At 45.2% G+C, this 71,647-nt stretch overlaps 3 protein-coding genes and 1 pseudogene across 4 annotated transcripts; all 4 read left to right on the top strand.

Moving 5' to 3' along the window:
* Positions 1–9,663: 9,663 nt before the first annotated feature.
* LOC140222113 (uncharacterized) lies at positions 9,664–10,659 on the top strand (annotated as a pseudogene).
* Positions 10,660–43,676: 33,017 nt separating this feature from the next.
* LOC117847459 (ethylene-responsive transcription factor ERF071) lies at positions 43,677–44,916 on the top strand. Its single transcript, XM_034728676.2, has 2 exons — positions 43,677–43,927; positions 44,133–44,916. Exons 1-2 carry the CDS (start codon positions 43,828–43,830, stop codon positions 44,612–44,614), a joined length of 582 nt encoding a protein of 193 aa, XP_034584567.1. The 5' UTR covers positions 43,677–43,827; the 3' UTR covers positions 44,615–44,916.
* Positions 44,917–56,069: 11,153 nt separating this feature from the next.
* On the top strand, positions 56,070–63,506 carry LOC117849540 (glyoxysomal fatty acid beta-oxidation multifunctional protein MFP-a). 2 transcript variants are annotated; one of them, XM_034731113.2, is made up of 18 exons: positions 56,070–56,230; positions 56,900–56,971; positions 57,051–57,107; positions 57,182–57,235; positions 57,325–57,392; positions 57,487–57,568; positions 58,281–58,336; positions 58,433–58,735; positions 58,810–58,896; positions 59,589–59,763; positions 59,843–59,964; positions 60,482–60,645; positions 60,717–60,971; positions 61,675–61,799; positions 61,917–62,038; positions 62,459–62,607; positions 62,704–62,842; positions 63,001–63,506. In XM_034731113.2, exons 1-18 carry the CDS (start codon positions 56,137–56,139, stop codon positions 63,034–63,036), a joined length of 2,160 nt encoding a protein of 719 aa, XP_034587004.1. In that variant the 5' UTR covers positions 56,070–56,136; the 3' UTR covers positions 63,037–63,506. The 2 variants fall into 2 exon arrangements, with proteins under 2 accessions (XP_034587004.1, XP_034587005.1); XM_034731114.2 differs by lacking the exon at positions 56,070–56,230 and adding an exon at positions 56,238–56,400.
* Positions 63,507–65,328: 1,822 nt separating this feature from the next.
* LOC117850959 (uncharacterized protein At5g01610) lies at positions 65,329–66,202 on the top strand. Its single transcript, XM_034732848.2, has one exon. It carries the CDS (start codon positions 65,410–65,412, stop codon positions 65,938–65,940), a length of 531 nt encoding a protein of 176 aa, XP_034588739.1. The 5' UTR covers positions 65,329–65,409; the 3' UTR covers positions 65,941–66,202.
* Positions 66,203–71,647: the final 5,445 nt, after the last annotated feature.

Genomic DNA, 71,647 nt, shown 5'->3' with positions numbered 1-71,647 from the left:
ATCTGAGGCTCCAAAGCCAACTCGTCCCAAGTCCACGACAGAGTGGATGGAGCGTTGGCCCTCTCCGGGGTTGTGCGGGCGGCACCGCGGCGGCGTCGGGTTTGCTGGGGTTGGAAACGACAGCGCTGGCCCTCCTTGCTTGATGTGCTCCAGCGATGGCTCCCCGTATTGTTGTTTCCCTCTACACCAACGTTCGCTAGATCTAAGGAGAGGGAAAGAAATGAAATGCTGTGAGGGAGAGAGATGTAAGAGAGAGGATGGGAAGATTGGTAGATACCTGCTCGGCGCCGACTCAGCGTAGCCCATTGATGAAGCCTGACACCAAAGAACATGACGAGCAGCGAGCCATTGAGGTTGGCAGTTGTAACACCCCGAGTGTTTAAATTGTAGTTAGACTTAATCATCTGCATAAACATGAGCATCATGCCATTGCATTAGTTTAAACTCCTTTAAATTGTCATTTATTGATCAAATGAAACTTTGTGAAGCAGCTCAAAATATTGCTATGTAACTACGCCTCCTATTATTTTATTTAAATAATTGATGAAAAATGATGAATTTATATAATATTTTCTTAATTTTTGGGTGATGTGTGTTAGTGATAAAAATTAAGTGAATTTTCAATTTTAATTGTTTTCCTTTTCAAATTATGTGCAATCCTTTTTAGCTCTGCAGTTAGTTCAAGCTTCATTGTGTTCTTTGTGATTTTATCTTTCCAATGGATATTTTTGGGGGATTTTTAGTCAGCTGCATCCGGCTCTTTTGAAGTTGGGAAGATCTTTTTCAAAAATTGGCGCGGGCCCACTCGTCACTCCTTCTTTCTCCCTCCTCCCATCCCACCTGCTCCTCTATCATTGGTCGCGAGGTCAGTTTCGCCGCCACGTGCCAGTGCCTGTGACCCGCCCCACATGTCCTTCGCACTCAAACCTTCATTGCACTCCGTCACACCCCGCGCACGGCCATACTGCCGCCGTCCCATCGCCACCGGCTCCGCCGCGCCCATGCCACTGACGCCGATGCCAGCACCTCCTTGCCTGCGCTCGCCACTATCGCACCGTCCTCACTCCACTGCCGTCGTCCTCTCGCCTTGACACAGCACCCAACCGTCGTTGCCCGGCCCTATCCTCCAAACCGTCGGCCTCATCTTCCCTCCCTCCTCCCTTCCTCTCTTTTCTATTCCTCATTCTTCTCCCTCGAGCCAGAGAAGAACCGAGTAAGCTCCTCACACCCACTGGCCAAATCCATCATCCTTGCCTCGCCATTTTCAAATCGCCTCGGTCGAAAGATGTCTCACCTTCCTAGACACCTCCTCCACCTCTCCTTGCCCGGCACCATGGCCTCGACCGCCGGGAGTTGAGGTTCCCACCGCCGACCGCCCATCTCCAGCCCACCATAGAACCCTATCCTCTCGGCTTCCTCTTGTATCACCAACCCCACAAACAGAAATACGGTGAGCTCTTGGTGCCCTAGCACTCGCTGGTTCACCTTCTTAGGTTAGTTGTCACGCTCATTCGTGAGCTCGCCGCCAACGTGCGCTGCCGCCAGTCGTGGCTAGAGCTAGGGTTCAAATTTTGAGGAAATAACTAGGGGAGCGGGTGCGCCTAGATGTATTGAGGCTTGAGGGGTAGTCACCAAGGTGCATGGCGCGGCCGCCGCGCTGGCAGTGCCTCGCCGCGGCCACCCACCGTGGGCACTCAGGCGTGCCCAAGGTTGAATAAGGAGGAGAGGGCACGGGTGCGAAAGAATTAGAAGCTCAGTGGGTTGTGCAAAAAATTTAAGGGTTTAAGTGCTAAGGTGGAAAACTTCAAGGGTCCTTAGTGCTAGATCTAGGGGCTTTAGTGCAAAAGAAAGGGTAGACCCGCTAGGATAGTTTTGTTCCAAGGACCTATCTGCGAAAGTAACTTTTTCTGTTTCTAATTTAGTTTTAGTTGAAATGGCTGAAACTTTACAAATCCATATAAAATCATAGAAAAATGATAAAATGCGACATAAATTTTGTTGGCTTCCTGATGCTCAGATCTACCTAGTAAAAATACTTGTTCTTGTGAAATATGTGTTTTTGTTGCTTACTAATATTTTGGACTAAATAGTTCTCATGCTCATAAAATCCTGATCAATTCACAGTAATATATAATAGTGTTGAAAACTATTCTAGAAAGTTTGTAGCACTAAACTGAAGATAGAACTCTTGTTATAATCCCTTCTTCATATTTACAGTTTAACCATGTTTGATTTTTAAGAAATTCTGTAGTAGTGCAATCAAGCTAAACTTTTTGTAGTAAATTGCTTGTCTAGGGAGAAAGCTCCTATAAATCATTCATGTTCATATACCAACAGAGACTTCCTGAACATTTATTCATGTTATTTATTAAAAATACCTGCTACTAGAATTACAGGCCAATAAATTTATTCTTTTATGCTCTTTATCAGTAGTACATTCATCTTTGAAAAGTTCACTAGTAAAATCATTATGGTTACTTGCATGTGCTGTTTGTTTGGTCTCTAGTGAGTATTGCTATAGTTTTAGCCCTAAGGATATTTCTTGTGTAGAGAGCAATATGTTTTTATGCTCTACTTGAACATGTAATCATGTATGATTGAGTTGTTGCACTCTCTAAACTTGACTTCATGCATGTGTCATCACGTTTCAATCAACTCATACATATGCGTTTTCATGTAGATAACCCGCTAGTCAACGGTCTTTATGAATTGATCGCCGCATTTGAGAGTGAGCAGCTCGAAGCCTCTCAAGTTGATGCACCACAAGACCTGAATCAAAGTTCAGAAGAACCCAAGGCTAGTTTTGAAGGCATGCCCTGGAGCATGACCCCTAATTTCAAAACTATGTAATTACCTTAAATAAGTGTTTACTTTATGCATTCAGTTCCTAGGAGTTGAATGGAACCTTAGTTGCATGATCCATAGGACCCCAAGTTCAAATACTAGTATGTGTAGGTCGATAGAAGTGTCATGCTTAATTAAGAATGGTAGAAGTCAAGTGATTGCCTGTCACTCGCGAGACATAGGACCTTTCGATATATATGGCAAGTTACTTGAGAATGAATCACTCATGAAAGAAAAGTTGGAGACCTGGCGAAGATAGAAGTGAAGTTGAAGTTAGTGTTGTTGGTTGCACTCCGCCTGTGTCAATTAAGGTCCGTTTGTTGTGGCCTTGTTGATCGAGTTTGAACTGTACTATACATATGCTGGAAGTAAAAGGTAGTTGCAACTGGTAAAACCTAGTATCTTATGGCGCGATTGTAGATTGAGTTGGTCCTGTTTCCTATTCGTGTGCTAGTCAGTAACTCACGGCTAACCCAGGGAGGTACCGTGGGGATTAGCACTCGAGGGTCGTAGGAGTTCGCAACTGCCATCGCTCTTTAAGAGAACCGTTTGCCATATGCGGCTTGACAGGGCATGCATTTGCCGTGTGTATAGGTCTACCTTGCAAGGTTAATAAATCAAATCAATTTGTTGCTGCTCTTGGTTAAGAGAACCTTGATCACTGCGTCACATCATAGTAAGAAGTGGAATGAAAGGAAATGTAAAATGATGTTGACATTGTTATCTAATCAATTATTTTTCCACACTGAAAGTTTTGAAAATGTTGCTCATGTACGATGGTTGGCTCAACTTTAAATTGGATGCTAAAATTTGAAAGTAAGGATCCACTCTTAGTTGCTTTTTGGCAAAATACACCCCTCAGCCAAAAGCCTTTCATACTAGGAGTCGGCTAAGTATATACCATAGTCGGGTAAGTCTTGCTGAGTATTAGCATACTCAGTCTTGCTTTGTTGTTTACTTTCAGGTCTTAGTGAAGAAATGATAGAGTTGGTTGCCGGTCAACCTTGGGATGGCCGTCCTTTACCTGAAGGGTGGTCAGTTGAGTGGTCTCTAGCCTCGCCTTGAGGTGACCTCATGTTGGATGACATGTTGGCGGGCTACTCATGTTGTCATGAATCTTTATTTGTGCTTTATCATTTAGACTTCTGTTGTGCTTTATTTAAGAACTTTAGCTTGTAATCTGTTATGAAATTTGAACTCAGTTTGTAAATTAAGATGGGAACTCTATGTTTGTAAACTGAAATATCATGTTGTATTATCTACGCTCACTTTCGTGTGATACTTGTTGCATGTTGTTTCAATCGAGGTATTCAGTGGTTGAATCAGGCTTGACCCGACGGACTATTCAATTACACCGTTTTAAGTGCGTGTGACCCAATTAACCATTAAGATGATGGTTAGCACACTTAAACTGGTTTAATCTGGGTGGTTCTGCCACAACAGTCAAGAGGTCGCAGACACTCCTGACATCCATTTCGTCGAGGCTCACCGGTGGCGTGCCGAGGCGGCGCACCCCTACTCCGACTGAACCTAGCCACCAGGGCCAGCAAACGGTGCGCCGAGGCCCCGGTACACGGGTGGCAGCACCGTTGCTCCTTCTCCAAGCCGTGCCCCCGCGCCGCCTCCAGATCCCGGGGGAGCGGGCGGGGCAGCGGCAGAGCATCGGGGGCAGAGAGTGCGGGCCAGAGAGGAGAGTCCAGAGGCAGGGTGAGGCCAAGCTCGCAGGGCAGCCTAACGCCCGCGCCACCTTGGCTCCCTCCCAGCCCCGCAAGCGCGACCACACGCATCTCCGGCCGCCCCCCTGGCACGCCGGTTGCGCACGCCCTCGGCCGCGTGCCCCGCAGCCACCCCCTGTCCGCACCGCTGCTTCTCAGGCATCCTGGCCGCGCGCCCCCGTCCGCTTGCTCGCACAGTGCCATGCTGAAGGAAAACGATAAGAAAAAATTAGAATGTTGAATCTTGTTTGTTCAAATGTTGAACTTTATTTGTCCAAATGTTGAAATAGATAGTGAAAAATGTTGAATGTTGTATTTTCTTACAAAATGTTGACTCAGTTTTTTTAAAAAATGTTGAATCTAGTATTTTTTTAATGTTGATCTGACTTTAAAAAAATGTTTAATATGATTTTGCTGAAATGTTGAATTGATTATGTTAAAATGCTCATTTGAATTTTTAATTGGGCCTGAGCTTTATAGTTGTGAGGCTTAACTGGCTTCCGCTAGCCACATAGGAGCCCCATGGACCTAAGTATCTTTGGGAAGTATTTTTGTTATATGGCTTCCGATGTTTGAGATTGGTGCAGGCTACGATGGACGGATCAGATCAAAACTGGCAAGCGAGCACGTTACGTGCATGAGTTTGCTGCGGGTGGAGCTGGACATGTGGGGGCTCGTGAATGGTTGCGGGTGATCGCTGATGGTTGGTTGGCGAGATTCTTTTGATTGAAACCTCAATTCCATTTTTCTTTCAACCATAAATGTGTTTCGGATTCTGTTTGAATCATGATGCTAGTTAGAATTTAAACAACAAAATAAAATACAATATCAATATATTGTGACTTTTTATCTGTTTTTTAAAATCAACATTCAAAATATACTATTTCAACATTTTGGGATATATATGTGCAACATTTTCTGAATACTGCTTCAACATTTCACATAAAATGCTGAACTACTTTACTAAAATATTTGAACTAAATTGGATAAATGTTGAATCTAGTATTTTTAAATGTTGAGTATATTTTTTAATATTTGAATATACCAGGTTACAAAATCTTTAGCAAAAAAAAATTGAGCTATGTACAACGCTAAAAAAAGTCAATGACACTCACCGGTACCTGCATGCATGCGTGCATGCAACGGAGCGGTACGAAAAAATAAATAAAGGGAACGCTGGTGCGGTGCTGCATGCCTGACCTAATGGATTGTTAGTGGGCTTTATAGTTTAGGGCCTGTTTGATACAAACTCCTAAAATTTAGTAGTGTCCTAAACTTTAGGAGCTAGAAATTGGTAGTACTAAAATTTAGGAGTGGGCTGTTTGGATGGAATCCTAATCTTTAGGATGTTAGAGGGAAAATGACTTTTGTACCCCTAATTACTCCTCTAACCTCTGCTCTGTTTGTGACGCGCAGCGCTGCTTCTGACGCGCAGCTGTGCTTTGTGGCGCAAGTGCTAGCTGCCATTTTTTTATTTTGCTGGCCCTTTTTCTTAACTTTGTCAATAAAATATTTTTGCAATGTCCAATAAACATTAAATAATATAATAAGCACAATCCATCGTCAATGTCATTACAACTCAAAAATACAAAACCTCTACGATCTATTGAACAAAGCATTAGCTATATTATCACGAAAGTCATTCATATTTTGGTCTCCGTCTAACTCTTCGGTATTTCCCTCATGTCCTTCAGAGCTTGATTCTTCGGCCAAAGGAACAAAATTTTCATCACGATCACACATATGAAAGGCCCTATCCGTATTATTGTTCTCTCTAATGAAATTGTGAAGTGCCATACATGCTACTATTATTTTGCTTTGCTTTTCCATTGGAAAACTTAGAATTCCCAATAAAATCCTCCATTTCATCTTCAAAACTCCGAACAACCTCTCAATAACATTTCTAAGTGATGAATGCGCGTAATTAAACGTCTCTTTCATACCTTTCGGATTTGGGCCACTACGGAACTCAGGAAGGTGGTACTTCGTACCCTTGTATGGTGCAAGATACCCCGGACGGTTAGGATATCCAGAGTCTACTAGATAAAACTTTCCTACAAATGTACAGAGAATATGGTTAGAAATATTGCCATATAAATGATTTTGGCAACATGTTGTGAGCAAAGTTGTACCTGGAGGAGGGTGTGGATACTTGTCAGTATATTTATTTATGGCATCAGTGAATACTCTCATATCATGAACTGATCCAGGCCATCCACTAACAACAAATGTGAATCTCATGTCGAAGTCACAAATGGCAAGCACGTTCTATGTAGGATATCCATGTCTGCCCATATGCTAAACCAACTTATTATTTAGCACCACAACTGGTATATGAGTCCCATCTATAGCTCCTATGCAATTGTTGAAATATGGAGCATACCTAGGGTTTCTCAACCTCTGGTGAATGGTTGTAAACTGAGGGTCCTTTGGCCTAATTATATCTACTGCTAGCTTAATAACACTTGACAAAACAACATCGAATGTGCGGCTTATTGTTTCCAATGACCTTACAAACCGATCCGCAACTTGTCTTAGTGATTGGGGCGCACCATTTATCCATAGGAACATAGCTAAAGCCTCCATCGTTGACATTCTTCTAGTTCCACTCAAACCATAAGACTCAACCAACAGGTCATGAAGTTGATGAAATAAAGTGCAAGACATCCTAAACATGTTGTAGCAAGAAGTTGCATTTGATAGTGTCTCTTGCACCAATTGTATGCCCGGTACAGTGGGTACCCTAGGTGGCCCTTTGTTCAAGTAAGTATTATAGTACATACCAAGCATTATTGAGGACTCCATAATCTCTCGATTCCTCTTTCGACGAATCATTTCCATCTCCATAAACTTGCATGCCAAATTTAAAAATTCTTCATCAGAATCTCCTTCTTGACCATCATCCTAATTGACCATTACAAAATAAATAAGTCATACATTATTCAAACAATCAAATAAGAGGCACAATATTATTCAAACAGCCACATATAGAAGGTTCAAACAGCCACAAAACAAGTTCCAAACAGTCACAATGTAAGGTTCAAACAGCCACAATAACATGTTCTAACAGGCACAATAAAATGTTCACAAACCAACAATTGAAGTTTGAAATAGCCACAGAATTTTATGACTAAATTCTAGTCTAAATTCTAGTCTAAGTTCTTGGTCTTGCACCATCTTTTCAAAAAAGCCATCCTAGCCTCTGAATTAGGAAGGTTGAAGAAGAATTCCCTATTGTATTGATCCTTGCATATGTCTAAACATGCAAACATTTCAGCACTGTCCTTGGTTGCACCACATTCTAGTGCTAACTGCTGGCATCTCCTAACATCGTTTGCCACTCCATTAATGTTCAGCTTCTGCCTTTTCTCTTCTGTGAATTTAACAATTGATTCACCAACACTCCTGAAAATATTATGGGTGACATCATCCTTCTGAGATTTCCTATTGAAGTAATTAGTCACTGCATTGACCATTGGGCTTCTTGATTTTTTCCTGGACTAGTAGCAGTTGACTTTGTGCTTGCATTGGACCTCTTCCTGGTGTTTGAGCTCTTTGGGCTATCATAGAAAGAGGCATCTTCAGCATCAAAATCCTCTCCACCAACTCCAAGGTCTCCAATTTCACCATCTTCACCATCTTGTTCTTCCTCCTCCTCAACTTCTGAATGTATGATGTGCTGCCATCAACTGCAGTTTCATGAAATATTTCTTCTAATTGATCTAAGTACTCTGGAGCACCATTCTGCAACTTCCTAAAATCAGGACATTTCTGCAAGTGAGATGTGATTCTAAGTCAGGAGCACTACATCCTAGAAATAAAATAGTTAGTTGAAAATTTGTCTCTCACCTCTGTGTGCATATCCCACCACCAATTAGGAGGTAGCACTGTCCCATCTGAATTTCTACCTAGCCTTGATTCCTTCTGTAGGCTTTTCCAAAAGGTATATATCCTTTTCAATTGATCTCTTCTATTCCTAAATTGAGAGAGGTCATGCTTCAAACCAGGTAGTCCTAAAAGTGGACTAAAAGTGGAGTCCTAATCTTTAGGAGTGTGTATCCAAATAGGCCCTTGATGGCGCTTCCGGTAGTCATATATTGCCTTGCCCTCTGTGCTGACACCTAAGGTCAATTCCAATAGTTAGAGTCCCTTTGGTTTGACTTCCAAACTTGTTTTTGCTCTAAAAAGGTCAAAAGCCAAACCAAAGGGGTGGGCTTCCAACCAGGTATTTCCACAAAAGCAGCTTTCCTCTAGTTCATTTTCCACAGCAAGCCTTAGGGTGCTTTTTGCTGCTATGAGAGCGAGTCTTTCAGTGAAATTACCCGCCTTGCCAATCGTTATGCGCGTAATTTTTCATTTTCTTTTTTTCCCTGACACCTCCTCTCATTTCCGCCTGACACCGCCTCTCCACCTCCACACGCTGCAACCTAGGGTTCAAGCGGCGGCGCGTCCAGCCCTGCCCTCCGACTGCGCGACGAGCCACGCTGGCGGCGCCCCTCCTCCGCCTCCCCTCGAGCCGGTGGCGACTCTCCTCCGCCTCCCATGGAGCCGACGGCCACGAAATCGAGCCAGTAGCAACAAATCGAGCCGGCGGAGCCCATCATCCGCCTCCTCTGCATGCCGGCCACCTTCCCCTTCCCGATATGCACGCCGGCCACCTCCCCTTCCTGATCCGCATGCCAGCCACCTCCTGCAGGTACATGATACTCCCCCTCTTCCTTCTTTACCTCCAAATTGGTACTGCTAGCTACCTTACTGCTATTATTGGCCATTTCGTAGATGCTGTCAATCGTTGCTCTTGTCTTCGTAGTGTCTCTAGTAGCTGTACCACATGTCCACATATGAACTTTTGTATTTGTACTGTATTTTTCATTGGAAAGAATCCTATTTTCACCATTAAACTATAGCAGTTTTCAACCCACAAGTACAAAGGTTACATGGTTGGCAGATTGTGAATGTGCAGATTACTAGTTTGTGTATGTGTATGTGTGTGCAAATTGTTACTGCTAATCCTAGGCAGATTGCTAGGCTGCTACTGCTTCTGTAGTTGCTTCTTTATAGGTTTTGTATGTGACATTTGGAATGCTTTTTGCTTCATTCAAGAATGGCTGATAACGCAGATTGGAGTGATGCCAATGTGAGGCATTTCATTGATGTATGCAAAGGAGAGATAGAAGCTGGGAATAGGCCGCTGGGAATTTTCACTAGGACTGGTTGGAAAAATATGGTAACTAAATGTGAAGAAAAAACAGGTCTGAAGCAAACAAAAAATAATTGAAAAACAAGTTGGACAATATGAAAAAGGAATATACATGGTTTATGGAGTTCAAGAATTCTGCCACTGGGCTTGGATGGAATGAGGCAAAGCAAATTGTTAACTGCTCTAAGGAATGGTGGGATGAACTCCTTGCTGTAACAACTGTACTGTTTTTGTTCATTATTCATTTTGCATGCTTTGGTATGTGCTGACTTGCTAACTTTTTTCCATTTAATTTCAGAGATGCAACAATCCTGGTAAAGGTATCAAATGGAACCATGTGAGGTTCCAAAAACAAGAACCGAAGCACCTTGATGCTCTGCATATGTTGTTTGATAAGGTACATGTTAGCGGTGCTAGTGCATCCTGTCTTGGAGATATTTCCTCCGATGACTCAAGTGATGAGGATGTGGCTGAGATACAAAGAACTCATCATAACGATGATGTCAAGTTGGCTGCTTTGAAAAAATCAAAACCAGGTAAAAGGAAATGCAAGGACAGCTCTACTATTACTGAAGAGAAGGATGAGAAGAGCCTATTCTTTCGACTATATAAGAACACATGTTTGAAGATAGAAATAGCAGCAGAGAAGATCTCCATAAGTGTTGAAGCATCATCACCTCCTCCCACCAGCAAAGTCCCTAGAATTAAAGAGGTAATGCAGATGGTGAAAGATTGTGGGGTGCAAGAAAAAACTGCTCTAATGCACACAACCACCTTCCTGATCGTCAAACCTGAATTTAGGGAGGTCTTTAGCTCGCTTGAAACAAATGAAGAAAGGTTTGATCTACTTGAGAGGGAGCATCAGAAGGAGTTGATGAGGCGGCTGTAGAACTTTTCATTTATTTCTAGTTTTGTGTTTTGAGAACCATTTATTTGCCTTTGTTATCTGTTGCGTGTACTGTAAAAGATTATTTGCTTGAGTTATTTGAGAACCATTGCAGATATTGTTGTGTCGTTGCTGTCCATATTTTCATTTCACGTACTGTCCATATTTTGATCTCATTGCCGTCCATATTTTGATCTCATTGTTGTCCATATCTTGTGTAGATGGATGCCAACATGGATGAGTAGGCAAAAAAGGGACATCAAGGACTATTGCTTCTGTCTGAGCTTCCCAGCAGGTTACCATTATTGGTCAAATGGGGGTACCAGTAGAGGGATCTGTATTTGCACAAAGGAGAATACAGGGGAACACTAGAAACTGGACTTCAATGGGTTGTGCGGTGCATGGGTCATCCGAGGTACTTTTATAAGATGTTTAGGATGAGCACTGATGTGTTCTTGGTACTTCATGACTTGCTCATCTCGAACTACGGTTTGACACCAATTAACAATGTATCATCAATTGAGTCATTGGCGATGTTCTTGTGGATAGTTGGAGGACTTGAATCATTCTCACAAGCTGAAAACCATTTTACTCGGTCACTTTGGACAGTTCACACTAAGTTTCACAAAGTCTTGAATTGTTTGCACAAGTTAGCAAAGGATAATATCAAGCCAAGAGATCCTACTTTCTCTGTTGACCATGAAAAGGTCAAGGAGTACCATTCTAGCCTTATTTCAAAGGTGCTATTGGAGCTATTGATGGTTCACATGTTCCGGAAGCAGTGCCAATAGAGGAAATAGTCAACCACACATGTCCACACATGTCGACATGGGTATACATCTTAGAATGTGCTAGCTATTTGTGATTTTGACATGCAATTTATCTTTGTGGTTGTTGGGTGGCCGGGTTCTGCACATGACACATGGATCCTAAATCATGCTTTAGCAAATTTTCCTTCATTTCCCGTGCCTCCTAAAGGTATACATGTTTTGTTACTATCAATACTTCTATTGTTATTTACCTTTGTTGATTTGGTTTTATAGGTAAATATTATCTCGTTGACTCTAATTATCTAAACCAACTAGGATATCTTGCCCCTTTCAAAGGAAGCACATACCATATACTAGAGTTTTGACTTCGTAGTAATGGGCGTGCTCCTCAAGGGAAGTACGAGGTGTTCAATTTCTTGTATTCATCTCTTTGAAATGTCATTGAGTGGGCTTTTGGAGTCTTGAAGCAGAAGTGGCGTATTTTGAAGGGCATTCCAAGTTTTCCTACTCGTACTCAGAAGCATATAATTCTAGCTTGTATGGCATTACATAATTTTATCTGTGATAGTAATTTGCAAGATAGGTTGTTCAATAGATGTGATGCTAATGAGGAGTACCTGCTACAACACAGTGCCACAACACAAACACAAAGAGATGACAATCCAGATGGAGAGAATGAGGATACCATGAATACCATTCGTAGTAGGATAGCTAATGCTTTGGTTAGTCCGAGAGAGAGATAATTATGTTGATGAAGGACATCGTTTTATAAACCATATATCTTTTGTAAAAATTTATCATTATATCCATGTGGACCATATGTTAATGGTGGATGCAAAACTTTAAAAAATTAAGTTTTCCTTTCTAAAATGGTAATTTGCATGCGAATTACTGAACAATACATTATTTTACCATCAATTTGAATATCAACAGTCTCTCAAGCCTTCAAGAACATTACAGACATTTCCCAACGAATCTACAGCTTCACAGCTGTTACAACCAAACGGCTTTCAGCTTTCCAACAGTTCATAGCCCACAACAGCTTTTTCCACAGCTCACAGTCCAATAGTTTTCCCACTGCTCACAGCCCAACCAAACACACCCTTAGAGTCTCAGAGCATCTCCAAGAGTTTCTAAAAAATATAGACTAAAAAATTGATTTTTGAATTTTGTTAAAAACTATTAGGAGGAAAAAAGACTCCTGCACCCAACAATTCCCAAAAAATTTGTTAAAAAAGTTGTAGTGCTGCCACATCATCAATCCATGGATCCAGCTTTTGTTGTTGTTTTTTTTACGTAAAACTATCGATGTCACCTCTCCACGTTATTTTCTATCGCCACCTCCTTCGTCCTTTTTTTTTTCTCGATTGCTGCAATGCAGAAGCCGTGCCTGGACAGAAGGATGGGCATGGCCACCCATCGGAGCAATTCAACAGCCGCAGGCGGCAGGCGTCCCCGACTCCAGAGACGGAGGCGCCGACACGTCGTCGCACTCTTCGATAGGAGCCAGAGCCAGTGCCTTTGCACACAATCGGATGTGGCGGCCATACGCTCTTTGCAGGGCGTGGCACGCAACAGATAGGAAGAAACCGACGACGCGCATGCACGAAATACGCGGGAGGATCGAGAAACCAAGACGGTGCAGCAAAAGTTTGGCTCCATAGACTGCTCATATTGGGCGGAGCTTTTAGGCATTGTTGGGGTCCAAGATTTTTTTGTTCATATCCAAAAAATAGTTTTGGGAATAAATAGATAGTACTGGTTCTAAGACAATACATGTCACTCTAGATTTCTTTACTCCGCTCTTATAAATATTTTTTATTCTTTGAACTTCTCAGCAAGTTCTATAGCACTCTTAGACATCAACTTTCTAAAATGCTTCAAACTAAATGCAAAAAAAAATGACAACCATTCTAGGCAAGAAAAAAAAACAACCAGTTTGAATAATTGACATACACTTCAGTGTTATGTACAGTGTTGTTTTTTCTTTATAAGCATATATAGTGTTGTTCACTTGTGTTGTCAGATTGAATGTGAAGTACGTAAGTGTTTATCAAAGGCAAAAGTGGACGTTACATTTCATTAGTATGAGCGAACATCCTACCTCAAGAAGCAGATAAAACGTGTAAAACTCTCACTTTGTTGTCCAAATATCTCTCTTTAGTAGAAGCCTACAACTACAAAGTCTTAAGACGAATCCTTCTTTTCCACGTAATTTCCTTGGTCTCAAGGTGTCATCGTTCTTTGTCTGACTGGTAAAGTGGTAAGCGCCAGAATTTCCAAGGATTCATGCATCATGTCCACAACCACAAACATATAAGATGTAAGGAATAAAGGCCGCCTGCACTGGATTAGGTTCGACGAAACGTATCTATATGCTCAACAGCTCAAGCACCTCCTTTGTTCTTCTCCTTCGAGCAGTTGTCAATGGCGGAAATAGTAGGATCCGCAGTGGCAAGTGAGGCCGTGAGCAGAGTATCTTCCTTTCTATCCGGCGACAAAACTAGCCATGAGAGCGTCGAGGACAAAGCCGAGAGGCTAGAGATGGCAGTACTGAAGATCCGCAGCGTCGTTGCCGTCTCGGAAGATCTCCACATCTCCCACCTCCCGTTGCTGCACTGGAAGGCGAAGCTGAAGCGTATCGCCGAGGAAGGTGATGACCTACTACACGTGCACAAGAAGCAAGCCTTGGAGTGCAATCGTTTCAGCGATGGACAGCAGGTAACAACTCGATTTCTCAGTACTTGATTCAAGCGGCAAAACGATTCGTTCCCTTTTGCCGTAAAGAAGATGATAAGCTGAGTGACAACACGCTAAGGAGATTCGAGAGGCTCGCTGATGGCGCGGACAGCTTCTTCAGGTTGGTAGAGTCTGGCGGCCACCCAAAGAAGTCCGTGTTTTTGCCGTCGCTCACCCGGTCTTTGCTTGCTGGTGATTCAGTGGAGTTCTCCATTCAGAGAAGAAGCGGCAATGACCATTTTATGCTGTGGCCATGGCTGGATCCGGATGTCAAGAATGGATTGATGGCATGTATGTATGTATCACGCGAAGATGAAGTTATGTGGCAAAAAAGCTTCAAGTTGTGCGTTTTGTTAAGTTTATCCGAGGCATCGAACATATTGGCCATTGCTATGAGCTGCTTGGAGCTCTTACCACCTCAATTTGATGCAGCATCTGCAGCCATCAGAGAGGACTGTTAACTGAAACAATAGGGGGGAATGGTGACCGTTCAGGTCTTTCAGAAAGATCGATATGGTGCTGTCAACGCATTCAGAGTTATCACCGCAATGATTGTGAGCCATCTATGGTTGATAGGCACAGAGATACTGCAATGTTACTGCCTCATTCAGTGCTTCGGCTCACTACATTTTGTTATTGCTCACCATCCATCGACAGGAAGGATGGCCTTCCTATTGAGCTGGAATGCCATGTGTCTCCCTATCTCTTGCCTGAGAAGCACTCCAGCCAGTTAGAGCGGCTCGAGCAAGGTGTTTTCAGGAAGCTGTTACCCGAAGTTAGAGATGGTTTCTATGATGATGGAAGACAAGCCGTGGATTACAAAAGGCAGATCTGGTTCCCACAAAGCTCGATGTACTGTTCAGTTGCTCCAGCGATCTCACAGCCCATGACGATGTCGCAAGTTTACCTGATGGAATGTTCTGGTACCCCAAGCAGGAGGAGGACGTCCAGAACAAAATCTCAGTCCATTTCAAAGTTACAGAAGATTGCAAAAACATAACTGATATCATGGCAGTGCAGTCATAAGGAGAATGATGCGCAAGGGAGTTGCATGCCTTCTTTTTTTTGTGTCTCAATTGATGTTATATATCAAATGTTGGTTTTTATCTCTTATTTCTGACAAAATCTACTCCTCTGCAGTCGCTTTAATCTGTGATTCGAGCTTACGCTCACATAGTAGTAAGAGTAAAATGCACCGCAGGTCCATCAACTTGTAACGGGATGTCACTTAGATCCATAATCAGCCAGCTTATCAGCCACCAAACAGTATTTTCCTCTCACAACAAATCAGCCGTTTCAGCTTTTCAGCTGGCTTATAAGCTGAAGCGAACAGGCCCTCTGAAAATGCATTTTTAGATCCGTGAACTTTTAAAGTTGTGTCACCTAAATCCATACCCCTCCACGTATGCATCTAATGCTGACCTGGCTTGCTGACTGTGTACCTCCTCTTCAATCCTTTCCATCTCCTCTCTCTACCCATGGTTCTATGGTTGGGGCATTTCATCGAGTAGGTAATGCACACTCTCCGACCACCTCCCAACTCATGCTGTCGACGGAACTGGAGCACCAGCACGCACTGGTCGACGAAGCCACGCCCCACCTCCTGCTGCTATATGTGCAGCAGCCTCGTGCTTGCCTCGTCTGGTGCACCACTAGGCCGCCGACGGCTACTCCATGTCTACCTTCTTCTGCGCCAGCAGCGTGTCGCCGCTCGACGAGCTGTGCCACAACGTACCATGTCGCCTGTCAGGCTATCACGCTGCGAGTTTGAGTACCATGGCGCCAAGTTCTCGCCTGAGGATGAGCGCGTCTGACCCAACACGCGGCAGCGCCTCGCCGACGCTGCGACGCTGGTACAGCCGTACAGGCAGACGTCCGTGCGCCGGTCAGGATGCAGTGCCCGGGGGTTCTTCAGCAACGCCATGCTGACCGAAAATCCCAACCAGAGGTTCTCTTCCCCGGTGGGCATTTTCAGCTGCCATTGGATCTCAGATCAACGGTAGAACAGAGGATGACCGGTGAGGAGGGAGATGAGTAATTAGTGAATGCATTAAGGCATTTAATGATTCTTTTTCCGTCTGTTCTCAGCATGCTCTCACCGGACAGCCGACGCTCCCTCTTCCTCATTTCTCCTCTCCCTTTCTCTCTCCGATCTCTCTTCCCCGTCGGCAAATCTCCAGTTTCTCCACCATTCTCAGAACCGGATCTCCTCTGCGCACATCCGTGAAGATCGGATTCATGAAGGGACGAGCTGCTCGTTGTGGATCTACATGCTCAATGCCCAGCCATGGAGGCACATGAGATCGGACGAGGCTATTGTGAGATTTCCAAGCACGTGGATGGTATATGGACTCTTTTTTTTACGATCATTCTCTCTCCTTTGTTTCTTCTCTTGAGACCTGGGCTATCTTTTTCTTTCTCTTTCTTTTTTTCATTATGCTTTCATGAGCATGTACTTTATTTATATCTGCATAGCCCAAGTCCCTTTTGCAATGATAACTTTGGAGAGAGAGGTCATAAAACAACATGAAGCTTTATTTTATGGATGGATGAAATGATGACTGCTAACTTTTAGTGTAGAAGTTTAGCATATGGTTGTGGCGTGTACGTGATCTTGTGCGGGGGAGTATGAAAAGCATCTCGCTAAGGGTCACAACAATTTGACAAAACTTAATGAGATAACAAGCTGCATATGTGGAGGCTATGTAACAGGATCAACATATGGCCTTGGATAGGAATTTCTCCTCATTGAGGAACTTATTATTTTAGCATTTTCAAAAATAAAACTCTGAATATCAAGCATCAAGTAGAACAAGATCATAGCAACTCTATTTTACTATATCATATCTCACAACAACCTAGACTTGGATCTTGCTTTTTGCTTCCCACAAGTTTCAACCTAAGGTTTGATCATGCAAGCCAACAAACTCAAAAACATGGGTAGGATACTAAGTTGTAACAAGACACATGAGAGGAAATAAACAGAGCAACTATTCATCATTTCAACCATGAGGAATGAAAACATTCTTACCGCGCAAAGGAAAGTAGTAAATATTTTTAGTCTTTTTTAGATTTTCATATTTTTATTTGTTTTTATCATGCATATTCTGAAAATAGTTAAGATACAAGTTACCTCTTTTATGAGGGTCCTCCCCCAGGCTAGCTTCAAGCTCACTGTTGTTGGTTGGGGTTGTACCCCGTCCAACGAAAGTAAGCCCTCAGCTCCTTCTGCTGCTGCCGCAGTGCCCTTTAACAAGCTGGGTGCCCAACTTGCAACAAAAGTGCGGCAACATGGGGCAGCATCCAATTGGGCAAAAGAACTTTCCCAAAGTGGTTGCTTCCCTTGAGTTCAAACCCACGGCATAGAGCAAAATAGAGGAAGAAAGTTTCCTTGCCTCTTTATCATGAGTGAAATCTTATTAAAAGAACTTGAGAGTCAATTCTGGGGAGGAGTGAATGCCATGGATGGTTAAGACTCCCCTCCCCTTTACTCCTTGCAGAGTTTAGGAGAACAAACAGTCAAATACTAACCAAGGGTGATGACTAGAAATCGTTGAGGCAAGTGAGGCCCAAAAGTGATTAACTCGGTTGAATAGGTCTCAATTGCTTCCCCCTTAGTACAAACTTCCTTGCAATCATGTGAGATCATGCAAGAGAAGTTTTGGCAAAATTTGCTCTAAAAAAGGACTCAAAAGATTTCTCAAACAAATCAACTTAGTTTCGTTCTCAGAACTTTTTTGTAAAAAGGGAACAGGGCCAAAAAAGTTCCAGCATGAAAATGAGGGTTGGAAAAAAATCAAATATGGAAATGCAAATGTTGAGGAAATCCAAATGTTGGAAAGAAAATATGCAGTTGGAAAACCAAATATGGGATAACTACCAATTTACCTGTTGGCGAGGACTCACCAAGTTTAAGTCTGACAATTGGGACTCTTCTCCAATGTGTTCAACTCGATGATGTGGTGTTTGCTCCTAGAGAAGTGGCTGCAGACGCTCATTCCAATTTCCGCCACACCTTCCTGATATTATGAGGTTTCCTTGGTATCGTCGGTGGCTTCTTGGACCTTCGGGATTGCGAGTCGAGTCAATGCCCCGGCCTCATACTCGTTCTTTGTTGCTTAATAACCATGAAGTTCTTCATGAACGAGATGAGGTTGTCTATTCCTGGGGGTATCGCTTCAACCTCCTTGATATGTGTGTTGGTTCCCTGCTTGCTCTTGATCATGGAGCATTGCTCCTTCCTCGGACGGAACTCGAACTTCTCCTTAACATTAATGTGGAGTCAGATTACTCCGGTCCCCACATCAATGCGTGCATCCACGATGCTAAGGAATGGGTGCCCAAGGATTAGCGGTGATTCCTTATCAATGTCCATATCAAGCACCACGAAGTAGATGGGGACGAAGCAATCCCAGATTCTCACCGGAATGTCTTCAGCGATTCCCGCCGGGTACCGGACCGATTGTCGGTGTTTTAGACCGGCAACCCGCCTACGGGGTATCCTAGGTGGTCTTTTGTGCGGTAAGGGCCGTCAAGAATCAAGGAGTCAATGGTGACGCAAGGAACACGATTTAGACAGGTTCGGGCTGCTAGATCGCGTAATACCCCATGTCCTGTGAGTTGGTTGTATTGATCTTGGATGAGTTGGAGTTTTTGTGTTTGAGGAGCTCCCTGCCCGCCCTTATATACTCAGGAGGGCAGGGTTACAAGCTTGAATCCTAGTTGGGTACGATTACAGAGTTCCACTCGGTCGGTGTAGACCGAGTAGTTTCCATATGCACACCTAACTAGTCCGAGTGGGATACGCCTCTTGCCGCGTAGCCCCCTTGTCTTGATCGTGTCCAAGTACGCCCCTTAGTGAGCCACACAGGGCCTACTCGTGGGCCTGGGTGCATGCCCGACAAGTCCCTGAGTACATTGTAGTCGTGCGTCATAGTTCTTCATAGTTGTTGTAGTGTCCAAAGTACTCGAGTACTGTCACGTGGCTGGAAGGTACTCTTCTTTTCCTTCGAGTTGCTTCTATTCTGAGAAATTATATGGTAGTGTGATGACAACCGCACTCCATATGGACTAGCCCCGAGCCTTAGTTTGAGTTGAAGAGTCAGGCTTAGGGTCAAATCTGCTTTCTGGCTGTTTCTCCCTAGTAGTCTTGAAAAAGAAAACTTTGTCCATCGGGTATGGTATCCGCAGCTCCCAAGCACTTCGGCGATTTTTGTCGATGAAGTGGCCAAACCCTTTGATCTTAGTAGCCGTTGGATATTATGGCAATAAATCTATTTTATATCTGACCATTGCGTAACTGACGCTTGGAATCCGGAGGTGAAGGAGATATAACGGGAGAGCCTCCTTATGGTAAGGGTTACATTTCGTTGTAGCAGATCTATTTTGTTCCTTCCCCCTTTTTTCCTGTTCCTCGTCGCGCCGTCGCAATTTTCCAGTGCTGCCACCACCATTGCTGTTTTGCTTTGAGAGAGATCAGAGGTTGACTCCGCTTTTCTTTGCTACGGCTGAGATCGTCTGATGCGCACCAAGAAAATAGGGAAGAAACCCGAGAAAACTTAGGGCCAAGCTCCGGCGGTGGGTAAGTTGAGATCCAAATTGAAGAAGGGGAAGGAGCTAGTGCTACTGGCGCCGAAGGTTGGTCCAATGAACCAGACTACGCCGCCACCGCCTGGGATCACATGGCAGAATTCCGTGATGAAGGAGGCGGCTGTTCAGGCGCTAGTTGATGCCAAGCTTCTCCAGCCAAAGGAGGTACTCGAGTGGAGGCCTGCTTTTGGTAACGCGTGGCAGTTCGAGGAGCATCCGAATGAGACTGTCATGCTCGCACATTTTGTCAAGAGAGGACTGGTAGTGCCTACTTCCGACTTCTTCAGAGGTATCCTCGAGTACTATAAGCTTCAGCTGGTTCACCTGAACCCAAATGGTGTGCTTCATATGTCCATCTTTGTACACCTGTGTGAGGTATACCTAGGTGTTCCTTCTAGTCGTGAGCTTTTTAAAAAACTGTTTCGTTGTAAGCCTCAGCCTAGTGCGATTAGGACAGAGGTTTTTGGAGGTGCTGGGTTCCAACTTAGGAACACGGGCGCTTATCTTGACTACAACTTGACGGACTCCCATGGGGATTGGAAGAGGAAATGGTTTTATATTGGCAATCATGACCCTCGTTTGCCGGTAGTTACTGGTCATACCCCAAAGCACGCGGAGAACTGGGTGAGCGAGCCTGAAGATACTCCTGAGATTGACAACTTGCTGAGTCAGATCGTGGAGTTGAAATCGCTGGGCTTGACTCGCATTAATGTAGCTGCCAGCTTTCTTAAGAGGAGAGTTCAGCCTTTGCAGCAGCGGGCTCACTCGGGTTTGGAGTACTCGGGATTTAATGATTCGTTGCATATGTCTCCTGAGGATATATCTGATGATGATGTGGAGACGCTGCTAGCAAAGTTCTTCAGGAATTATCAGGGAGTACTGGTTATTCCTGGGGCCCTTCGCCAATTTGATGCTTGGTATGGGCCACAAGAGGTATGTTCTTTTGCTTGACATGTATTTTTCGAGATGTTGGGGCATTATTGAGTAACAACTTGTTTTACAGTCTCGGGTTATCTTCGGCTATCTGGCGCATTCTGAGGAGGAGTTAGTTGTTGAAGAGTCAGAAGATGAGCCTTCTCCTCCTGCAAAGAAACGTCGAGTAGTCCGGAAGAGGCTTGCTGTGAAGTCTGCTTCAACCTCGAGTTTGACTCCCAAGAGGTCACAGAGTACCAAGGTATGTAGTCGTGCATTCATTGGTAACTTTTTTGGTAGAGTTATCTGTGATCCTTTGATGATTTTAGTTGCCTTGTCGACGCGACCCTTGGTGGTGATGAGGCTACTTCTGATGAGGGTTTTGGATCGGCAACCCGCCTAGGGGGTACCCTAGGTGGTCTTTTGTGCGGTAAGGGCCATGAGAATCAAGGAGTCGATGGTGACGCAAGGAACACGATTTATACATGTTCGGGCTGCTAAATCGCATAATACCCCACGTCCTGTGAGTTGGTTGTATTGATCTTGGATGAGTTGGAGTTGTTGTCTTTGAGGGGATCCCTGCTCGCCCTTATATACTCGGGAGGGTAGGGTTACAAGCTTGAATCCTAGTTGGGTACGATTACAGAGTTCCACTCGGTGTAGACCGAGTAGTTTCCAAATGCACACCTAACTAGTCCGAGTGGGATACGCCTCTTGCCGCGTAGGCCCCTTCTCTTGATTGTGTCCAAGTACGCCCCTTAGTGGGCCGCACAGGACCTACTCGTGGGCCTAGGTGCATGCCCGACACCGATGAATTGGCCAGCTGCAGCTGCATAGGAGTTGGAGACAAATCCGTATAATTGAGGCGATCAAAAACTACCTTGGGCATGACGCCGAAACTGGCTCCAAGGTCACAGAGGGTATGGTCGAAACGATGTGTCTGGGTCATACAAGTGATCGTGGGACACCCTGGATCTTTCTTCTTCTTAGAAAGTCAGTTGAGTATAGCTGCGCTATATTCTTCCATAAGCTTCACCACCTTCAAAGTGGGCATTGGTTGCTTGTTGCTGAGGTTGTCCTTGAGATAACATGCATACGTGGGTACCTGCATTGCCTCCTATAGCGGAACATTGATGTGGATCTTTTGGATCATTTCCACAAAGTGAGTGGATTGCTCATCCATGCACGGCTTCCTGTTGCACTGGAGGAACGGCAAATGTTGGTGTCGAAGAACTCATGCGGTGTCATTTTCCCCTCGGGCGCCTTTCTCATCTCGGGCGGTTTCTCTGTATCGGAGTGGCCCTCATTGGATGCCTCGGCTTCCTTAGTGCCTCCCTTGTTCTTTCCTGCATGGTTAGCAATGAATAGCCTCCGAGATGGCTTACCCCATCTAGCAGTCACTGCACTAACATTTTCACAAGAAGACTCGGGTTGCCCCGGGTTCTTCCCGATCTCAACAGAAGGAACAGTAGCGGCCAGCTGAGCTCACTAGGTTTCTAGCATTTTATTAAAACTTAGCTGGTTCTTGAAAGCAGAAGAAAGACCATCAAGTTTTATGTTGAGGCTATCCAAGGTTTTCTCATTGGCAGCTAACTTCTTATTAAGACTTTCATTTATCTTAGCTTGCCCGAAAATAAGATCTCAAAAGGAGGGTTGGTTAGGATTGAAAGAATTACCATTGTTACCTCCTTGGTAAGAGCGTTGCTGATTCCACCATTGGCCTCCTTATGGATGCTATCTGTTGTTGTTGTCGTTCATGTACAATACATCCTCCTAAGTCTCAAGGCAATTATTCCCCGAGTGTCCAGTGTTACCACGAACCTCACATGTCATGTGAGAATCCATAGCTTGGATAGTGTTGTACATGGCAACTTTCTCTTTTGTATAATCATCCAATCTCTTCATAAGGAGCTCCATCTTAGCGGTAAGCATGTCCGCTTCCTTGACGATATGCGTACCTCTCTGACAGGGCTGGAGTCGTTCATCGCTCCACCCTTTATTAGAGACCATCTTCTCGATCAATGTTGTAGCAGCATCAATTGTAAGCGAGAAGAAGGCTCCTTCAGCAGCAGCATCAACAAGGTCTCGGGATGTCGGAGTCAACCCGTTATAGAAATTCTGAAGAATGAGCTGCTTATCCATCCTGTGGTGAGCACAAGCCACGATGTACTCCTGAAGCCTTTCCCACGCCTCGAGAATTGACTCAGTAGCTGCATCTTGGAAACTCAAAATCCTTCCATGAAGTGTGTTGGTTTTGCCCAATGGAAAGAACTTCGTGAGGAATGCCACAGATCATTTATCCTATGTACTCACCTCCATGCGGCTCCCATAGAACCACTGCTTCGCCCTCCCAAGGAGAGAGAACGTAAACAGTCAGAGATGAATAGCATCTTCACTCACCCCTCTGATGGTGAAGGTGCTGCAAGGAACAAAATAGCATTTGTAGCGCCCACAGTAGCGGCCAGGGGCGGATCTAGGGCCCGGGCTACAGCCCGGGGCGAGACCATGGAGCCCCTTTAACATATGTGGTGTTTAGCCTAACAAAATGAGACTTAGGAGACAAGATTGGACTGTTTTGGGTGTGATTCAACAGCTCAGCCCGGAGCGCAGCCCTGTTCTGGATCCGCCCCTAGTAGCGGCCGCTATAGCGGTAGCGGTACCCCTATAAGGTAGCGGACCCAAGATAGCATGTTTGGACTTAATGGCTGCTATTGTCCACTATTGCTCACAATTGGGACCGCTATTGCTCATGTTAGGCCGCTACTCGCTACATTTATGGTTCAAGTAATATTTGAATATGAATTAGATGGTAACAATAATGTTTCAATTAATTATTTAGGTAATATATAAGAATATAAATGAATTTTTTATTCATTGATATGATTATTTAATGTTAATATGTATCTATACATCCTAATTATATCTATTTATTTGTGATTCTTACCATGAAATGTAAATGGCTAACTTAAAACTTCAACTTTTCAAAGTAAACTTGATGTTAATATTCATATATGCCCTAAAACTGTGACTATTTTTTGAATTCTGCTATTTGGACTTACCACCCGCTATAGCACCTGCTATCCGCGATCCGCTACACCGACACTAATCCGCTACCATACCGCTAAACGCTACTTAGGACCTTGGGTGCTGCAGAGCTCAAGGAACTGTTGCAAATGGGTGCTTGCGTCCTCATTGGCTTTCCCACAGAATGGGCTTGCCTGCACCATGGTAATAAGACCCATCTTGAACTCGAAGTTGACATTCCCCGTGTCCACCTCAGGGCCTTTTAGCACCTATGAGGCTGAGGGAGCGAAGTACTCACAAATAGTCTTCTGGGCCATCGCATTTGACGTAGATGGTGCAAAGGAAGCTAGGTTGACTTGCGAGAGAGTAATCTGAGGACGAACGACACGAGACCGTACCCTTCTCACAAGTGACTCTGGATTCTCAGTGAAATTTATCGGCAAGTCGAAACTAGTCATACACTACCTGTCTTCACATCAAAGATAGAGAATACATATCAAGGTTAGCCTGCTCGAGTAATGGTCTATCAACTATGAATATAAACACATACAAAGTAAAAAAAACTTTTAACTAGGGCCTTCCCTGGCAACAGCGCTAGAAATGCTTGTTGGATTTAACGATCACAAATAAATTCACAAGTGCACGGATATACCGTTGTAGCATTTCACCTAAGAGTATTCCTAAGGGTATCGTATTTCCCAGAGGAAGGTGAGTAGGTCAAAAGAGTTTACTATGCATGTCGGTGCGAAATCTGGCCGACGAGTAAATATTTGTAGTTTTGCATGCGATAGATCGGATATGGCCTAGCACACAATGATATAGGATGTATACTGGTTCGGGCAATGCACCCTACGTCCAGTCAGGGTCAGTCGGTCGACTTTATTCCTGAGCCCAGGTGCTCAAAGATTTCAGTGGGGGTACAAAATGAGAGAAGGATAAGAGGGGGTACCTGAGTCTTGGCCTTGTTCTCGTCTCAGTGGAAGAGAGTGGCAGGAGCTCAAATGAGCGCTAAGTGTGTGAGGGTGTGAAAGCGTAAGATTGTAAGAATGTAAGAGTGCGTATCTCATAGAGGTGGAGGGTTTATCCCCTTTTATAGTACAAGGGAACAACCTTTCAGGTCAGAAAGGATAAGAGAGTGAGTGTATGGGTGCTGCCTAGTCTTTTCAAGGCCCACGTCGTCTGGTGCGGTATGGCCTCCGTCCTCGGTCCCTGTTCTCCTCGCTAGGCCACTCCGTTGTAGCGAGTAGGTTTACGGCGGTACTGTATGGACATGTCGAGGGCGTGGCATGGTACGATTCTGCGTACGGCCGGCTAACCCGAGTGCTTCCTCATTATCTGTCCCACCTGCTCTCTGGGCTCACACTAAGCAGGCATCCCCGGTCGGTTGTCCTAGTCGGCCCCCACCGAGTTGGTCGAGGGCAGCAGTAAGGGTGGTACAGCATATCCCTAGTTGGGAGGACTCGGTCGGTAGTACTCGGTCAGGAGAGCTCAGTCAGGAGAACTCAGTCGGGGTCGAACTGTGGTCCCACCCCTGACTGGCTCCTTCCGGTTAGGGTGACGACTAGGCTTCCTGGTCGGAGGAATCGGCCGGTGGCTGGATTGGGGCCTCGGCCTAGCTACATGTAGCCGGACCGGCCCAGGTGTATGTTGTTGTTGTTGGAATACGAGGTAGGCTACACTAGCGCAAATCAAAAATTTCTACCGCATAAATAAGGAAAACTGCCATATAAGGATCACGGGATTACCACTCGACGCACTACTGGTGCGGAAGATGTAGATTCGCGTCGATGCAGCGAAGTCGATCAGCGTAATCGTACGTAGTCGATCACGTCGACGTCCAGCAGCTCCTCAGCAGCTCGTCCACGTGCAGCAAGATCGCCCTCATGCCGCGGCTCGTCGTCGGCTCATCGTGGCTCGTCGGCGGCTCGTCGGCGGCTCGTCGGCGGCTCGTCCAAGTACTGCAGGTGCAACACCTCTAAGGTATCCACACGTGCAGGGAGGAAGCGTCGCAAGCCAGACTGCTAGATTCGTGAGTTGCAACAGACGAGGGCGTGGGAGGCGCGGCAGATGTGTTTCGCCAAAAAAGGTGTAAACCCTAGGGCACCCCCACCCCTCTATTTATAGAGGTTCCTAACGGGCCTCTGGGTCCGAGGCCCATTAGTACTTCTAAACCTAATCCAACTCGGATCACATCCGAATTGGGCTTCCAGCCCCTTAAGTGTGTGACCCTATGGGTTTGGATACATATAGACATGGCCCGAGTACTCCTACTCGGCCCAATAGTCGGTAGCGGCCTCTAGCAAGATGTGACAACTCCTATATGCACACGAAGATCATATCAGACGAACCATCAAAACATTATATACATGCTATTCCCTTTGCCTCACGATATTTGGTCTAGCTTCAAGCCGACCGCTCTTTCTCGATCCTGTGATTCGGAATCCCTTTGTAGGTTAACTCTTAACCGTACGTAGCATGGCCATGCATTTTCGGATCCGATCACTCGAGGGGCCTAGAGATATCACTCTCAATCAGAGAGGGGCAAATCCCATTTTGATTGACCATGTCTCACAGCATGCTTCTTGACAAACCCGAAAGCTACCTTTATAACTACCCTGTTACGGCGTAGCGTTTGATAGCCCATAAGTAGGTCGATCCACATCTTGAATACATGCGACAATCTCAGGTCTAAGGACAAAGCGTATATGTTGTTTAAAGAGAGAACTACTTCTCGTGTTGGGTCAGTCCTAGCACATGTCTCCACATGTGCCCACATTATTAGTTCAACATCTCCATGTCCATGACTTGTGAAACATAGTAATCAACTAATACATGTGCTAGTCTAATATTCATGTGTGTCCTCACATGAACTCCGACTAGGGACAACTTTAGAATAACCATACAAGTAAAGAGTTTCACACACAATTCACATAATTGCAAATCAATTCAAGTAGCCTTTAATGGATATTCAAGGAACACAATATAAATCAAGGATACAAATGGAATATCATCATCTCTATGATTGCCTCTAGGGCATACTTCCAATAGTCTCCCACTTGCACTAGATTCAATCTAGAAGGTACCTAATACCCATAGCTCTTACATGCGCATCATGCTTAGCCTGTGGGAGTGGTTTTGTCAACGGATCAGAAATGTTCAGATCCGTGTGTATTTTGCATATCTTGATCTCACCCCGGTTAACGAAGTCTCGAATGAGATGAAATCGCCGCATTACGTGTTTGTTCTTCTGGTGGTTCCTTGGCTCCTTTGCTTGCGCAATTGCCCCATTGTTATCACAGTAGAAATTCAATGGGCTGGACGCATTCGGGAACACACCAAGCTCAATGAGGAAATTCCTTATCCAAACACCCTCCTTCGCGGCTTCCAAAGCCGCGATGTACTCGGCTTCTGTCGTAGAATCGGCCACCGTCTCCTGCTTGGAACTCTTCCAACTAATAGCACCACCATTTAGCGTGAACACAAATCCTGATTGTGACTTTGAATCATCTCTGTCAGTTTGGAAACTAGCATCGATGTAACCTGTTACAACGAGCTCCTCCTCACCTCCATAGACGAGGAACATATCTTTAGTCCTTCTCAAGTACTTAAGAATGTTTTTCACCGTTGTCTAGTGACTCTCACCTGGATCATGGTGTCTGCTTGTCATACTTAGCGCATATGAAACATCTGGGCGAGTACTTATCATTGCATACATGATAGATCCAATAGCCGAGGCATATGGCACTCTAATCATGCGATCCCGCTCATCAGCAGTCGAAGGACACTGAGTCTTGCTGAGATGTATGCCATGTGACATAGGCAAGAACCCTTTCTTTTCCTCTTCCATGTTGAACCACTTCAACACTTTGTCAATGTAAGTATCTTGGCTTAATCCTATAAGCCTTCTCGATCTATCTCTATAGATCTTAATGCCCAGAATATATGCCGCTTCCCCTAAGTCCTTCATCGAAAAACTATTTTTCAGTGAAGTCTTTACAGACTCAAGCATAGGAATGTTATTTCCAATAAGTAATATGTCATCCACATATAAGATTAGAAACACTACAGAGCTCCCACTAACCTTCTTGTAAACACAAGACTCTTCTTCGTTCTTGGTGAAGTCAAACCCTTTGACCACTTCATCAAAACGAATGTTCCAACTCCTAGATGCTTGCTTCAATCCATAAATGGATCTCGAAGCTTGCATACCTTTCCAGTATTTTTCGGATCGACAAAACCCTTAGGCTGTATCATATACACGTCCTCAGCTAGGTTTCCATTTAGGAAAGTTGTCTTGACATCCATCTGCCATATTTATGCAGCTATAGCTAGAATAATCCGAATGGACTTAAGCATCACTACGGGCGAGAAAGTCTCGTCGTAGTCAACTCCTTGAACTTGTCAAAAACCTTTTGCAACAAGTCGTGCTTTATAGATGTGAACATTTCCATCCATGTCCTTTTTCTTCTTATAGATCCATTTGCACTCTATGGCTTTAACACCATCAGGCGGGTCAACCAAGTTCCAAACTTGATTGTCTCCCATGGACTTTATTTCGGATTGCATGGCACTCTACCATTTTTCAGAGTCTGGGTCCATCATTGCTTCTGCATATGTCGCAGGCTCTTCATTGTCCAACAATAATATTTCCCGCATTTCGCGGAGCCTTGCCGATCTTCGTGGTTGTGGCGGTGCTTCTCTAGCCATGGGTATCTCAACTTGTTCTGCTACGTTAGCATCACTCATTGATTCTTGCCCAATCGGCTCATCTTGAACTTCTTCAAGATGCACTGTCTTTCCACTTTTTTCTCCTTTGAGAAACTCTTTCTCTAGGAAAACCCCGTTCCGAGCGACAAACACTTTGCCCTTTGACCGGTTGTAAAAATAATATCCCAAAGTTACCTTTGGATATCCCACGAAAATGCACTTATCCGACTTGGGTGTGATCTTGTCCGACTGAAGTCGCTTGACAAATACTTCACATCCCCAAATCTTTAGAAAAGACAAATTGGGAACCTTTCCAGTCCACATCTCATATGGTGTCTTAACTACGGATTTAGATGGTACCCTATTAAGTGTGAAAGTTGTTGTTTCTAGAGCGTATCCCCAAAATGACAACGGTAGGTCCGACTGGCTCATCATTGATCGAACCATGTCTAACAAAGTTCGATTACTTTGCTCGGATACACCGTTTCTCTGAGGTGTTCCAGGCGGCGTAAGTTGTGGAACAATTCCGCAACTCTTTAGATGATTGCTAAACTCATGGCTCAAATACTCGCCTCCACGATCAGATCGTAAGGCCTTAATTTTCTTGCCACGCTGATTTTCAACTTCATTCTGAAATTCCTTGAACTTTTCAAAGGTTTCAGACTTGTGCCTCATCAAGTAGACATAGCCATATCTACTAAAATCATCAGTGAAAGTTATGAAATATTGGAATCCTCCTCTAGCCGTCGTGCTCATTGGTCCGCATACATTGCTATGTACTAGTTCCAACAAGTCTATTGCTCTCTCAGGAAATCCTGTGAAAGGCGTATTGGTCATCTTGCCTAGCAAGCAAGCCTCACATGTCTCGTATAATTCAAAATCAAACGAAGTTAGAAGTCCATCAGAATGGAGCTTCTTCATGTGCTTTTCACTTATATGACCCAAACGACAATGCCACAAGTAGGTAGGACTTAAATCATTAGGCCGAGGCCTTTTAGCACTTACGTTACAGACAGGTGAACCATCAAGATTTAAAACAAATAATCCATTCACAATGGGTGCAAAAGCCATAAACATATCATTCTTAGAGATCACACAACCATTGTTTTCACTCGCAAATGAATAATCATCCTTCATCAAGCATGAGGGAGACAAAATGTTTCGACTTAAACTAGGAACGAAATAACAATTATTCAACTCCATAATAAATCCTGACGGGAGGTGGAGTTGCATCGTCCCGACGGTCAACGCAGCAACTCTTGCATTATTGCCCACGCGGAAATCAACTTCTCCTCTTTCCATGCTTCTACTTCTTATCATTCCCTGCATCGAATTGCAAATCTGAGCAACCGATTCGGTATCAAATACCCAAGAATTAATAATAGTATCAGCGAGAAATATGTTGTCTATAACATTAATAACAAGCGTACCTGAGGTGGAATTACTCTTACTTCCACCATTCTTCAACGAGGCTAGGTACTGCTTGCAATTTCTCTTCCAGTGACCAAGTTCATGACAGTAAAAGCACTCTTTGTCTGGAGCAGGTCCAGGTCCAGCTTTAACCTTGGGCACTGGGTTTGGCTTGGACGTTCCAGCCTTGCCCTTCTTCTTCCAAGAATTGCCCTTCTTCTTAAAGCTAGGCTTGTTCTGTATAGCCATCACATGGCTGCTACTAGCACTTTTCTTTATGTTAGCCTTTGCTGTTTTAAGCATGCCACACAGCTCATTCAGACCCTTCTCCGTCCCATGCATATGGTAGTTCGAGATGAAGTTCCCATAGCTAGGCGGAAGAGACGAAAGAATAAAATCAGTGGCCAACTCTTGGCCCAGTGGGAAGCCCAGCTTCTCCAACCGTTGAGTGTAACCAACCATCTTGATTACGTGTGGTCCTACTGCTGCGCCTTCTCCTAGCTTGCTCTCCACAAAAGCCTTAGACACATTGAACCTTTCAGTCCTGGTCTGTATTTGGAACATTTCTCTAAGTGCCACAATCATATCGTGCGCCTCATGGTTTGTTTCGAACTGCATCTACAGCTCGGGTTCCATGCAAGCAAGCATAAGGCAGCTTACTTCGAGGTTAGCATCACATGCTTTCTTGTAAGTATTCTTAGCAGCAGCAGGTGCATCATCAGCAGGTTCTTCTGGTAGTGGGTTGTCTAGAACATCTTCCTTTTTCTCAGCCCTGAGAACAATTCTCAGGTTACGGATCCAATCCGAGTAATTTGTTCCATTCAACTTGTCCTTCTCAAGGACCAAACGCAAAGCAAACGGTGTAGTGCTGCTAGGTGCCATTTAATCTACAACAAAAGTAATGCAAAATACACTAAGACAAACGTATCCATGATAGAGCAAATCACATTAAACTATTTTAACAGAATCTACTCCCACTAAAATCAAGATCCCTCTATTGATACTTAGTGATTCAGGATCCACAACTAACAAGTCTACTAATGAGCTTTAGCATCACCTCTAGCAAACAAGGTAGATCGGTAAGCAACTTTTGCTAATCATATCACATATGACTCCTGTTGTTGGGTGACATCTCTATGTCTCGGCGCCCAACCTTTATGCCCCAAGGTTCTTAACCATTAAGTTAACCTTGTTAAGAAAACCAACCCTCATGCGTGTAAGTGTCCGACACAAACCCGTCTAATCAAGGAAAACTAGTGGCACCCTTATTTCATAGACCCACCACTAATTGTACAAGACATGGGACGGTGCAAGTTTTAGTTGGGAGGGCATACTAACTTAAACTTTGTGAGGGATCATTCTATTTCTAACATCACAGCATGCAGAAAGTAAAACATAAACAGAATAGCATTCACACAGTTGTGACACAGTATGGCCCGTTTTGTTGTGGTGATCTCCATCTCCATAGAACCTGTTCACCATGGTGATCTCCATCTCCATATTCCATGTGCGCCATCTTCCTGGTGATGAGTCCTCCAAGAACTAGAACATGCTATTACGCCTAATAGCTAGTAAAAAGCTAGTAATGAAGATTACATAGTTGCTTGGATCATCACAGATTGGTACGCAGACCATTAAATACATTAAAGTGACAACACATATGGCTCCTGCCGTGTTGCCGTACGCGCCACACACAGGTCATGAATGAGTTACACACATGCATCACATACACAAAGGGGCCATACTGATCACAAGATACATACATCCTGCAAAACAGAGTTAAGCGTCCTAACGTTCCAAACTTCGGAGGTCTAAAACTCTATCTTCCAAGCCGAATTTGGGAAATCTAATTTCGCTAAAAATGGCAAAGGCGTTGAATTTTATGTGTAACTTTTTCTGTAGATCAATTTTCATATAAAATTCGCCCCAATCCGAGATCGTACCGAAAAGTTACAGCTGATTTACCGAAGCATACGGACACGGCAAAATCCCGACCCCGGCAGTAGATCTCATCTACTATTGCACATCTCATGCGCCTGTCGTATGAACCTAGATTTCGATTCGACCAATCACATTGACCTTCGCTCACTGCAACTGGAATTACGTGTATCACTTAACTTCGATGGCGGAAACCCGACCGGTAGGAGTATGTCGTTACACTACCATTGCAGCAAGAACACGAAACTAGGACATAGATCAAATTGAAAACTCGCATATCTCCATATGCACACATCCCGAATCCAAAACTAAACAGCTACAGCTCCGATACCACTATTGGAATACGAGGTAGGCTACACTAGCGCAAATCAAAAATTTCTACCGCGTAAACCAGGAAAACTGCCGTATAAGGATCACGGGATTACCACTCGACGCACTACTGGTGCGGAAGATGTAGATTTGTGTCGATGCAGCGAAGTCGATCAGCGTAGTTGTACGTAGTCGATCACATCGGCGTCCAGTAGCTCCTCAGCAGCTCGTCCACGTGCAGCAAGATCGCCCACGTGCCGCGGCTCATCGTCGGCTCGTCGTGGCTCGGCGGCGGCTCGTCGTGGCTCATCAGCAGCTCGTCCAAGTGCTGCAGGCGCAACACCTCCAAGGTATCCACACGTGCAGGGAGGAAGCGTCGCAAGCCGGACTGCTAGATCCGTGAGTTGCAACAGGCGAGGGCGTGGGAGGCGCGGCAGATGTGTTTCGCCAAAAAAGGTGTAAACCCTAGGGCGCCCCCACCCCTCTATTTATAGAGGTTCCTAACGGGCCTCTGGGTTCGAGGCCCATTAATACTTCTAAACCTAATCCAACTCGGATCACATCCGAATTGGGTTTCCAGCCCCTTAAGTGTGTGACCCTATGGGTTCGGATACATATAGACATGGCCCGAGTACTCCTACTCGGCCCAATAGTCAGTAGCGGCCTCTAGCAAGACGTGCCAACTCCTATATGCACACGAAGATCATATCAGACGAACCATCACAACACTATATACATGATATTCCCTTTGTCTCACGATATTTGGTCTAGCTTCAAGCCGACCGCTCTTTCTCGATCCTGTGATTCGGAATCCCTTTGTAGGTTAACTCTTAGCCGTACGTAGCATGGCCATGCATTTTCGGATCCGATCACTCGAGGGGCCCAGATATATCACTCCCAATCAGAGAGGGGCAAATCCCATGTTGATTGACCATGTCTCACAGCATGCTTCTTGACAAACCCGAAAGCTACCTTTATAACTACCCTGTTACGGCGTAGCGTTTGATAGCCCCTAAGTAGGTCGATCCACATCTTGAATACATGCGACAATCTCAGGTCTAAGGACAAAGCGTATATGTTGTTTAAAGAGAAAACTACTTCTCGTGTTGGGTCAGTCCTAGCACATGTCTCCACATGTGCCCATATTATTAGTTCAACATCTCCATGTCCATGACTTGTGAAACATAGTCATCAACTAATACATGTGCTAGTCTAATATTCATGTGTGCCCTCACATGAACTCCGACTAGGGACAACTTTAGAATAACCATACAAGTAAAGAGTTTCACACACAATTCACATAATTGCAAATCAATTCAAGTAGCCTTTAATGGATATTCAAGGAACACAATATAAATCATGGATACAAATGGAATATCATCATCTCTATGATTGCCTCTAGGGCATACCTCCAATAGTTGTTGTGCCCTTCGTTGGGCCAAGTGTTGTGGGAAGGCAGTCTCGTTCGGGACCCCGTGTCTATGGACCCGTCAGGAGCCCCCGAGCCCCTTTGGGGCTTTGTTGAAGCCATGAAGGGGCTTTCGGTCAGAATGTTCCGTCAGGGGGAACACACGGGGGTGTTGTTTATTTTTGTCTCATTTGTGAAGTGCGCAGGCCGAGTAGGTTCAGGTGTTCTAGCCCCCGAGTAGGTACAGGCGCCCAGCCCTCGAGGGGACGACTGGCAGAGGCCGCAGGGGCGCGTCAGATAGATACTGACGCCTAGATCCTAAGGAGATGACTGGCGTGGGCCGCAACGGCATGCCAAGTTGCAGAGGGTGCCCAATTCCCGAGGAGGGGACTTGCTTGTGGTCCGCCTTCCGCTGGGTTCGCGGGAGCGGAATTGGTGGGTCTAGCCCCCAAGCCTGCGGTTGATTGAGTTGGTTGGAGGCTGAGCACTTGGGTACCCCTTTGACCAGAAGTGAGTCAAGTGGACACTAGCGCCCTTATCCCAAAGAGGGCATCTGTTGCTAGTCAAGCCTCTGCCGGGTGTAGCCCCCTAGCTTGCGGTCGACTGGAGAGTCATTCGAAGGCTGAGCACTTTGGTACTCTTTTCTGAGGCCGTGGACTTTGGTGTCCCCATCAGTCGGGATGAGGTGGTCCTTAGTGCGAGTTGGGGCGCTTGCTTGTGTGCGCTCCGACCGTGACCTGTGTCGTCGGTCATGTTCCCGAATCGGGAACTGACGGCCCGAACCCCCAAGCCCCGTCGAGCTTGGTCGGCATCGGTCGAGTTTTCATACGTCACCCCGTTCGTGGTCTCCGCGATCGGAGGGGCTGAGCTAACGCCGCTTGCCTTGATGGCTCGAGTGACGCGCTCGGTGAGCTCGCTAACGGGCATGTCCGAGTACAATCCGGGTCCGTCGTTCATAATCGAGTTGGCATAGCCCTCATGTGGCATTCCACACCTCCTTAACCCGCCTCCCGGCAGATGCCTGAGTCGTTCTGGAGACCGATTCTAGTGGCCCGCTGGCCTCCCCTCGATGGAGATGAGAAGGTTGAGATGATCCCATCCTGAAGCGTTCCCACATAAGTAGAGACTAAATGTGATCCAATTATCAGTCCCAGGAGGCTGATAACACATTTATTCAACAGATAGTTCAAAAACCGTACAGCTCCCGAAGGAGCGGGCAAGCAAGCCACACCCAAAGTAAAACTAAAGCGATAACAATACAAATCCAAGTTGCAGTCCGGTCGGACTCCGCGCTGCAATCGGAACTACGCGTCAGCGGAAGCATCCTGCAAAAGGGCCAACACCGCAGGCAGCGTTGGGTGCAGACGCAACCTTCTACTCGAGATCCTCGGCGACGTAGTCCAGGTCCTCCTATGAAGCAACAAAACAGGGGTGAGTACGAAGGTACTCAACAAGTCCAACCCCATCCACGGAGGGGGATACAGCAAGAATATGCACAGGATATGACAAGGATAATGTTATGGTTCATTTGCAACAAAGCTAAGTCGTTGCCCATACAACGGTCGAGTGGTTGCACGGTGGTTGAATTAGGCAAGATGATACATCAACTCGGTCCGTAAACATGACAAGATGGATATCTCCCAACCTTGCTCAACCACTAAGGTACGAGCCCAACATTCTGGCATTTCACACAAGAAACACCCATCCATCTCATCTCATCTATGCATCCCCTCTCTTTACACCTAAAAACCCATTTTCCCATTTGAAAACACGCACACATGTATTCACTCAATACACCATTGTATTCATGATTGAAGTTGATTAACGAGTTCCTAAGCATTCTAGCAGTATTTATCATCTAAACAGAGCAAATCATATTTAGAGATAAATATAGGACAACAAGGAATAATCATAACAATCAAGGGGTGGCTATCCAACCATGTCTTGCAATAAAACAATATGCATTTTATAAAACAGGCCAATAGGTTGTGTTTGAAAAACTAGGAATTGAATATGCATCAAAGGGTGAGATTGGACTTGTTGTTCTCAAAGCCCTTCGGGAGCTCCTGCTCACGGTACTGGTCCTCGGGCTCAGGCTCGCGGTCGAACTCCTCCTCGTGCTCCTCCTCGGGTACTCCGCGATCTACGGCACACACAAACGAGCACACAATAAATAAAAAGGAAAAAGATTTTACCCGTTGAGCTCCGAACAGAGAATGCGAACGGAAAATAGGTGGAAGGGGTATTTTCATGAAATTTGGATATGCCTCGGCGAAAATATATGAGAGGAGGCCGCGGTCGAATTTGGGATCAATTGGAGGAAGTTTGGCGCATGAAATGACGAGTTAAATGAATGTTAGGGGCTTAAAACAAGGTTTTAGGACTAACTGCGAGAACCAGGGACCTATTTGTAATTATTTCTGGAAAGTGGAAGGGCTTATCTGTGAGACTTCTTTGAGAGAGGTGAAAGGGCCGGTTTGCAAATAGAAGAAAGGAGAGGGGCAGATCGAAATTGAAGGGAGTTTTCACTTCTTCTTCCTTGGACCGGTTACAGGAAGTGGAGGAGGGGGATGGCCGGCGGTGGGCCGGCCGGCCTAGCTCGCCGGCGGCGAGGCCGAGCGGCGGGGGAGGGGGAGGAGAGTGTGGGGGACCCATTTTGTCCCTCACCTTGGCCGGCTAGTGATGGGGAGGGGGGCGCCGGTGTTGGACCAGGAGGTGGCGGCGGCGGCCTACTGCCGGCGACAAGGGACGGGCGCGGGCGGCAAGCGGCGCGGCGCGGGGCTAGCGCACGGGCGAGCAAGCAGCACGGGCGCAGGCGAGCGCGAGCGCGTGCGGGTGCGGGCGCGGTGCACAGGGCAGGCAGGCGCGCGCGGGCGTGGGGCCAGCGCGGCGCGTGGCCCGGCGCAGCGTGCGGCCCGACGTGGCGCGTGGCCTGGCGCGCGGGCGGGGGAGCGGTGCCAAGGGCAAAGTGCCGGGCGCCAGAGGGAAAAAAGGAGGTGGGGAAAAGAAAGGAGAGAGAGGAAGGAGGAAGAAAGAGAAAGAACAAGGAGAAGGGAAAACGAAGAAAAAAAAAGGAGGAAACAGGAGGGGAAAGAGAAGAAGGAAAAAGAAAAGGAAGGGAGACGGCGGAAATTGCGGGATTTGACCGACACGCGTGATGGATTTGACGGGCACGCGGTGAAAATTACGAGGAAAGGAAAAGGAGGGTTGACGACGCCGGGGGCCTGGACGGCGAGTCCGATGGGAAGGAAAAGATTTCTCGGGAGCTCGACGGTCGGGAAAAATTTTTAAATGAGTTTTCAGCGAGTGATTTGAGTTGGTAAATTTTACGGGCGTTACACGTCCGCTTCTGAGCGGGTGGGGCGATGGCCACTAGGGCTTCATCTGCATTTTTCCCCTGGCTCTATTTGACGTGAGGCGGCTTTGAGCCCTTCGCGAGCCGGCCTTCGAACCCCGATCGATCGCAGCTCATGCTCGTGGTCGATGGAGGAAGCTCCTCCTCCTGGGGACGTCGGGCAGCCGCCTCCTCGTGGAGGTGGAGTACGCCGAGCTGATCGGCAACGAAGTCCAGACTTCCGAACCGGAAGGTCTGGGATGGCGAGAAGATGGGCGGAACCCACATCCCACCGAGCGTGGGTACGGGAAACTCCAGTGAGCCGAAGCGAATCGTGTCGCTTGAGCTCGTCATGCCAAAAGTAGCGGGAAGGTGGGCCATCCGATGACCTGCAAAAACGCGAACGCACGACGTCTTCCCCACAGACGGTGCCAACTGTCAGTGCGAAATCTGGCCGACAAGTAAATATTTGTAATTTTGTCATGCGGTAGATCGGATATGACCTAGCACACAATGACACAGGATGTATACTGGTTCAGGCAATGCACCCTATGTCCAGTCGGGGTCAGTCTGTCGACTTTATTCCTGAGCCCAGGTGCTCAAAGTTTGCAGTGGGGGTACAAAACGAGAGAAGGATGAGAGGGGTTGCCTGAGTCCTGACCTTGTTCTTGTCTCAGTGGAAGAGAGTGGCAGGAGCTCAGACATGCGCTAAGTTTTTGAGAGTGTGAAAGCGTAAGAGTGTAAGAATATAAGAGTGCGTATCTCGTAGAGGTGGAGGGTCCGTCCCCTTTTATAGTACAAGGGAACGGCCTTACAAGTCGGAAAGGATAAGAGAGTGAGTGTATGAGCACTGCCTAGTCTTGTCGAGGCCTACGTCGTCTGGTGCGGTATGGCCTTCGTCCTCGGTCCCTGTTCTCCTCGTCAAGCCACTCCGTCATAGCGAGTAGGTTTACGGCGATACTGTACAGGTGTGTGCAGGACGTGGCACGGTACGATTTTGCGTACGACCGGCTGACCCGGGTGCTTCCTCGTTATCCGTCCCACTTGCTCCCTGGGCCCACACTAAGCGGGCGTCCCTGGTCGGTTGTCCCAGTCGACCCCAACCAAGTCGGTCGGGGTAGCGGTACGGGTGGGATGGCGTATCCCTAGTCGGGAGGACTCGGTCGGGAGTACCCGGTCAGGAGAGCTCAGTCGGGACAACTCAGTCGGGGTCGGACTGTGGTCCCACCCCCGACTGGCTCCTTCCGATCAGCGTGCCGACTAGGCTTCCTGGTCGGAGGAATTGGCCGGTGACCGGATCGAGGTCTCGACCTAGCTACGCGTAGCCGGACCGGCCTAGGTGTACATTGTTGTTGTGCCCTTTGTTGGGTTAAGTGTTGTGGGAAGACAGTCCCATTGGGGACCTCAAGTCTATGGACCCATCAATGCATATGAGTATACCATAGATGAATAGAGACAATACTAAAAGCACCCGTCAATGCATATGAGTATACCATAGATGAATAGAGACAATACTAAAGGCAGGGGTAAGATATGATAGATAAGAGTAGTATGACACACACACGAATCATCTCATGATAACTAAGCTAGGGAGAAGAACTAAGAGTTAGCTTTAGGTTCATATGTACTTCCTACATACTACACAGATCATACAAGCATAACATACTTACACATTGTATAGAACTCAAACCTATGCACCCAAGCACACAAGGGGGGCCAGTACCCATACCGGTTCTACCCAGGCAAAGTTACTGCTAGTTTTTGAACTCCTACAGCATACCCGAACGTGGGGAATTACGAAGGACGGGCAGGGCTTTCACCACCTACCGCCTACCCCTAGCAACCTATGGGGCAAACTCATATCCAATGAAGCTAAGCAATCCAAGCACCATGCTTGCATTGTTAACAACACTCCAGCCATACCAGACTATTGTATCAATGGCTCAAGCCACCATAAACATGGTCATTGAACCGATGTTGTAGCATAGATCAACTAAGCTATACAAGGTATATACGCACACAGAGTATGTACTGAAGCATGATCTCAAGGCATACATGAGAGTATATAAGCCTATACTACGATAGCAAGGGTACACGACTAGCATACGAGCGTATAAGCCTAGCATATCAACATAGCTAGGGTATACATCTAACTCATTCATATAAGAATCAAGCACAACACTATATAAAGAAGATGAATACTTTGAATAGAATAAATTCAACCTAGGAATGTAAGATACAAGAGTCATACCCTAGACTCCAAGAAGACTTAGAACCTGAAGGAGAGCTACTCTAGCCTAACTCTAGTAACTTGGAAACTAAGAGGGAGAGAATTATTCACTTGTGGTGTGTGTCCTAGAATGGAGCCCCTACCCTCATATTTATAGGCTCATAGAGACAGTTTACAAGAGGAATATTCGAGGGAATCTCCTATAACCGACATAAGGAAGCCATCATGTGTCAGCTGGGAATGAGGGGAGACAAGGGCAGTTTGGCCAAACCCCTAGTTCAACCAAACCTCCCTTGGCCTCACTCGCAACCGCCTTCATTTGGTAGACTGCCAGGTGAGTCCCATTGATGGATGTCGATGCTACCCGCCTTGGTAAGGCGCTTTGCTGTGGATTGTGGGTCCATGGATCCGTGTGCTGCCTCCGTGGTGATCTCTCATTGGTCGGAGTTGTGTTTCTTGGATCCATAGAGTGTGCTTTCTCCATCCTTTTGTGTAATTTCACCTGCAACCAAATATTCTCCAAGGACTAGTGAAACTATATCATTCAAAACTAAATATGTGTGCAAGAAATGTCAATCCTCCTTTATTCTTGAGTATATTGATGGTCATATTTGGTACTTAACGACTGTCAACAATCATCACCTCCGAGTACCTACCATTGATGATAACAACTAGCTTCTGAACTCCACCATGGCACAACCGCGCAGGGAGGTCATGGTGGCTAGGGTCGACCTACGCCATCTCCTAGACAACTTTGAAGACTTGCAGCGGTCCTCAGCTCCCTCTGGTGGATGTCCTTGGTTTCGTCGAGTTCTGGTGGATTGATTCCAGGGCTTGGTGGATTTTCGGGATATTTATAGTCCAGAGGTGGCATGGCTTAAATTGGAAGGTGAGGTGGCGATTAGCCTGGGCCTTCCTTTCATTGTCTCACGTCCAACTTCGTCGCCAAGGCTTCTCTGATGTTCTGGAAACTTATTTTTACTTGCATGCGGGACTTGCACATCGATAGCCTTGGGATAAGGATGGATCTTGATATCTTTCCAAAGCCCCCCTTGTTCCCATCCTTGATCCTGAAGTGAATTTGCCATATCTTGTGAAACTTAGCCCCTACGTATTCTTGGAGGAGTCATCGCCGAAGATGAGTATGAATGGGCTCTATGGGACCCTAGGCCGATTGGCATGGCCCCATAGGCCGATGGCCCAGGACCTTTTGGGGTCTCTGACCTTCATCTTTCTCTGGGTTGTCGCTTGTCCTGAGCCTTATCCAATTATGCTCCAATTTAGTCCAATTTTCTATGAAAACAGAATGTCCTCCAAAATACAACACATATGCAATGATGGGATTATTTCAAGTGACAAGTGATGGGTTAGTATAAGAATATGTATAAAAACACCACTTAAATAACACTAAAAGTGTGTCAATAACAAGCGTCAATAGAGATACCGACCGGTGGCAGGTGGGGTGTTGGAGCAAGTGTGGCACCGAGTGATGAAAGTTGGTGCGCTGCGTTGTGTCGCGCCTTGTAGGAGTTGCAGCGGGTGCACGCAGCGGTGTAGGGGCATGCAAGGACACCACCGCGGCGGGCATGTCGACCAGAACTCCTCTCCCTCTTGTGCCTTCTCCCATTCTCCCCTGTCTACTCCAGGCTCCATTAGACCAGCACAGGCGCACATTGGCGCATGATATGTCTGCAAAAACTAACAATTGAGGCGAGCAATTTCCCGATGTATATGGTTTTGTGATTACAATTTGCGAGTGTTTATGAATGTAGTAATTTGTGATTGCAATTTGCGAATGTTTAATTTTTAGGTCTAAAATATAAAGAGGAAATCAAGAGAAAGAAGGGCTATGTGATTATATAACTAATTACACAAGCTAAAGCTAAAATTAGCCTGTCAGAAAAATTATTTACCCTTTCAAATTCTGAATACCCACGATCCAAATTTGGGCCCGCTCCTGCGCGCAGCCGCTCGGCTAAGGGCCCAAAGCCAGTCAATTATTAGCTTGATGCATTATATCGTGCGGGCTGCAGCTAATGCTGGCTAGCAACAGCTCCTGGAGTTGCTGCAATAGCCGCAGCCAGCTTACCAAGCAGGCTCAATTGTATTGTAAAAATGTTCTCAATTGTATTTGTAAAAATATTTGACATGGAGAAAGGTATTTTGATGTGGGGTCCAACATCATTTTGTCTTGCGTGTGTACATCCATTGTGCGAAAACTTTTGGAATCCAAATTTTGGAGCAGCTCAAAAAAGCATATATTTAGACCCGTTTGGCTGCAAGAAACGTTTTAGTTTCTTCCCAAAATCGCTACAAGAAACGTTTTAGTTTCTTCCCAGAATCACAAGAATCCTTATCAAATAGTGTTTTTTGAAGCGTTTCGAATCAGAATTGGAAGAAACGTTTCACCTTTTTAGAGAAATAGGCAAAAGGGTGTTTCACCCATTTCTGATTCACTTTCTTCTAATTTCAACTATCATCCTTTATCAAAATCAGAATCTATCAGGGAGCCAAATGATTTCACTAATTCATCGAAGAAATGTTTCAATGCACAAACTGAATCCGAAACGTGTGCGGGACATTATGGTTCATAGTTTCGTGCTGATCCATTCTCAACATCAACCAAATTTTTCTGTGTGCGCTTCTTGATTTGGCTCTAAAATGCTGCCGTCGTGCCGATGGCAGCAGCTCGATGGAAAGAACGAATGTGTCTATATGATCGGTTGACGCGTTGCCGGCGGACAGAAGCAGCAGCGAATGAGCATCATCCGCGCCACTGGCAACATGCTTTAAGCCTTTTGGATTAGACAAACCAGGTTGAAATGCGATGGTACACTGAACCTTAAGATTATGCGCACCCCTTTCTCTGAACCTTAAGATTATGCGCACCCCTTTCTCTGGTTTGGATAAGTAATCACGTGCGCTACTAATCATACCCCGGCCTGCCACCCCACCTAGATCACGGGGCACATACATTGGCGTATCTGCGTATTTAATACCCAACTGAGGAGTCGGGACACGAGCAGCAGTAGCAGTAGTAGCACGTGTCACATCGAATATTTACATACTAATTAGGAGTATTAAACGTAGACTATTTACAAAACACATTACATAAGTGGAGGCTAAACAGCGAGACGAATCTATTAAGCCTAATTAATCCATCATTAGCAAATATTTACTGTAGCAACACATTGTCAAATCATGGACTAATTAGGCTTAATAGATTCGTCTCGCCGTTTAGCCTCCACTTATGTAATGGATTTTGTAAATAGTCTACGTTTAATACTCCTAATTAGTATCTAAACATTCGATGTGACGGATGCTAAAAATAAGCAAGAGGAACCAAACCAGACCTTTGTATCGGCATGACACGGCAAAGTGTGCTTGCAATAGGAAACCACGAGCAGATGCGGGCGTTCCGCGACAGTGATCACATATATGACTTCCAGTCCCATTGTTACAGGACGACTTACCATGTAGGAGTAGTACTTAAGTGGGTGTTTGATAATAGGTGCTAAACTTTAGCAATGTCATATCGGATGTTCGGATACTAATTATGAGGACTAAACATGAGCTAATTATAAAACTAATTGCAAAACCCCTGTGCTAATTCGCGAGATGAATCTATTAAACCTAATTAATTCATCATTAGCAAATGGTTACTGTAGCACCACATTGTCATATCATGGACTAATTAGACTTACTAGATTCATCTCGCAAATTAAACTCCGTCTGTGCAATTAGTTTTGTAATTAGCATATGTGATAGGTGCTAAATTTTAGCGGGGTATCCAAACGGGGCACGATGATTTCATGAAAATATACGTATGACACGGGCAAAAGGCGGATCACCGTGATCCAAAAGGAAGGGATCGCGTCGCCGGCAGGCGCACACGCGAACACGCGGCGAAGGCCGTCGGCAATCCGGTGGTCCGGCCCCGTCGCAGCCCACCGTTTCGCGCCTGGAAACCAGAGGCGGATCCGATCGCGGGGACAGTGACGGGGGACCGGCACCAAACCCCTATGGCCCTATCCATCCTTTTCACCGCGCGACGCCGAGATCGGAGATCCTCCTCACGCTGACCCCCTTCAACGCATCGTCGTCTCAGGGACGCGGCCCCGCGCGCGCGCCCCGGGCACTCGCTCGCTCACCCCCGGCCACCGCATGGATTCGCACGCCTACACGTACGAGACCTGGCCTGCACCCGCGAGCCAGGTGTCGGGCTCCGGCGCCGGGCCGGGCGGCCACGTCTCCCTGCCGCCGCGCCACTTGGTCTCCCCCCTCGGGCCTCGGCAGCCACGCGATCCGCGCGGCGCGTGCGTCCGGACACCGGCCCTCGTTCGGCGCGGCACTTTTTTCTGACGAAAGGCTACTACAGCTGCAGGGCTGCCTGCCTGCAGTAAACCGTCACACACATGGCTGGCAGGCAGGCTGCTGTAGCACTAGTCGGCCACCCATCCCGTCCCGTACGGCTGCCACTACGCAGTGGCCTGCTCTTACTACAGGGCCTCGCACGTGACGCGCGTCTCTCGTCGTCCTCGTTTCTGCTTTCAAGAAAAAGATGGAGGAGCACTGTAACAAATACTTTGCTCGCTTGCTGGACCATGATGTGGCCCGGTTAACTGTAGAAGGAGGGTTGCTATATAGGGAGGTGGTTTGGCCTCTGGTGGAGCCCCATCAGCCGGCCATCGGGACACAAAACCACACTAGTACACAACAACACTTCGCATTGTGCGGTTGCGGCCTCCCTGCCTAATCTCCTGACTGACGAGCTAGCTAGCTGTAGGAGTTGCTGCTATCCGTGGAGAAACAATGTGCGGCGGAGCCATAATCGCCGACTTCGTCCCCGCCGGCGCCCGCCGCCCGGCGACATCCTCCACCGACGACACCACCTCCGCCTCCGTCCTCTCCGGTACCACGCTGTTTCTGTTTCTGCTATTTTTAGCGCCAACCTGCCTGCTCTCTCGTCGTCTCTCCAGCAAATTCCCCGGCTCTGTCCGGACGCCCGTGCTTCGCTAAAAACAGCAGAGACGATTCCGTTTTGCAAACCTATATATACGCATGCACGGCCTGATAACATCTCGCTGATGGTGGTGGTTATGTGCCTTTCGTCTCAGGCGACGAGGAGCTGGTCAAGGCGGCGAGGCTGCCGGCGCCGGGGCGCAAGACGGCGTACCGCGGGATCCGGCGCCGGCCCTGGGGCCGCTGGGCGGCGGAGATCCGCGACCCGCGCAAGGGCGCCCGCGTCTGGCTCGGCACCTACACCACCCCGGAGGACGCCGCGCGCGCCTACGACGTCGCGGCGCGCGAGATCCGCGGTGCCAAGGCCAAGCTCAACTTCCCGCCCGCCGTCGGCCCGGGCGGCGCGCCATCCGCGGCCAAGAAGCGCCGGAAGGTCCCGGCGGCAGAGGAGAGCTCCGGGTCGTCGTCTCCGGCGGCCGCCGTCGTGGGTGCGGCGGTGGCGGACGGCGGAGGCGGAGCGGAGACGCTGCGGGACTGCATGTGCGGGCTCGAGGCGTTCCTGGGCCTAGAGCACGCCGGGGCGGAGGAGGGCGACGACGTGGAGGCCTGGGACGCCGTCGACCTCATGTTCGCCTAGGATAGTAAGATTGTTTAGCTTGTCGGTAAATAAACCAGAGAGTGATTAGGAGCAGGCTCCGCTAGTTGCTGCTGCCTGCTGGGCATAGCTGCCTCTGCCTGGCTAGAGAAGTACTTACTAGAGATAGTACCAGACTACCAGTAATGTACGAGCATCTTGTAACGCTTGATGACTGAGGCGAGTGATCTTGTGTATGCTCACGCTGGGTCACCACGTGGATGAGTGACCCATTGTCATCGAGGAGCAACGTTGTTGGTGACCTTGTATGACGCGTTACATGAATCATGAATGTTGTTAGCTCAGGCGAAAGTCTCGTGTCCCCTGGGATTTGATGTGTCTGCAAAAATCGATCTTATGCGTGTTCTGTTCTTGAAACGCAGAGAGAGAGTAGCTCGATTTGGTTTCGGCTGCAACGGCGTTCAGTTCTTCTCGATTCGATGAGGCTATTCACGGGGTGGTGGAGCTGGACGAAACTGGCAAAAATTGCCTAAGTAGACGATGACCAATTTTGACCATCGATGCTGCTGTGCGCAGCTGAGACCCATCGTCCGTCGGACACTGCAAGTCTCAGTGAACGACGCTACCGAACACAACGCTACGTCCATGCAAAATACTACAGCTCAGTTTTTTGACCCCTGCCTCGACCCCTTTTCTACTTATTTGACTCTTGACGACGTATCACATAAAAACCTGTGAATTGAATTGAACGTGCATCTAGTAGGAATGAAACGGAGGAGCCTTTCCTGCAGCTTCTGTTTCAACGCCAGCGACGTTTTGTAGTAAGCCTTGGTTCGTGGAGTACTTCTCTAAACCCAAATGGTACAAAACAATGCTGTAGAGTTTTATATATCCCAGTGGTAATACTTGGATGTATAAACTAATAAGCTTGTATAGATTTGCAGGCATTTGCAGTACAGAGCGTATGGCTTAGGACGACAGAGCCGGAGGGCATCAGTACTGTATTTCGCTCCTTCGTAGCTGCTAGCCTGCTAGCACGAACTAAAAATAATGTACTAGGAGTACATCGTACTGGCATCCCACGTTCAGTTGTTGAAATCCCAATAAAAGTTGGATACGATGTGCCAAAATTTAGAAGTGCCACATTGGATATTCGGATGCTAATTAAAAGGACTAAATATGAGCTGATTATAAAACTAAATTGCAAAACCCTATACTAATTCACGAGACGAATCTATTAAGCTTAACTAATCCATCATTAGCAAATGGTTACTGTAGCACCACATTGTCAAATCATGGACTAATTAGGCTTAATAGATTCGTCTCGCGAATTAGACTCCATCTGTGCAATTAGTTTTGTAATTAGCCTATGTTTAACACTCCTAATTAGTATCCACCCTAAACTTTAGCACCCGTCACATCGGATGTTTGATACTAATTAGGAGTGTTAAACATAGTCTAATTATAAAACTAATTGCACAGATGGAGTCTAATACGCGAGACGAATCTATTAAGCCTAATTAGTCCATGATTTGACAATATGGTGCTACAGTAACCATTTGCTAATGATGGATTAATTAGCCTTAATAGATTCGTCTCGTGAATTAGACTCTATCTGTGCAATTAATTTTGTAATTAGCTCATGTTTAATCCTAATTAGCATCCGAACATCCAATATGATCCTGCTCAAAGTTTAGCAACTCGTATTCAGTCTCAAAACACCCTCGTTAGTAGTTTGATACTCTACTCCTTTCCACTACCCCAGTCTATTAAGCTTTAAAGGGGTGTTTGGATACACCCTTCTAAACTTTAGTACCTATCACATCGAATGTTTGGATACTAATTAGGAGTATTAAATATAGTCTAATTATAAAATTAATTGCACATATGGAGTTTAATTCGCGAGACGAATCTATTAAGCCTAATTAGTCCATGATTTGACAATGTGGTGCTACAGTAACCATTTGCTAATGATGGATTAATTAGGCTTAATAGATTAGTCTCGCGAATTAGTACAGGAGTTTTGCAGTTAGTTTTATAATTAGCTCACGTTTAGTCCTCCTAATTAGCGTTCGAACATCCGATATGACCCTAATTAGCGTTCGAACATCCGATATGACCCCTCCTAAAGTTTAAGCGCATCATATCCAACCACCGTCTTAAAAGCAATGCAAGCTCAGATCGAGTACCAGACCATATCAGATCAGTCTTTGGACTACAAGTTCTAATTTCCTTGACCAAATGATCCATGGAATAATGATATACTATGATCGAGTAAGCACAAAGTGCCACCGAGGCATCGTCCAAAGTCACCGTGGCGGCACCAAACCCTACGCGCCCACCGGGGACAGCCGCCTACCCACGCCTTGACCGCCCTTTTTCCTTACGGGTTCTCTCGGTCGTCTTCGTGATTCGTGGTTTCGTGCACCGCGCGCCAGAGATGGAGCTCGATCGCGCAGGCGTCACATGGGACCGACCAGCCAAAACCGGCGGCGGGGCACACGGGTTTGCACGGCGCCCTCGGTTGGGCTGGGGCACCATCGACTCCGTTATTGTCCGAACGCGGCTACGTCTCGCACGTATCTGGTCACGACGGAGAAACTGAGGGATCCATACCGTGGAATTGATGAAGGCGTCCATTTCTCAGGCATCGACGGAAGGCGTCCGTCAACAAATGTACGTCAACTAGTGCGTGCTCATCCTATTCAAACGGCCACCATTGATGCTGCGTTAGGAAATCCCTCTGTGGTTCTTACAATATGTGCTGGTAATCACTGGTAATTATGTGCGTACCAATAGGGTTGCAAACCAGTTAAAAGAACACAAGGGTTGCAAAAGGAAAAAACAGAAGACAAGGAATATTGGCTAAACTTGTATCAACGTCAGTTCTGTATTCTCTATTCTCAGATTTGGTTTCAAGATTTTTAGCCCAGGAGTAAACAGCCCGTTCGGTGGGCTTCTGCTGCGGCGCTGGGCTTCTTCCGGCTAGGCTTTTCAGCCCAGCCGTTCGGAGCGCTTCACGGTGACGCCGTTCGAGCGGCTTCCACCGACACGGTCATCCAATTCCTCTCGCCTCCCGTCCCCGTCCACTTCCCACATACGCCCGTCGCTCTCTCTCGCTCCCTTTCCGCCGCCGCCGCTCCCTCCGCTCCCCCGCTCCCTCGCTTGCGCCCGCTCTCCGCCGCCGGCCGGCCCTCGCCTCGCCCGCTCTGTCGCGCTCGCCCGCGCGACGCCGCCGTCCCTCCCGCTTCTCCTCGCCCCCTCCGTCGGTCGGGGTCCCTCCGGATCCGCCGCCGCCGCTCCCTCCGCGCACCCGCTCGCTTGCGCCCGGTCTCCGGCGCCGCCTGGCCGTCGCGTCACCCGCTCGGTCGCGCTCGCCCGCGCGACGCCGCCGTCGGTCCCGCTGCTCGCCCCCTTCGTCGCTCGCTCCGGATCCGCCGCCGCCGCTCCCTCCGCGCACCTGCTCCCGCGCTTGCGCCCGGTCTCCGGCGCCAGCCGGCCGTCGCGTCGCCCTCTCCCTCGCGCTCGGCCGGGCGACGCCGCCGTCGGTCCTGCTGCTCGCCCCCTCCGTCGCTCGCTCCGGATCTGCCGCCGCCGATCCCTCCGGATCCGCCGCCGCAACTCCGACCGGGCGCACCCGCTCCCGCCGCCGGCGGGCCGTCGCGTGCAAGGAACGTCTCCTAGTCCGTCGCCCCCCTCCCTCCCCTTCGCTCACAGGTATGGCTGCTCCCCCATCGGATTCATGGAGATTTGGGGTGGGTGAACCATGGTGGTACGGTTTGGTTGGTAGTTTATCTTAACGCAGTGGCTTTAGTGCAGTGAACCATCGCATGATGACCATGTTCAGGTTCCATGCCACATATTGAACATGTTGCAGGAGATTAGGTGATGGCGTAATCTATTGGTTTGGACATCCGGACCATTATAGGCTAGTTTTCATATAAAAACTTTAATCTTTTGTGGCACCGGAGTTTTTCAAATTGCATCAAAAAATTTCCTATCCACTGACGATGCCGATAACCATAACACTTAACCATATTCTTGATTGTCCATTTCCAATCCTGTATTAGGTTCTTCAAATTTTAGCAAAGATTGAGCTCCTTAAATAATTTAATTAGTGGGAAGGAAATGGATAATTAATTGCATTTTTCGTGACTAGCCACTGTGGCTATGCTCTAGTGCAACAGAATTTCCAGATGGTTGCTCATATCTTGTTAAGCTAATTACAACTTAAATTTGGAATTACTTAGTGTACAAAGATGCCTTGTTTGTGCTTTAGACCAGATGTACTGATGACTGTGATAGTGATTGAAAGAAGGCATCCTTAATATGAAGTGGTGGTCAACTATTTAGCGTTTACTTAATCTTCTTATTGTTGCTACTTGATAGCATATGCTTCGTATTGTTGCATGAATAAAATGAGATGTTTTGACTATGTTAGATGTTAAACTACCTACTGCAACATTCTAGCATGGCATGCTTATTTCTATATTTTTATTGCATATCACTCTTACTTTAATTCTCAAATGAAACTAGTGTCCAAATTAAATTCAGGATAACTGATTCAAATGATGAAATTAGCACATCAAAACCTCAAATCTTTCTTTTGTGACCGTGATTGTATTTTCAACCTTCTGGTGGATTATTTTCACAGTCTGTTTTTGGTTCTCACCTTTCCAGGCGACTGATACAAGGCTACTAGCAGGCCAACCGCTAGGAAGTACCAACGGTGCCCACACTGGCATCGTCATCGACTTCGTCGTGCTCTCCCCCACCGGTGTACCCGTACAGTTTCCGCCACAAACGCGCCAAGACACCTGCTAAGGCAAGTAACATATCCAGTAATTTTAGATTGTTTAGTTGTACGCAGCTCCTGGTTATCCGTAGCTCGGTGCCATATAATTGCAGCTCCTGTGTACTCAAATGAATAATCGTGCCAGCTGGGATGAGGGCACGACGAAAACTTTGCTGGACTTGTGCATTGCTCAGAAGAACCAGTTCAATTGGAGCAACAGATGCCTCACTAAGTTGGGATGGAAGAACGTGTACTCAGGCTTCAGGGCACAAACTGGGTTGCATTTGGGCAGCGAGCAGCTGTAGAACAAGCTCAACAACATGAGGAGGGCATTCCACAGCTGGCTCGCCTTGCAAAACAAATCTGGTTTAGGGCGTGACACACAAACTGGTGGTGTTTCTGCTGATGCCACCTATTGGGAGGAGGACGAAGAGGTACGTCCTATGCCAGGCCCCTAAGTTACTCGGCATCTTGTTTGTACTTTTATGTGTTTGGCCTTGATCAGTTACTGTTGCTTCAACATTGCAGGACACCACTGGTGGTGATGCCCCACCGAGGTCCCAACCGAGTTCCCAGCCGACTTCTGTTAAGCCTCCACCTTTCCTCGACAAATTGTTTGAGTTGTTTGGCCATGAACCCCAAGACAGGGGCACCTTGCTGATGGCAGGAGGTATTCGTGAGGCAACACCTAGCGTGGGGACTGAGGGTAATGCAGCAGACTTGGACCAGGATCCCCCGCCTGCTAGTAGTGCTCGAGCCATGTCCAAACGGCCGGCCCGGGAATACTCTGTGGACAGTCCTACGAAAAAAAGAAGTGACAACTTGGAGCAGTACATCAGGGAGCTATCCGACAGTGTGGCAAAAAGGAGCCAGCAACGTGCTGCCCGGGGGGAAATGGTTCATTGTATGCAGCTCCTGAAGGAAGATGGTATACAGGAGGGGTCTCCGCTTTATTGCCAGGCTTTGTATTTATGTACTAAGAACGCGGAGTATCGGACGGCGTTGACGGAGATGACAACGAAAGAGGGCCGAATGAACTGGATACAATTCAACTGGGACATGTTGAACAAGAAGTGATTGTGGCATGACTTTAATTTATCGTAGTGTTGTGTACTGATCGGTTTCGAAAATAATGTTTGCACTTGTGTTAAGTTCCTGTAATGTTAGCTTATGTAACATGTCTTGTCCGTTGAACATTTCATTTTAGTGCTAGTTAAATTCCTTTCAAGTTTGATGTCGTCCATGCTCAGCAATTTATTTCAAGTTAAATTGGATCAGTAGTTTCTGTTAAGTTCCTTTCAGTACTTTCTGTTAAGTTTTCAAGTTTTCAAGTTAGATCAGTACTTTCAAGTTAAGTTTTCAAGTTTTCTGTTAAGTTTTCAAGTTAAGTTCCTTTCAAGTTAAATTCCTTTCAAGTTGGATCAGAACTTTTTTACCTTGTGTCATTTAACATTGCTTTGAAGTTATTTGGAATTTTGATATCTGTTGTGTTAATCTTTTGAACAGGTAGTTCAGTAGAGCCTTGGTGGCCCTCCGCTCATCAGTAGCAGGAGCATTGGTTCAATTCTGCGGCAGCTCAAGGAAGGGGGAGAGGGAACTTTACAGGCACTGCACAGGTTCAAAAGAAATGGATATGTATAATTCGGTGCAACTACCTATGTGTAAGGTGTGTTTGTTGATGCCCCTCCGATTGTGCATGCACAGGTTGAATCAAGTATGAGTAGTGCAGAGGAACAAAACAGTGACACCGACAGCGACAGCAGCTCCGTGTTCGATCTAAAGTGTTTAGCAGGAGCTGCAGCCGCACATGCGGAGGTTCACAGCATTCAGCGTCGTGGGCGGAACCCGCCAGTTGACCTGCCACGCATGACGGGACGGCAATGGGTTGAGCTGAACCTGCGGGACAGGCGGCGGTGCTTCGATAATTTTCGTATGTATCCCGACACGTTCCTTCAGTTGCATGACATGTTGGTTAGCAATCATGGATTGAAAACGTCGCAAGGGGTAGAATCTGTTGAGGCTTTAGGTATGTTCGTGTGGGCGTGGGCGACACAATAGGCTTGCCGGCAAATTAGAGAAAGATTTGATCGGAGTTTGGACACAGGTAGTAGGAAGATGGCGCATGTGGCAAATGTAATGTTTTCATTTGCCCAGACAGTCATCGCTCCGAAGGATCCTGCTTACTCTAAGGTGAATCATAAGCTCAACCAATATGCACCGTTCTTTGATGGGTGCATAGGTGCTCTAGACGGTACGCACATTCCAGTACTGGTCGGGCGTGAGTCCCGTTTGGATTTTATTAACAGAAAAGGGTGGACGAGCTTCAATGTGTTAGCTATAGTCGATATGGACATGTGCTTCACGTATGTAGGAGCGGGGAGGGCAGGATCCTGTCACGACATGGCGGTGTTGCGGGATTGTATGGCGGCACCGAACTACCCTCATCCACCTGCAGGTATGGTACTTGACTAATTACGCACATGAAGCTGCAATTGCAAAATGTGGTGCACTAATGTTGAATATTTTTGATTATCTGTAGGCCGATATTATTTGGTCGACTCGGGCTACGTAGTTCGAGAAGGGTATCTGGGGCCGTATCAAAATACCAGGTATCACTTGGAGGAGTTTAGCAAAGGTCGGCGGACACATTGGAGGAGAAATTCAACTTTCACCATTCCAGTCTTCGCAATGTGGTCGAACACGCATTTGGAGTGCTGAAATCCAGGTGGCACATTCTGTGGGAAGTTCCACTATACTCTTGAGATTGGCAAACGAAGCTTGTTATTGCTTGCTTTGCACTCCATAATTATTTGCTGGACCTTGCCGATGCAAGTAATGCAGGTTCGACCATGGCGCGAGCTTCGGACTATGGGGTGTCCGAATGGGTGGAAGCAAATGCTACTCCTGATATGGCCAGTGTACGAGATTGGATTGCGGCGGGAATCTCTTTGATGTAAATGATGGGTGTATGTTGTGTACGTTAATGTTGTAATTTGTATGTAACCAATTGTAGTAGTTGTTGTGTACGTTCGTAACCTCCAGTGGGTTGGTTATGTTTGCGCGACAATATTAAAATGTTGTAGATCCTTTTACCGTTAGAAATTTAATTTTCGAACGTAGCAGCGCATCCGTAGGGAAAACAGACCGAAAATTGCTAAGGAGCAGCTGCCACCGCTCCCTCGCTCGCATCCGTAGGGAAACAATTTATTTTCTTTATTCGTAACTACCTTACATTTTTTAATTCTCAATAATTTCCGAATGATCTGTAGTCCCACGGCTGACAATAGTTTGATTTTATAAAAAAGAATAGCCAAATAAGACTTGCTAAATTATTTGGTGGATAAATTCTTTTGGAAACAACATAGATACTTGTTTGCAGGTAATACTGACTAACTCCAGTTTGAAGCAGAAGTGGCTTCGGCCGTTGGAAGCAGATGAAGCCGCAAGCAGCAGCTAGCAGCTGCGCTGCAGCCGCTAGCAGCAGAAGCCAGCAGCGGCAGCCGCTACTAGCTCTGCCGAACGGGGTGAAAGTCCGCTCTGGTTCATTATCGCAGAGCCCAGTCAGCTCAACGCGCATGCACGCCGCGCTGTGCGGTCCCGCACTGAGCCCAGCCCACAACTACAGAAGCTACGGCAAATCTTCTCTGAAAATTAGAAGCTACGGCAAATCAGGCGGTAGAACTAGAAGCATGGTCGCAATCGCATGGAGTAGGAAAACAATCACATGAATCATCAACCTGCCTAGATCATATTGAGAATTGCCCTAAGTACATATGGCAGATTCGTTGTTGAGACGGCATGCATCAATTTGATTGACGCTCAGTGAATCAATTGCTCCATCACACAGTGGAAAGATCTCTCTGATACCATGTATTATTCTATTCACTCGGGTGACCCAACCTAGCCCCGCGGGGAGCCGTGATCCATGAATCTTCGGGGGTGTTTGGAGGCTAACCTTTAGCTCCTGTCACATTGGATGTTTGACAATAATTAGAAGTATTAAACATAGGCTAATTACAAAATTAATTGCATAACCCCTAGGCTAAATCACAAGACGAATCTATTAAGCATAATTAGTCCGTGATTTGACAATGTGGTGCGACAGTAACCATTCGCTAATGATGGATTAATTAGGCTTAATAGATTCGTCTCGCAATTTAGCCTAGGGGTTCTGCTCTTAGTTTTGTAATTAGCTCATGTTTAGTTCTCCTAATTAGCATCCGAACATTCGATGTGACAGGGTTAAAGTTTAGCTCCAGGTGTCCAAACGCCGCCTTCGTCACATCTCGCAAGCTAAGTAAGAAAGGTGAAGCACAACACCGTACGTCCCAACTCACCCCAACATGGGCGTCAGCGTCCTCGGCACCCGCCACCGGGTCGCCGCCGTCATCGTCCTGGGGCTTGTGCTGCTTGCTATGGCAGTGACAGCGGCGACGAGAGAGGTTCCCGGTGGCGGCGATGGTGGTGATGTTTCGCTCGAGCATAATAACGTCCCTAGCGGCCAGAACCCGGGCTCCAACGGGCTCCAACAGCCTGCCTCTGCCGCCCTACGAGGTCGCGTTGCCATGGAGGCAGTGAGCGCTTCTAGTTCTACCCACCAGTCCCTCCGGTAAAGGTGAGAAGGGCATGGAGGAGATCATCAAGCAAAGGCTTGGCAAAACTGCTAGTCTGCTAGAGCTAACTAGTGCTAATAAGGTAACAAGTTTTTTTCCTCTTCCGGTTAGGCCGGTCAGCGCACCGTACTATGCCTTTCGTTTCGTTTTTATAGTCTTGTTTCTCTGTACTCTTCGGGGCGTTTGGTTCATTTTGCTTATTTTTAGCATGTGTCACATCGAATATTTAGATACTAATTAAGAGTATTAAACGTAGACTATTTATAAAACCTATTACATAAGTGGAGGCTAAACGGCGAGACGAATCTATTAAGTCTAATTAATCCATCATTAGCAAATATTTACTGTAGCAACACATTATCAAATCATGGAGTAATTAGGCTTAATAGATTCGTCTCGCCGTTTAGCCTCCACTTATATAATGGATTTTGTAAATAGTCTACGTTTAATACTCCTAATTAGTATCTAAACATTCAATGTGACGGGTGCTAAAAATAAGCAACCAGAATCAAACCAAGCCGTTCTTTGTCTTGAGTCATGTTGGTTTTCTTCAGAATCAAACCAAGCCGTTCTTTGTCTTGAGTCATGTTGGTTTTCTTCAGCTTCGTCTTGTACCTGTATCTGTGCGTGTTTTCCTTGCTGGAGATCCTGTGTAATCAACAACCACGATCATCAGAAATGTTCACACGACAAGAGCATAAAGCAGAGGAACTGAGGAAGGGGAGGAGGAGAACAAGAGAACTCCTATCTAGCTTTCACAAGCCAGATAGTTTTAGAGTTTAGATAGTTACAGAGTTTAGATCTAGCAGAAGCTCATCAACACCTCTTTTTCTTCCTCCTGTTGCTTCCCCTCCCCATCGCCACCTCCATTGCGTCGGCCGACTGGTGACGAGCGTGTCACCGTGCCAACCGCCCACCAACCACAGTTACCCCTCCGGCTTGCTCTTCCTAATCCGGCAGTGCTCCTCACCCCCGCTACCGGCCACTGCCCCACAAGATGTCCGGCATCGCTGCCTCACCTCCGCCGCCGGCCAACCCACCACCTCCGTAGCCGCTGCCCTCCTCCTCTAAGGCCGGTGGCCATTGGAGCCCTCGAAACCACGGAACCCTAACCCTAACCTCCGCCGCCACAATCGCACCCTACCGGCCTCGACCACCGGCGGCTGGCGACGAGCTCGCCGCTGAGCCGCTCCCACCCACCATCCACCCGAGCGGCGATCTGTCATTAGCTTGAGCATAAGGGAGTGTTTGGATACCCCAGACTAAACTTTAGTCCTATCACATCGGATGTTTGCACACTAATTAGGAGTGTTAAATATAGTCTAATGATAAACTAATTGCATAAATGAGGACTAATTAGCGAGACGAATCTATTAAGCCTAATTAGTCCATGATTAGCCTATGTGATGCTACGGTAAACATGTGCTAATTATAGATTAATTAGGCTTAACATATTCATCTTGGGAATAAGCTCTCTTTATATAATTAGTTTTATAATTAGTTCAGAATTAGTCCTTCTTGGTATCAAATATTCAATTTGACTCGGACTAAAAATTAGCTTGGTGCAGCGATCGGCGTCACGTCACAATCCCAATGCCGCACCCACCGTCGTCTCCACCTGGAAGATTAATAATTAGCGTGAGCCACGTGATGTGATACGCACGCCAACCTCCGCATGATTCGCACAACACTGACGTCACACCACTGCGACCGCAATGAATTTTCTTTTGAAGTCGCATTTCGTATTTAAATGGTTTTAGACCAAATAAGTTTTGACCAACAAATCATTTACAGGTTCAGTGCATAAGAACTATGAACATATGTTTCTAGATTAATAAGTCATTGTCTTCAAACTATATCAACACTAGTTTGTGAAAAAAAAAGATGGTCGCAATTTATCTTAAAAAAGGCTATGTCTAATAAAAATAAAACTACATTGCATTTGCATTTTTATTACATACTGATTCCGTACGAGAGGGACCTCCCCCCGTTGCGCAGGGAACAGTGTAGCTGATGCCACAGCCTGGCCCGTTGGCCGACGTGGCCGTCACAAACATTAGCCTTTTGCCCATAAAACCCAACTGGGACCGGAATCCTCCACGAATTGTTCCTGCTCCGGCCCCGCCGCGCTGCCGCTGCCGCTGCCGTTGCCGGAGATGGCGAAGGGCACCACCGCCATGGAGGTGCGCGCGGACGGCGTCGCCGTCATCACCATCTCCAACCCGCCCGTCAACGCCCTCTCCTTGGACGGTACTACTCGTATCCCTTCACCCCCAGCCCCCAGGCTCCCAGACCTGCCCCCCATCTCCCGCGCACGCTCCGTGATTGTCTCCCATCCCCCCTCGTTTTTGGGTTCGTCGGTTCGGGGACTGTGTGGGAGTGCTCTCGGGTTCAATCGGCCTTCGATTCGCGCTGCAACGGTAGCCATTGGGGGATTATCTGTTATGTGTGATCCAGACTCGCCTGTGGGCTGTAGCAGCACCATAGCAATGCCATTACCTGCTAATGTATTTTGCAATTCTGCCTCGCCCAATCAGACTTTTACAGTCAACCCTCCCGTTCCTTGACCAACGCCTTTGTTCCCGTCTTGCTATAGCCGTCTTTTGGAGTATATGCTTTTCTCTGGTTTATTAACAAGTCAACTTATGCTTGCTTTGGCTGTTTCCTCATCCCTTGATGGTTCAGTCCTACATGCTCTATAATTCAGAATTTCTGTTTGGCTGCCTTCATAAAGTAATTTAGCAATAGTGACGTTCTACTTGCTATGTGCAACTGCTAAAAATTGGTTTTCTACTCTCATAGAATAGAACTCTGCAACGGTTTTAACCAGTTCCCCCTCTAGATACCATGTTTCCCCAAATTAAAACCATTGATCACGAATGTCCGAGTATGATAGTCCCCCTTGTTTATTTTTTGCAGCCATAGCCAGTTTGCAGAGGAACTATGCGGAGGCTCTAAGCAGGAGTGATGTCAAGGCAATCGTCCTCACTGGTATTTTCTGGAAAAAGAAGAGTTCTTGTTGAGCATCTTGTGCCAGTGCTGTTCTTCTAGTGTTTCACATGTTCTGCAGGTGCCAAGGGGAGGTTTTGCGGTGGATTCGATATAACTGCATTTGGAAAAATGCCAAGTAAGATTGAGGTCGAGTGTCTAGTGTGTTGTTTCCCTTTTCATTCCCACAACTAAATGTTTTCATATCACCAGAAAACGAGAAGCCTGGATCCATGTCGATTGATTTCTTGAGTGACATAGTGGAAGGTAACTTCTCATGCTGTTGCTCTAAAGCATGCATGTACATAGGCAGAGAATTTCCATTATCTTTGGCATTGAGTGTTTGGTGCTGCCAGATGCTTGCAAACCGTCAGTGGCTGCTATAGATGGCATTGCTCTGGGTGGCGGATTGGAGGTTGCAATGGTATGCCTAGGTTATTTGGTTGGATCATGGTTTAGTCTGTTTGCTGCACTTTTTCTTAAAACTATGTGGTAATTTGTTACCTCCTTCTGTGAAGGTTTGCCATGCTCGTATTTCAACACCATCAGCTCAACTAGGGCTGCCTGAACTCCAACTTGGGATCATTCCTGGACTGGGAGGTAATCTCAACTCCCAACATTTACTCTCACTAACGCCCCAATATCTGCTCAAAGTATCCTATTTGTGCTGTGTCAGCCTTAAGCCTGAAGCCCTGAACATTAATATGTTAACTGCACCTATCTCCTTTTGGGAAGGGCCCATGTTATATTTAGATTTCCATGATGAATAGGGTATGAAAGCATTAACAGCATAAAAGTAGAATTAAATCAATTTGGGTCCGATAGCAATGCTCAATGACGCTAACAATTCAACTAGGTTAGCAATTGAAAATTTGCTGCACATAATGGAACCATAACTGTTGGAATTACCTGCTCCAAACAGGCCCGAGATGTTCAAGTGAATGAACACCACCTACAATTCCATATAACAGGAAGTGGGAAGTAGAAAGGAACAGGATGCCTGACCTACTAGCATAAGTTCTTTTGAAGTGCTCCTGCTCTAACTAAATATTCGTTTAAAAGAGCATGCACTGGGCATAATATTCCTTTAAAATAGCAACAGTTTACCCCCAAAAGTTAGTAGTTGTTACATAGTTAGGATTCAAAATTTATGATGTTTAAATTTACATTTTATCATCTGCTGTAACAAGATAAGATAATGCCAAGGGGTGTCTTTCTTATCCTTGCATTTTTTATTCTATTTCTCAGCCAAGGAGATAGAGTCTGCTTTGTTTTCTTGGTCACCATCTTTAAAGGTCTTGACTTGTTGCAGGAACCCAACGGCTTCCCCGCCTTGTTGGCCTCCAAAAAGCCCTTGAGATGCTGTTGGTAAGATTACTTGTATCTAATAAGTTGCAGATCTGGTCATGACAGAAACCTACATGAGACTGTTATTGATTTTGGACTAGTATGTTATCTTAATAGATGTCAAAGGCAATAAAAGGAAGGGAGGCACATGAACTCGGTTTAGTTGATGCCATAACTTCAGCTAACGAATTGGTCAACACTGCCTGTTCCTGGGCTCTAGAAATTGTTGAAAAAAAGAGACCATGGTTCAAGAGTCTCTACAGAACTGATAGGCTTCCAGATCTTGTGGAAGTAAGGGATATTCTTAAATTTGCAAGAGTTCAAACAAAAAATGAGGCTCCTAATGTTCCGCATCCCATAGTTTGCATTGATGTTATTGAAGAGGGAATAGTCTCTGGGCCTCGTGTTGGCCTCATGAAGGTAAATCACCAGCTGGTGTCTTTTTTTAAAAGGTTTGCCCAGGTGGTTCTTAGTGTATGTTTGTTTTCTAACAGGAAGTGCTCTCCGCAAAAATGCTTCAGCAGACTCAAACAAGCAAAAGCTTAAGACACATTTTTTTCGCTCAGCGTGCTACTTCAAAGGTTGGTAGAACTACAATGATCAAAGCCTTTTTTTTTCTCAAATGCGCAGGAGAGCTATGTATCATTGCATTAAGATAGGAGAATAAAGGCCAAAATAGCCATACAAACACACACCTTATATATTTAGATTACATACGCACCCGTTCTAGATTGCCTTATCTTTTCTTCTCTCTCTCCTCTAGAAGATAGTACTGATGGTGGGTCCCACTTCCACATGTCGTCCACATCAGCAAACCACCAACCAAAACCGCTAGATGGTCAAACGTGAACGGTTTTAACAGTTGGGTGGTCAAAGATTCCTGGTTTTCGAGTTTAATGGTCGAAACCAAACCGAGGCAATAGTTGGATGGTCAAAAATGGACTTTTTCCTTATTTTAAATCCTTTTTATGTATGAAAAATTGCCATGCTCATGTTTTTTAATCAATTATGTTCAAGTTCAAAACAGAATAAAGTGGAGTAAGTTCATTTATTTTCATTTTATTGATAAATCAAGTTTTGGTCTGAAATCGCACTTCACTCCTGTGTGTTTATGATGTAGTGCATGATTTTTGTTATTCCAGTAAGCTCCTTTTCGTTTTTCAAGTATTTTATAGTATATAGTTGTGTACCTCAAATTAAAATGGTAATTATGCTTTTCTTAGTGAGCATACTAGCTTTCATTTATCTGACCATATCAACCTATCACCACCAGATTCCAAACATTACCAACATAGGTTTGACACCACGGAAAATAAAAAAGGCAGCTATTGTTGGGGGTGGTCTAATGGGATCTGGAATTGCAACAGTGTTGATATTGAACAACTTCAAGGTTATCTTGAAAGAAGTAAATGAACAGTCCTTATCTGCAGGCATTAACAGAGTTAAAGGTAGACCTTTGTTTTTCCATTTCATTAATTTTGTTGGGACTGTCTTCATAGTTTCTCAGGAGTTTGTTCGTCTGTCCAGGCAATCTTCAGAGTTTTGTCAGACAGGGACAACTTACCAAAGAGGATTGTGAAAATAAATTTTCCCTAGTATCTGGTGTTCTTGACTATGAACAGTTCAGAGATGCAGATTTAGTCATTGAGGTAGATCCAATATCTATGTTCAGCTTTTTTCTTATTTACATACTATGAGATAGAACTAGAATGGGTTATGCAGCTTTGTCACCTATAATCCTATATGAGTGGTGGATTCAGAACAAGTTATATAATACGTGTTTAGGTTTAACTAGTTAAGTGTTTCTCATATAATCAGTATCAAGCAAACATCTAAGAAAAAAACTAGTTAAGTGTTTCTTGTATAATCAGTATCAACTATCAAGCAAACATCTAAGAAAAAAAACAAATGCATTGCTTATCTGAGGGTTAAGGATGAAAATTTTGTAATGGCAACTTGCACAACTCTTGATTCTTGAGTCTTGGCAGTACATTTGATAACAATAATTATGTTCTTTCCTCAAAAGTAGCTATTGGCTTTTTTCTTACTTGTGTAGAGTAACTTATAATATTCATTGCACCCTTATTCTACCTAATCTGAAGTATTTACTCATTCAAAAAATAAAATAAAATCAGTGGACAGTAATCTTGATGGCTACATGGACAGGCAGTTATTGAGGATGTATTGCTGAAGCAGCAAATATTTTCTGACCTTGAGAAGTACTGCCATCATAATTGCATATTTGCAACAAACACTTCAATGATAGACCTGAACTTAATGGGCCAGAAGACAACTTCTCAGGATCGCATCCTTGGCACACACTTCTTTAGGTAGTGCGTTATGCACCTATATTCTGTTCCCTTTTCTCAACCCATGTATCTAATTGATCCATAATTTCCAGTCCAGCTCATGTCATGCCACTGTTGGAAATAGTTCGTACCCATCAGACTTCCTCGCAAGTTGTTGTGGACTTGCTTGATGTGGCAAAGAAGATACGGAAGACAGCAATAGTTGTTGGCAACTGTACAGGTTTTGCTGTCAATCGGGTGTTCTTTCCTTACAGTCAGGCAGCTTCTTTTCTTGTTGACTATGGTCTAGATGTGTATCACATAGATCATGTGATCACACAATTTGGAATGCCAATGGGGCCCTTCCGGTAAGCAGTTAAAATATGGTTTTAGTTCCTGTTTGCAGGAATTGTAGGGTCTGCTGTGAGTTGTCTATAACTATGTACTCTTTCCATTATAATTAGTTTTGATGAAGTAGCTTCCTGCATTAAAAGGATCAAGAATGTGGCCTTGCCTTTTGATGCCATAGGAACCAAATAGGTTCTCAATCCTTTTACAAAGAATGATTGTCTGTTTACTAAGTCGGGATATGCACTACTACTGTTTCCTCTGCTATCTGTCACATGGGGTCCTCGTTTTCTTCCATGTCACTCTGTTCAGTTATTCCATCTTCAACCTGATAACTCTGTAGTATTTAACTCTGGCTAGGTAGGAATTGTGGGCTGAACATTTCCATATAATTTTCGTGTTCTGCACTTAACCTATCGTTATTTCTTTCCTTCCGGTAGAATGTTGTTGGACCAATACAAATATGTAATGTAGAATGCATCATGGCGTGTATTCTTCCTAAATATAACTTTTAGAATTCATCTACATACCATTTGCTTAGGTACTGGTGGTATTGCTCTTTCCCTTATTTCCTCCAATCACTTGCATTATGTAAGGCAGTAGCAATATACCGTAGTTGTCCAGTTCAGATTCAATGTTACTCTTGTGATACCTTCATGCTTTGTCAGGGTAGATAGCTGTTTAATTGACAGTGAGTTCCTTTTGTGTCAATTCTTTGTACAGATTAGCTGATCTTATTGGCTTTGGTGTTGTTACTGCCACAACAAAGCAATATTTCCAAAGTTATCCTGAACGATGTTACAAATCAATGCTGCTGCTTCAGATTATGCTCGAAGATAATAGGACAGGTTATTTGGGCTGAAATACATTGGCACATAATTTGTTTCGAACTACGAGTCCATGTGAGTTTGTTCTTATAAAAGCTGCTGCTTGTGGTGATATTTTCTTTGTGAAACACTATTCAGGTGAATCTTCTCGTAAGGGCTTCTATGTATATGACCATAAGCGAAAAGCATCTCGAGATCCTGATTTGAGAAAGTATGTTGAGAAATCAAGGGACATGGCGGGTGTAAAGCAAGATCCTAAGGTCGTATGCTATATCTTGCTCTGCTTATAAGGAGGATCTGCATGTGTTTATTCTTTTCTCTGTCCACTTCTCTAGATGGTCCGAAACAAATGCAGAACAGGCTGTGGCGAATTGCTGATAATTGTGAAAAATAGATGCCTTGCTAAAGCAATTTAAGTAAAAAAAATATAACTCTTTCCTTTACGAGGAAGTAACAAAATAGGTTTGCAAGGAACTATCTGGTTACTTATCCCTTATTCTAAAAATGAACAAAAATAACGAGTAAGAAAATTTCACGGTTTGGAGTTTGCTCGTTTCTTATCAACCATTTTAGACTCTTAAATGCTAATCTCTTTTACATTATACTTAATAATAGCTTTAATTTTTCGCTGTTTTAACTTAAGACATCTCACATCTAACAGTTGATTTATTTTCCCTCAGCTGATGAAATTAACAGATAATGACATTGTGGAGATAATCTTGTTTCCTGTGGTGAATGAAGCCTGCCGAGTGCTTGATGAGGGAATTTCTCTGAAAGCATCTGACCTCGATGTAGCTTCGGTTATGGGAATGGGTTTCCCGTCCTACAGGTCCAATGAGTTATATTCTGTATCACTCTCATTGTTTCCCCTCTTTATGTCGATGCTAATTGGTATGCCCTCCATACGGCTACTATTTTACACCAGGGGTGGAGTGATGTTTTGGGCTGACTCACTTGGCGCAAAATACGTGTACGACAGACTGGAGGCATGGTCGAAGGATTACGGGGAGTTCTTCAAACCCTGCGAATATCTAGCTGCAAGAGCTCGTCAGGGTGCATCTCTGGTAAAAGACCTACAGTTTCTTTTCCTTTAACTTCGTTGATGCATCTATTTCCTTTAACTTCGTTGATGCATCTATGCATCCTGTCAAATGAACTTTTCTCGTACTAAATTTTCATGTTGATTGAATCACCTAAATTTGTGTTCCTGAAACTACTGCAGGCTGCCAAGCTTGACAGTGCTAAATCACGGCTCTAGGGTTTCACTGTTCATTTGCCCAGTCGTGGTTATTAGTTTATACAGAGTTCGGTCCCACTGTTTCTCCAAATTCAAGTACATGCTGTTGCCAAACACCCGCAAGCATCAGGAGTTTGATTGTTACAATCATGCAGTTGCAAAAGATGCACAGGGAACAACACTGGAACGGAATAGGAAGGTCTAGCGATTGTATGGGCCTTCCTGGAACTGCTGTGGGTCTAAATATTGTGCACAATCTGTGGAGGTGATGTCTGCAGAGAACAGTTCCAGGGAGCTCCTCCTAAACGTTGTAGGGGGTTGTGGACTTTGTTTACAGGGAATTCCTGCTAAATCTAGGAATTCATGGTCACCAGTGTCTGTCCGGTGCGACATTTCAGCTCTGTTGCTCGATAAGTACAAGTTTCATACGGAGTATGTACGTAACATGCGATTGTATACCAAAATAATGCACCGAGCCGCGTATTGTTTTCCCCGCTTTTTCATTGTACGGCATGCGCTCCAGCACCAGCGCGTGGGCCCCATCTTATAGACCGCACATTGTGCAAAACGAAATAGCTAAATTATAGATTACTCCTGTGGGACTCGCACCCCTTTGGCAATATACATTGCCCATGCCCTTAACTATAATCCTCTAAATTCTACTCCCCTGTTCCGATTCTACTTCGTCTGTTCCAAATTAAACATCATTCTAACTTTTTTAGAGGATCAAAATATCCGAGTTGTCCTTTCGTTCCAAATTAAAAGTCATGCCAATTTTCTTAGAGAGTCAAAGCATTTCAAAGTTGACCAAGTTTATTATATAATAAAGTACTAACATTCATGATACCTCAAAATAACAAGTTACCCTGAGATGCTTTGATACCTCCAAATTACAAGTTGCTCCAACTTTTTTGAGAGTCAAATCATCTGAAGTTTGACCAAATTTATTATACAATAAATTACTAACATTTATGATATCAAATAAGTCATAGTATATCTATTCGGTGTCATAAACTTTTATGATTATCTTTATAATTTTGATCAAATATAAAATGGTTTGGCTCTCTAAGAAAGTTGAAATGAGTTATAATTTGGACAGAGGAAGTAACATATAACTGATAATTAATGTAACTGATAAGTAATAAGATGATTGGAATTTTTAATATTCCCGAATGTGTGCGCGACTGCGCGTCCACGGTCCACCTCACGCTGCTCGATGAAATTAAAGACACGGCGATGTAATAAACGGGTATAGAAGATTGGGGGGGGGGGGGGGGGGGGGGGGGGGGGGGGCGGGGGCGGGCGCAGCTGCCTTCCGCGTCACAGGCCACGTTAGGTCGTGGTAGATACGTGTCACGCAGTGCAAGTTGCTTTTAATTTCAACGTGGTTGACGTGCGCACACAAACATTTTACGGCTTTACTTCGCTTCAGCTCGAAGGCTTTCACCGTCAGTAGCGAAAACCTAACCGGTAGTTAAAAGTTCGCACCAGACCAATATCCCCTACACACGATTACAAGGATTGGATTGTAGTCATAGAAAGCACATGTGTATGAAGTGTGCAGAAGCTCATTCAATAATCTTAGGGACACGCAGACTTTCGTGTGTAGATGCTAATCCCGGTTGAAAGGGAGAAAGAATATTCTCGCGCTTGCATGAAAGGATGCCATGCACTAACCTGGCTTGCACAAGCATCCCACTAAAGTCATCTCTGTTCGGCTTTATTTTGAACCAGACCTGCTTTGGATAGTACTGGATCTGAATTCAGATTTCTGAACAGTTACCTCATCCAAATAGGTGCAAATAGTTGCATTTATACAGTGCAACAGTGCAAAGCACTCTGCAATAATGGAAATATATGTGTACTCTATTATTATCAAGCACCAAATTAAAAGTTTGTTTTGATGTAATGTGTACGACAGTCACCATTACATAACAAAATTGAACTACAGTCTATCAGAACTTTCATGAAATTTTGCTACAATATAGTCAAGGAGGAGATGAAGATGAAAGTACTGGATATTATACCCTACCATAATTGATCGAATAAAATTACAACGTGACACACTTGTTGTGGAGAAAAAATTTAATCTTTTTGCACCTTGTTTTAGTTGGCATTTTTTAAAAACTTGTTTTAATTGTAATAATCGATCTAAATTTGTGTTGACTTTGATGTTAAAAATAGGGCCAAATTTTGAAACTTGAGAGTTTAATCCTCCTTTTTGCTAGCAGATTGTTGCCATGAGTAGATTGGGTTGGTTGACCAGGCTGTGTGTAGGACCCGGCGTTTAAAAGCGACACATTGCAGGCTACAGGCCCCTCCTTCCCAACGCCCAGAAAAAAAATCCCCAAACCAAACCAAAGCCCCCCACTCCGCTCTCCTCCCAAATCCGCCATGCTCCCGCACCGCCTCCTCCTCCTCCTCGCCGTCGCGGCCGCGGCTGCGGCGGGCGCCGCCGCCTCCGCTAAGCCCACCGCCTACGAGGCCCTCGCCGGCTTCGACTTCCCCCCGGGGATTCTCCCTAAGGGCGTGGTGGCCTACACCCTCAACAACGCCACGGGCGCCTTCACGGCCACGCTCGACGCCTCCGCGTCCGGCGCGGGCTCCTCCGTCTGCGAGTTCTCCATCCAGGGCTCCTACTCGCTCCGCTACCAGACCAAGATCACCGGCAAGATCAAGCCCGACCACCTCACCGACCTCCAGGGCGTCTCCGTCAAGGTCCTCTTCTTCTGGCTCAACATCATCGAGGTCACCCGCCACGGCGACAACCTCGAGTTCTCCGTCGGCATCGCCTCCGCGGACTTCGGGATCGAGAACTTCCTCGAGTGCCCCACCTGCGGCTGCGGCTTCAACTGCAACGACCTGCTCATGCTCCAGAAGCAGGGGGCCACTACCGCCAAGCTACGCCTGCGAGGTGCGTTCTAGAATTCCACTCCTGCAGGTTGAAGGGATGCCACTTATGTAAGCTGCTACTGCTAGTTATGTACGTCTTAGTAGATGGGTTAATAAAGAGAGGAAGGATGAAAGGTCCCAGCTTTTAGATGTGGGATGGGATAGCAAGTTCAGGACTCAGATTTCATGTATCGCCAACTGTTTCAGACAGTTTAGGGACAACTTGAGAAGTAACTAAGATCTTTCGGATCTTTTAATTTACAAGTCTATGGAAGTTATAATCTTTCCCCTGTGATGTCTGCTGCATGTGAATGAGTTTCTATATTTGGGGGTTGTTCAATCCCTTGGTTGTGGATGCTGTGCTTCAGTTGTCTGTTGTGGTTGTTTCGTTGTACACTTAATTAGTTTCTTATTTCCATGAGAAATGAAGCCTTTGAGCGAGCTTAAATCAGTAAATTGTTACTTCACAAGAACAACACTTTTGTTGGTACTGTGATTCCAGAGGGAATGAGATATTTAGAAGTCAGTTCAGCTTCTTTTTTTCCCCCTAAAAAGGGGGAGCTGCTACAAAATTTTGCATTGCAACAATATATCAAGTTACTGATAGGTTTATTTTGTTTCTAGTTGGAAAATAATGATGTGAAAGATGATAAAAATTCTATTGATGTGTATTTAAGTTTTAGACCTTGTATACTGCTTCGCCCACAGGTTGTTCCAAGCACACTTTGTGAAGTCGTGGTAGTTGAATCCCACGGCTCTGGATGGTGTCCTTTAATTGTTTTTTTTCTGTAGTTGGTTGAAGGCTTGTTAGTTTGCCATTTTGGGTGGAAATGGAGTTTTACTTTTGGACTGTTGAGAGAGGGAGAGAAGGAGAGTAATGTTTGCTGTACAAGAGCATATTATTGTTACTAGAGTAATTTCAGGAGCTAGATTTTTCTTCCTTTGGGAATCTACAATTCTCTTCAATAAGAAAGTAGAATTGCTTAGTAAAAAACACTATGACCTTTGGCATGGCAATTTCTGCTGCTCTCTGCTTGCTAGCTCACAATTATCACTTGCTAATGTCTGTAGTTCCTAATATGTTCCCTATCTTTACTTCTCAATTTTTTTGAGATTGGATAGCTAGTTTAGAAAGAGCCTGATGTCATGTCTCATGTAATCCATCCGTTCCAAATTGTAGGTCGTTTTAGCTTGTTTAGGTTCATAGATATTATTATGCATCTAGATATAGTGTATGTCTAGGTGCATAATAATATCTATGAACCTAGAAAAGTCAAAACGACCTACGATCGGAGGGAGTACTGTTTTAGCTAGTTTAGAGAGACGTTCTGAATCCCTTTTGGAAATTATGCTGTTTACCTTGTGAAGTCAGCTTCATGTGGATAGCAACCGAATGAGTGTGTGAAGTTGTGGTAGTTGAATCCGATGGCTTGAATGGTGTGCTTTGATTGTCTGTTATGATATATTGGTAGTCGGTTGAAGGGTTCATTAATTCGTGCTCTTTCGAACTTGAGAGGGAGAGGGAGGAGATATAAAATGAAAAGGACATAACTTAAGTTGGAAAATAATTAAAAAAATTCTTCCATAATTGCTATCAAGCATTCTGTAAATATATCTTTTAAATAGTAATTTCTGCTGCTCTTCTTGCTAGTTTGTCATTATCACTTAGTTATGTTTCTTGTTCCTTATCATTTCTCTTATTCTCTCTAGACTTCCCATAGACTGTCAGATTGTGTGATTTAGATTAATGCTGTATTTTTAGTAGGTGCAGTAAGAATCTTCACATTTTGATATTCAGAAGCATCATCTGATTTCTTTCAGAATTAAGATTTCTAGGTTTTCCTCTTTTGTCAGTTTTCTTTAAAAAGTGCTGCGGTTGATTTTGTATTCATTCTTAAGGCTTACAGCTGAGAGGCCATGTCCTGATGGAACTCAAACTAACATGATTGCCCTACCAGTTGGACTAGTCACTGGTTGGTATGTGCTTGTGTTTTTGCATAGAACATTAGAAAGTGGATTTCTTTGTTTGTGAATGCACACGTGGAAACATTAACCTAAAAGTTGGTCATGTACTGATGTAAGTTCTAGTAGGCCCAAGACTGAATCTATTTGACTAGCACAGAAATAAGTAAAGATATCCAGACGCTGAGAAGTTCCAGAATTCAGTTAGCTCAGAGGATAGAAAAAACTCTGGTTAGATTGTGATCATCTGAGTGCCTTGATTCCAAAGCCGGTCACGGTTACCTCAATGGGAAACTAATTCAGAATAAGTGTCCAATCTGCTCGAACATTAGAAAAGGTAAGTTAACCTGGAATGCAAGCAAGAATGGATCATGTTCTATCACAATCCCAAAGAAATCAAAGCATAGAAGGGTCAGTCATATACTCATACAAGATCATCTTGGTAAAGATTTTAAATATACCTCCCTTGCTGGACTTTAAATATGCACATCGAAGTGAAAATTCATGGATTTCAACTGTAACAACTTTTGTCAGTACAACATAGATAAATGTCCATGAACTTCCATTTTCAGACAATCTTTAGTTAGGGCCCTTAGTTAAGCTGTGTTGTGAAGCATCATCATCATCATTCAGTCTGGCAACTGCTGGACTGCTGATACAAGTAAACAGAATGACTGAACTGCTGGACTGCTGATACAAGTAAACAGAATGACTGAATTGTTTCTGTTGCAGTTATACAGTAAATAGGTTTATTGCATGAGTAAAGCTAGAATATGGATGGCGATCTACTTCATAATTGTGGTCATAAATTACTATCATCATTTAAAGAGGACAAGTTTTTGCTTTCTTCTGTTCTGTACTCATTTATATTGTTAAGGTGTTTGCTATGATTTGCAACCAAATTGTAAAGTTGGCCCTCAAATATTCCTAAAAAAAACACTTATATTGTTCAAGTCCGTTTTGCAAATTCAGTTCGCGCTATTATCTGCGAGGATGGACTAGCTCCCATAGTAACAGTTCAAATTAGACGGCATGTAACTGGACTGGTTTCACACGTAAGGTTCCGCACTTTCAACAAAAGATGCGACTCCACAGTAATGTGTGTAAACGAACAACAATCTTCATCTCTTGTAGAGGAGATGGGTTTGTTCTCTCTTGTGGGTGGAAAGTTCACTTTCCAGCCATGAAATCAACGTGATAGTGGATTGAAAGGCCGGTCGAGTGCTGCTATTGGTGTTGGTATTCTGTGGTCTCACTGTCGCTGTTGGCATGATGCGCCCATCAGAATCCGACGACCACATGAGCAATGCAAAGAAAGCGACTGTGGATGTTGTGACATACGAATTACGGGTCAGAATTCCCATCTTTGTTTTTCTTATCTTTTCTTTTTGTCAAATGGTCCCAGCGCATATCTGATTCTGATAGAGCTTTTGAGATCTTGTGAAGTGTGCTGGGGCATGCTTTGAACCCATGAATTCTCCACGAACTGCGGACGAACCACATTAGTTCGTACACACTGAAATGGATGAATTACACGAAATTTCTCCGAAATGGGCCCTAAAGATGGCCAATAATAGGCACTGCCATCTTCAGGGGGGTAATCTCCAGGGACAGACCGTGCCTGCACTGTACTGCACCAACGAACACCGGTAGAGACGACTTTCCATCCCGAGACAAACGTCTTGGTCGTTTTTGGACCCGAGACTTTCCATCCATAGACAAATGTCTCGGCCGTTTTTGGACCCGGGACTAAAGGATCTTTAGTCCCGGGTCAAATGGCTACCACCGACGGCCACATCCGATAGAATATCAATCAGGACTAAAGCTCCCCTTTAGTCCCGGTTGTAACGGCTAGGATGGACGGGGGAATCTGGTGGGGCATTTAGTCACGGTTGGAAAAACCAACCGGGACTAAATGCTTACCAACCGGGACTAAATGAGAAGCCTTTAGTCCCAGTTAGTTTTTCCAACCGGGACTAAACGCCCGTCCTATAAAAATCCCCTTCTTCCTCCCCGAGGTCGAGCCACTCATCAAACCGAGAGCTCGGGCTCTTTCTCCATGGCGAGCAAGCAAGCTTAGGGAGGTGCTGCTCTGATTTTTTTCCTCATTTTCGTGGGGATTTCACTCATCCAAAGTGTTATAAAGGTTAGCTACTCCCTTCAATATTGTTATTATGCTTTAGAGATAAAGAAAAATAAGTTCTTTTAGAATGAGGGAGAATGGAGAGGATTTTTTATTTATATATATTTTTGAGATAGAATTTGATAGATAGATAGCTTGCTTGTTGTATATGATTCATATTAGATAAAGAACTCGATCAATATTAGGTATGGGAAAAAATAGAGTAAATGCGTTTTTAATATTTAGTACATGCAATAAAATTGAGGTAAATAAATAGTCCTTGCAATAAAATTGAGGTAAAAAATAGAGTAAATATGTTTTTAATAATTAGTCCTTGCAATAAAGTTAGGTAAATAAATAGTTTTCATCTTAAATTAGAGTGACATGAACCCATCCATCCGTCAACTTAATGCTAGAATTGTGGAACAGGACAACAAAGATACACTAAAGACTACAGACGCTCCATAGTGAACTTCATGGAGAGAATCCAAAAATAATGGTAGAACAGAAGAGGTTCGAGTCCACCAACTCTGGCTAAATATCATAAAAGAATCTTGAAATAGTTTTCCCAATGACTTTTGAAGCCACATTCTCATAATAGAAGTATGATGGTCTAATAGCCTAGCAAAGATTTGTTCACTGACCTTGACCCATCAACTTTTGGTTAGTTTTGGCTTGCCAAAATGGGCCATGCTCAGTGAACAGGTGTTTTGCCTGGACAGCCTATTGTGTGCCACCATACTTCTATTATGAAAATATGGCACTTGCTCCAAAAGATGTTTGGACTATTATTTGAAGATTCTTTTATAATATTCAACCAGAGTATGTGGACTCGAAGATCTTCTGTTTTACCATTATTTTCTGGTACTGGAGGAGTGGAGGTGACTCTCCATACACTTCGAAGAAGATTGAGTCATGTGCAGAGATAGCTTGGAGGGCGAACATTCTGCTCGTTCTACCATTATTTTAGGATTCTTGGCTCCGTGAAGTCCACTATTTTAGGATTCTTGGCTTCGTGAAGTCCACTATGGAGCGTATGTAATCTTTAGTGTATATATATCTTTATTGTCTTGTTCTAAAATTCTAGCATTTTTCTTTTTATCAACCTAGTGAATGATACGAAGGTTGATTGGTGCAAGTTTCATGTGAATTATTTTTTTATCTTTATGAAGGTTGATTGGTGTAAATTATCTGTAATTCTATTTCTTTCATGTTTATTGTAAGGACTAAATATTATAAACATATTTATTCTATTTTCCCCTACGTTCTTTATCTAATATGAAGCCCTATGCCCATTTTCCCGGTAATATGATGCGAATGGACCGGCAATGGATTTACAACGTGAACAGACGGACCAATAAATTCGTTGATGGCTTGCATTATTTTCTCGAAGTGACCAAAGCCTACCGGCTAGAAAAGGGATTCATATGTTGTCTATGCTTCCAATGTAGTAACAAGAAGGACTACTTGCGGTAGAACCACCCAAATTAACCCGGCTAAAGTGTGCTAAACATCAACTCAAATGTGAATAGACCCTTTAACTGAATCAAAATAGTAGTATGTCAGGTTTCACCCAATACAACCACGTATTTTCGATCAAAACAAGCATACAAAACTCGCACGAAGATGAGTCCAGAGATTACAACAATCCAGATA

This window comes from Setaria viridis, chromosome 3, assembly GCF_005286985.2.
Source record: "Setaria viridis chromosome 3, Setaria_viridis_v4.0, whole genome shotgun sequence".
Classification (NCBI taxonomy): domain Eukaryota; kingdom Viridiplantae; phylum Streptophyta; class Magnoliopsida; order Poales; family Poaceae; genus Setaria; species Setaria viridis.
Note: the sequence above shows the minus strand (reverse complement) of the source record. Positions and strands in the feature narration are given on the sequence as shown.

Coding starts and splice junctions, on each gene's coding strand:
- LOC117847459 (XM_034728676.2), top strand. CDS start 43,828: ATGTGCGGCGGAGCCATAATCGCCGACTTCGTCCCCGCCGGCGCCCGC. Junction 43,928..44,132: donor CTCCGCCTCCGTCCTCTCCG/GTACCACGCTGT, acceptor CTTTCGTCTCAG/GCGACGAGGAGCTGGTCAAG.
- LOC117849540 (XM_034731113.2), top strand. CDS start 56,137: ATGGCGAAGGGCACCACCGCCATGGAGGTGCGCGCGGACGGCGTCGCC. Junction 59,965..60,481: donor ATGCAGATTTAGTCATTGAG/GTAGATCCAATA, acceptor CTACATGGACAG/GCAGTTATTGAGGATGTATT. Junction 62,039..62,458: donor GTGTAAAGCAAGATCCTAAG/GTCGTATGCTAT, acceptor ATTTTCCCTCAG/CTGATGAAATTAACAGATAA.
- LOC117850959 (XM_034732848.2), top strand. CDS start 65,410: ATGCTCCCGCACCGCCTCCTCCTCCTCCTCGCCGTCGCGGCCGCGGCT.